This window comes from Cupressus sempervirens, chromosome 11, assembly GCF_028749045.1.
Source record: "Cupressus sempervirens isolate cs-2001-9-10 chromosome 11, ASM2874904v1, whole genome shotgun sequence".
NCBI lineage: Eukaryota > Viridiplantae > Streptophyta > Pinopsida > Cupressales > Cupressaceae > Cupressus > Cupressus sempervirens.
The window spans coordinates 638,245,072-638,317,160 of record NC_143128.1 but is presented as its reverse complement, the minus strand read 5'-3'; the positions used below and the strand labels follow the sequence as shown (position 1 = coordinate 638,317,160).

General features: G+C 33.7%; 1 protein-coding gene across 1 annotated transcript; it reads left to right on the top strand.

The window, feature by feature from the left end:
• The first annotated feature begins 42,555 nt into the window (after positions 1-42,555).
• Positions 42,556-50,524, top strand: LOC149531383 (uncharacterized). The gene is made up of 2 exons (XM_089808334.1): positions 42,556-42,633; positions 49,775-50,524. Exons 1-2 carry the CDS (start codon positions 42,556-42,558, stop codon positions 50,522-50,524), a joined length of 828 nt encoding a protein of 275 aa, XP_089664460.1.
• Positions 50,525-72,089: the final 21,565 nt, after the last annotated feature.

The following is a 72,089-nucleotide window of genomic DNA, read 5'->3' as shown; positions in this document are numbered from 1 at the left end:
GCCAACAATCTCCTCCTTTGGCATTGATGGTAAGACATTTTATCACTATTTTGGTGTCTTTCCTTTGCTTTTTTTTCTTTCAATATCTCCCTCTGAGATAATGCATCCACATTCACAGATTTGCATGTACTGACCATTCTTTGACTCCTCACATCTTCTATCTTATGTCTTCTTACACATACTCTTCTCACCTTCTTTTAGTTTTGTACTGCCTATTTGTTTCTCTTCATCTACTCCTTTTAACTTCTCCCACTTTGAAACCAATGCCAAAGGTGGCCATCTTATCTCTTCTTATTTTCTCTCTATTGATCCCCCTATGGGTTAGTCCCTTGCTCTCATTTATCCATCATTATTTTTCTCTACTTCTTAATCATGGATTGATGCCTACATATTTGGTCTTAGTTAAGGTTGGTAGGGGTGAGACCCATAACCTTTCTCTTAGATACTCGAAAGTATCCTTTTGAAGAGGTTTTGTGATTATATTAGCTAGTTTCCTCTTGTTTGGTACATATTCCTATGACCTCTTTTTATTGTACTTGTTCTCTTAGAAAATGGTACTTAATTGAGATATGTTGTCTTTGAGTGCATCACCAAATTTTTGGATATGTTTATTGTAGTAATGTTATCATAGTTGATAACTTATGGTTCCTCTATTTTCTCTTGAATTCATTCAAGTAGTTATTTGATCCAAACAATTTGAGTGAAAATCATTATTGTAACAACATATTCTACTTTAGGTGTTGACTACGATATGTAGTTTTGCTTCTTGTTGGTCCATGCAAGTAGTCTTCCTCCAAGAAAGAATGCAACACTAGTTCCTCTCTTTATAGAATCTATGTTCCCCTCCTAATAAGCATCAATAAAGATGTTGAGCTTAAATTTTCCCTTAAAAGGATACCATAATTCATTCACTTTATTACCCTTTAGATGCCTCAAGATCCTCTTCACATCTATCATGTATGACTCTTTTGGGTTGACAGAGAATCTTGCTATTATTCCAAGTGCTTGTTCATAATAGACTATAATTTACCAATCATGGATTGGTAAAGTGTTTCATTTACTTCAAGGCTTTCATCCTCCTTTGAGAGCTTGCAACTACTTACCATTAGAGTCCCTACCAGTTTGTCTTCCTCCATAGCGAACGTCTTCAATATTTCCTTAACATATTTGTTTTCCCTATGAAGATTACTCCTTTTAGTTGGGATACTTGAGGTCCAATGAAGAACTTGATTTCTCTTATCATGGAAATTTAAAATTCTCTCTTTGTGGCTTCAAAAACTTAGCACTTATCATCTTCTCCAAAGATAATATCAACCACAAATATTTTAGCAATTAACAAGCTTGTTTCTATTTCCTACTTCATGTATAGATTACAGTTGCTGCTTGTTCTTATAAACCCTATATTTATCAAGTATGAGTATAGTCTCTCATACCATGTTCTTGGCACATGTTTAAATCCATACAAGGATTTTCTCAATCTACATTCTTTATTTTTTCCTTGTTCATTTTTAAACGCCTCATATTTCTCAATATACAATTCCTCTTCTATAACTCTATTCAGGAATGTGGACTTTATGTCCATCTAATATACTTTGTAGTTCTTGTAGGCTACAAATGCTAGGAGTATTTTGACTCCTTCCAATCTAGCCATTGGTGCAAAGGTTTCTCCAAAGTCTATTCCTTCTTGTGCATATCCTTTGTAGACAAGCCTACTCTTACTTTTTACTATCTCTGTAACCTCATTTATCTTGTTTCAAAACACCCATTTTTTGCCAATGAAATTATTTTCTTCTAGTCATGTGACCAAGGTCCATGTATCATTCTTCACTATTTAATCAATTTCCTCCTCCATGGCCCTTCTCTAGTCTTCATCTCTCAAAGCTTCCCTTGTAGCTTTGGGTTCCATGTGTGAGATCAAACATATTGCCTCTCTCACCTTTCTCCTAGTCATCACTCCACCATCCTTGTATCCAATGACTTTGTTAGCTGAGTGGTACTTCCTTGCATACTTTTCTAGCGCCAGTTCCCATTTTGGCACTTCTTCTCTTTGTTCTTCATGTTGATCTCCTTCTTCCTGAGTTAGTATAGCTTCTTGTACATCCTCCTCCTCTAGTACTCGCTCCACTATATCACTTGATGAAATGTATTCAGATTTCTTATAGTCTTCTTATTCTTTGTTTCCATCTTTCTCATTATTATCTAAGAATTCATCTACCCTTACATTGATAGATTCCATAATATTATTTTTCTAGAGGTTCAGACACCAATATGCTCTACTTTTGGTAGAGTATCCTGTAAAGATATCCTTATCACTTTTGGGCTCAAACTTTCCTTGGTTCATCTGTCTTGATGTAGCGTTTGCTTTTGAATACCTTGAAATAAATAACAAATGGTGTATGACCAAACCATAGTTCATAGGGAGTCTTCTTTGTTCCCTTCTTCACTTGTACCCTATTCAAGGTGTACATGGTTGTGGTTACAAATTCTAATCAGTAGATTTGTGTGACATTGTTTTAAATAATCAATGTTCTAGCACAATCTATGATGGTTCTATTTCTTCTTTCAACAACACCATTCTACTAAGGTTGAGATCTTACACTAGTCTTTTGATTCCATGCTCCTCATGGTAAATTTAATTGTGAGGTGAACATACCTCACTGGTCTAATCTCGAGCACTTCAATTCTCTATCGGTCTCCCTTTCCACTTTTGCCTTATATACTTTGAACATGTGGAAGGCTTTTAATTTTTCCTTTAAGTAGATAGTCCACATCATTCTAGAAAAATCATCAATAAAAAACATAAAGTATTTATCACCAAACACTCTTTTTGTCCTCATGGGACCACACAAGTTAGTATGAACTAGTTCTAGAACTTGCTCAGAATTGAGTCACTTGCTAGAAAAACTAGAACTTGCCAACTTTCCTAGTTGACAATCTTTGTACATAACATTGTCTAGTTTGGTAACAAGGGGTAAACCCCTTATATGGTTTTCCTTCCTAATTTGGATAATGCTCTCAAAATTTATATGGCATAACCTTCTATGCCATAATCAAGTATTATTATTTTTAGCTACCATACAAGTATTGTTTGAAATATTGAGGTAGAAATGATTACCTCTTCGTTATTCTCTTGTAGCTAAGAGTATGTTTGTCTTGTCAAATATTATGAAAGACCCTTTTCTAAAATTAAACTTATAACATTTGTTCATTATCTGGACCATTCTCAATGGGTTATATTTTAATCCTTTTACTAGATATACATCTTCATAAGTAGTTGATTCATTCAAGTCTACAATACCATTACCTATCATTATACATGGTGAATTGTTTATGAACTTCACCATTCTTCCATCATAGGCCTCAACCTCATACAAATTTCTCCTATCACCAACCACTATATATTATCTAGTTCTTGTGGATACTAATACTAGTGATACTAGTTATCAGGGCTCTCTCCATCCTTTCTTATATGATATAAATAAAAGATACTTCATCCCAATCCTCATCATCATCACTAGTTGACTCTTCAACAATCACACCTTCCTCAACAATATAGATTCATTTCTTCTCCTTCCCTTTGAGGTTTTTCCATCTTTTTTCGGCCTCCTTCACATTATATGGACATATAATAGCATAGTGTCCTACATTTTTGCAGTTCAAACATTTGAATGATGTAATCAACCAAAAATGGTGTAGTAAACTATAAGCCCCCTTTTCAACATTTTAAATCTCTATTCTAGACTATATCTTTTGCTTGATCAATTTTGCATAATTATTTAATCTCTTATCCTTGATCAAATCATCATTTAAATATTTATTTAATTTTCTTCTATGAATTGACCACCTTATCCTGAGTCTTTATTTAATTAGAAGAATATTCTCCCCTTTAATTAATTAAATCCCCTTTATCATATGTGTGCACATGAAAAAGGAATTTCTAATTTAAAAATAAAAGAAAAAGGCATTTGTATCTACACTTTTAATGCACACTTTCCAAGGCAATGTAATCTCTTTTTCCTCTTATTATCCTCCACACATCTTTTTCCTCTTAACTATATCCATAGATTTTGCCTCTTGAGAATCTTGTGCACCAAAGTCAATATGATTATTATTATCTACCATAGATTTTGCCTCTTTAAAAAGAGGCTCTCTCCTCACTCTTTTCATCTTTGGAGATCATGCTATTGTTATGCTATAGGTTTTAGTCTAGAGATATTGGAGCAGTAATTGCACTCTTGCATCTTGTTGGATCATTCTTACACTCATCATAGCTTATTTTCATTTCATCCTACTTGCATGCTAGTTTAGTTTTCTCTTATGCATTTGGCTTAGCTTGCATAGATTCAATAGGAGGAAAGTAATCTTGATCATCTTGTTAGTTTTGATTTCTTTCTTATTCTTGCATTGCATCTTATAATATCTTACACTTCTTATTATAGCTTTCATTTTCATTTTCTTACTCTCTTGATTCTTGGATACTAGCATTTTTTTCCTGTTATCTTTGATTCTTCCATTCTATTGTGTACCTTGCAAGGGTCTCCTATTGAGGTTCATTTGAGATCCCTATTCATATTATTTATATTCTTGTACATCATAGATAGGAAGCTCTAAGTTGTCATTCAAGACTCCATTTCTAGGGGATATCTTGGATATAATGTCTTAGATAAGTATATCACATTTTTGGCATCTAATGTGGGGCTTGCCCACGAGTTTTGCATATTCTCTTTGGTTTTTAAGGCTAAGCCTTGTGCAAGTTGAGTTGAAGGAAAAAACACTAAGGTTTTGAAAGATTTGATCATATCTTCCAAAAAACTTGGTATTTTCATCTAAATTTTTTTTTCCAAGTTGAAGATGGACCTAAGGTGCCTCATCCAAAAAATCAAAAATTTATGATCTGATTTCTGTGAGTTATAATTTTTTCTTTATTTTTCATGAAAAATAATTTCTAGTCCAAAATCATCATTTTTTGTTTAAAAAAATACATTTTTGGAAAGATCTAAGAATTTTAGAGGGGGTTACTTCTTTGTATTTTTTTATTTAGATGCAATATCATGGCTCAATTAATCAATTTAGGAAAGCTAGTGTGTTTTGCAAAAATGGCTCTCTAGGGCACACATAAAGAAATCTTTATGAAATTATTACATTTTGTGAAATCTCTAAGGTTTTTAGTAGGGGTCTCTTCTTCACATTTCTATTTTGGGTCTAAAATCATAGCATACAAAACCAATCTTGTTGACTAGATCAAAAGTAAAAAATAAAAAAGGAGCATTTTAAGGTTAACTTTCAGTTTATTTGCACAAAGTTCAATGCATTATATGAGTTGTAATTTTTTATAGAATCAACTAGTTCAATGTATTTTCTTTGAGTTATCATTTTTCTTCCTGATTTCATGCAAGAAGTTTGTAAATGCAATTTGGAGGTCAAAGAAGCAAAAAATGGAAAAAGTTGGAAAGTGTGAATCAAGGTGCATATGTTCAAACCTTCTTATTCTCATTGTAAATATTTATCATGTCTTCTTTTCATCATCAAATCATTTCTATCTTTTTGTCAACTTGTTTGGCATATCTTCCCAAAATAAAAATAAAAAATGGGCTTAAAATTAATCATTCACACTTGGATTTGGGCTTAAAATGAGCCTCTTTGTCTTTTAATCACCAATTTTTTTCTTATTTATGTTTTCTTCTTGCATCCTTGTTAAGTATTTTGAGGGAAGAATCAATAAGGGATCTTGGTTTTTACTTTTAGGGGACCTTCCTAGAGAAGTGCTCACTCTAAGGGATGACCTCAACGCCTGTGTTTTGACAAAGTTTAAATAGTGGGGCTTGAATATAAAGATGAGCTTCTTGGAAGTAGTAATATTATCCATCTTGGATAAGCCCCAAATAAAATTATATATTTGTGAAGTGAAGGTGGAGATTGGATTACCATTTTCTCTTGGTTGTTTGACAATTCTCTCTTTCATCTACAGATTTGGGCCTCCTGTATCTTGTGTATATCGAGGATATCCCCTAGTTGAGCATATGCATCCTAGTAGAAACTTGAATAGGTTGTTGGTATGTTTGATGTGCTTGAATTTTTTAAACCCTCCCCACTTGGAGAAAAAAGGGGACACATCCATCGAATTGAATCTTAGAAATTTTTCCCTTTTGTGTGATTTCATTGTGTATTTTTCATTTAAAAATAAAGAAAAAATATAGAACTTCAAAAACACAAAAAAAAAAAAAAAAATCAAAAAACTTAAAAGAGCTCAAAAAATTCTCCTCCAAGTCAAAATGTCCAAAACATTTAACCATCACAACAAGTCAAATGACTTTGGGGTCAAACTTTTTAAACTGAGCTTAAACATTGTCAACATATCTTTTTCACTATCATTCTTATCTCTTTTTCTCCTTTGGTATTGTCTCAACATGTTAGAATTTTCTTTTTCTAAATATTTAGCTTGAGCTTCTTGACTACAATTGTGGTTAGTGAATTTTTCACTTGTCTGTCTTTTCTTATTATTTCTTTTATTGATCTTTTATCTTATTTTTTTTTATTCACAAGTGTCCTACATGGGGTATTTACTCGTATCTTGGGAATCTTGTGAAAATTTATCTTTTCTTTTATAATATCACTTTGGAAAAGGGTACTCTTTACTTACCTTGTTTGGAAATCAAGGTCACTATGGTTTTCCTATCAACTTCTTCTATTCTCCTTCATGCTTGATTTTTCATCCAAAGTTATGGGATTCAAATATTTTTCTAGTGAACCTCAACCAAGTCTATATGATCATGAGTTCCTCTATGTAACTAAGGATTTTTAAGACCTATGCTCTAGCTACAAAGAACCAGAAGAGATAAATGATCTCACTTACCTTAATTTCTCTAATAAAATCATGGTTATGCAATCTATCCTTGTAAAACAAATGAGAGAAAGAATAACATCATCACATGAATTTTCCTCGAGTCCTCTATATATAGATGATTCATCTTCTTCAAGGTCATATTTATCTCATCCTTCTATGTCTCAATGTTCTATCTCACCAAAACATAATTCATCCTCTTCTTCAAGGTTTACACGCTCTACCTCTTCAAAAAATCATTCATTTTCTTCCTTTAAACCTAATCATAATTGTATTCTCTTAGGAGAATCATATGATTTGGTGCTCAAGACCTTTGTTACAAATAAATCATCACTTTACCAGAAAACTCTAGGCCTTATGAACCCATGGTAAAACATATGTAGTGTAAAAATGATCACTATTGTGGCTACCATAGAAACAAAGGTCATAAAACTCAAAATTGTATAGAATTGAAACATAAAGTTCAAGACCTTATTGATAATGTGATATTTGATGTTGCCACCATTAAGGACTCATGTGATGAAGATGCTACTCTTGAGAAAGATCATATTGATTAACATAGTAGTAGTTCTCTTGCAGCCTCGACTTCTTCCAACACTTGTGCACCTCCTAAAACATTAAATATTTGCAATATGGATCCATCAAACAAAAATCCTAATGATTTTTGTACTGACTATGTGTACCCTCAAGGGCTACATCTAAATTAAACCCAAGATAATTTGTGTTTGGCTACAAACCTTTTCAGTTCTTCTAAAACCAAAGATCCCAAACCTCCATGTGCTACTATTTCTACCATGCATACTCCAACTAGTCCTTGATTAACTCTTCAAGAGCCTATCATACAAACCCAAGATATCCCCTTGTCCTTAGAAGTGGATCCTTGTCAATAGGACTATCAAAAAGATGAAGAAACAAGTATCAAGACCAAGATCCATCCATTCCATCTTTCCTCTTTGATCTTGACAAAGTTGAGCTATCAATGAGCATTGGCTATCCAATCCATCAAGTTCCCTATCATGATCCTTCTTATCCCAAGTCATTCACTCATAGACTCTGTAATGAGCTTCATCTTTATCATTTTTATCCTTGTCATTCTCCAATCCAATTGACCCCTTGGTCTTGATCAAAAGAAGAAGAATAAAATGGCTCTTAGAAGCCTCTGGACATGTCCACTATTTTTGGATATATGCTTTCATGACATAATGTCATTACCCTATATTCCATCTTTCTCATTATCTTCCATTGCTTATCCAAAACATGCTTCATATGATTATTTTCCCTTTCCCTAGCTTGGGCAATCTTGAGAAGACAATCCTTGAGGATGACATTCACTTGCTCATGCATCATTACCTACCCATATTATCCACAAGATTGCAAATCCATCATGCTCGACACCTTGCTAGACATTAGAACAAAACAATGTGATCTTGCTTGAGAACTAGTTATCTATAAACCTAAAAATCATATAAGAAAAAGTGATATATGAGCCTGAAAAAAATCTTTAAAAATTGATATATGGTCCTAAAAAAAATACAAAAAATCATAAAATATCTTTAAAATTTGGTTATCTTAGTGAAAAACCTACCAAACTGGTGTTTCTCAACATCACCCCAATAGTGTATCTTGACACTTCCCCCTAACATAGAGTGTTTCTTAATGCGTATCGATTATATTGTCATTATTCGATGTTTTCTCTATATGTTAGGATTGTATAATATTTCTCACCTACATGCATGAGTCTTAGCAAGTCAGTAATTATCTTTTTTTTACACACCGTGCTTAAACTAAAACAACTGAGATATGCTTGACTTTTTTTTTTGAATGTCGTTTACACTCATTTTTTTTTAGTGTTCCCTTCTTAGCCTCTCTAGGAAGTCACTTAACAAGAGGACTAGGGGCACAAGGAATGTTTTCATTAACTTTTGTCTATAATTGTTGACTTGATGATCTTAGGGGGCTCTTATTTTGATCCATTGGAGACTTATGATGATTGAGGCCATATCCTTGTCTATTACATTATGTCTATTCTACAAGACTGTCCTTATGGCCATCTTGACATTTTGTTTCTCGATGCAAGCATAATATTTCTATATTAAACCTAGGGAAACTAATTGCATCATCATCTTGACCTCTGTATATTTAGTGCATAGGTTGGGTTCCCACATCCTATTTGATATAGATCATATTCATATCTTCATAGTATTGCACTACTGGTGGTTGTATGATCTTGCGATGTTTGTTAGTAAGTTTTGATGATAAAAGCAAGGACCTGTCTAATTGACCCTTGGAAATCACACTTTGTATTCATCATAGTGCATATTTTAGGGATTCATTATAGTTTTCATTTTGAGTTAGGAGATAGTCTCCTTCATTGCTTGTTGTACATTTCATCAACTATGCTCAACCATCTTTCTTCATCTTTCTTGGTCTTTTATCGCCATTTCTTTTTCATCTTTTGTATATCCTGTAATCGAAGGGGATAATCATATCATCACATGTAATCTGTCCTTTTGGATCCCTTATATAGCATTTTGAATTAATTTTTTTAAGTCTTGGATTTTCATAAAAAATGCATCCTTACCTAATTTTGACATCGTAGATGAAATTTTGACATAATCTTGACTCTCAAAATTGTGATTTAATTTCTTTTCTTATAGGTGCAATTGGCTTGCCCTTTTGAGGGTAATATTTTAGATCTTTTGAGGAAACCTTCTTTTCATAATTTATACTCTCTTTTCATTTTATTTCTACCTTATCTTCTTGATTTGACCTAGTTTCAATGCTTTACCCTTTTTGGTCAAATCTAGTTATACTAGGGTATATTCTTAATGCCTGGTGATCAAACTTGGTTCTCCAATATTTGAATCTCTTATCTATCAGCATGGACATTTTATTAGCTCAAGTTGATCAAATCTATCTCATTTATGCATCTCCTCTAAATAATTTTTATTTCGATCTCAAGTGGGCATGAATAATCTATCTACAAATTGATTATGCTATATATTGTGATATGAATATCAGGATTTAACTGTGTGATTTTGAGTCAAACTCGATGACCCATGTTTCATGAGTAGTGATTCAACATGAATCCATCTCTCATGAGAATAAATGGAACACTTAGCACTCATTGGATCTAGGTGATGCTCACAGGGGTGAAGCACCGAGACTTCCCGGGAGGTCACCCATCCCAATACTACTCCAGCCTGAGCGCGCTTAACTACAGAGTTTCCTCCATAGTTAAACCCAAAGCTTGCAACCCCATTTGCAAAACCTTCACCAATTGTTGTGCCTTATGAACCATTCATTAGAAAGCCCCTTAAGCTCATCAATTGATAAGTAGGAGATAATTTCCATAGCTAGTCAAATTGTGATATGAATATCAGGATTTAACTGTGTGATTTTGAGTCAAACTCGATGACCCATGTTTCATGAGTAGTGATTCAGCATGAATCCATCTCTCATGAGAATAAATGGAACACTTAGAACTCATTGGATCTAGGTGATGCTCACAGGGGTGAAGCACCCGGACTTCCCGGGAGGTCACCCATCCCAGTACTACTCCAGCCTGAGCGCACTTAACTACAGAGTTTCCTCCATAGTTAAACCCAAAGCTTGCAACCCCATTTGCAAAACCTTCACCAAGTGTTGTGCCTTATGAACCATTCATTATAAAGCCCCTTAAGCTCATCAATTGATAAGTAGGAGATAATTTCCACAGCTAGTCAAATTGTGATATGAATATCAGGATTTAACTGTGTGATTTTGAGTCAAACTCGATGACCCATGTTTCATGAGTAGTGATTCAACATGAATCCATCTCTCATGAGAACATATGTTAGGATTAATGAGATAGAAATAATAGTTACCTACAAATATAACTAATATCATAAAATAATAAATCACACAAAAGAGAACATATGATAAAAATATTTAACATGGTTTACCTAATCCTTTGGCTACACCCACCAAACGATGAGTCCAATATTCTTATTATCCAGTGATTATAATCTTATCACAATTTTCAATCCCTTACAACTCAATACTGCTGCAAGAAGCTACAATGTCATCATATATTATGAAATCCCTAACCCTAAGCCATTTTATACAAGATTTTTTTGCTTACAAATTTAGGGCTATAATAAGTTATCCAATAGAAAAATGGCAATCAAAACCTTTTACAATAATAAATTCAGTCAAGCTTTTGGGGGCATTGTCCCTGAAGATCCCTTTGGGGGCATTGCCTCTCAACCCTACCCTATACTGTGACAGGGAGCACACCTGTGGCTCTGCCCCAGGACCCCGCAAGGGGTATTTCCTCTTACCCCATCTTGGGGTTGATGCCCCAAACCCCCATAGTAATAATCTAGGGGGAAATCACACTAAATAAAGTGAGAAAAAATTGACCTCTAAGTCTGATTAGACTCCACATCACAACAATATGTATCTAATAACTACCTCGCTTGGGGTAGATTCTTGATCTATCTATTCACTCTTAGGCATATCAGTCCTCATCACAACATATTGGTTTTAATATTGTCTTATTAATCTTTGTTTCAATGTTAATTTTCACTTCAAACCATTCATTGGGATCTTTATATCTTTGCTAGTTCTTGTTAGATCAGGTTCAGGATTAGTTATCTCTTTGTGATTTGTTTGATCAAGTTTCAAATCAAATCTCTATCAATTATCTTGGCATCATCATTCTTTGACTTAGTATCTTCCTAGATTACTCACACATTAGTCAAACACGAGAAAAGGAAATCACCCAAAAATGGTCTAGTAAACTATAAGCACCATTTTGAACACTTTTAATCTCTATGCTAGACTACATCTTATGCTTGATCAATTTTTCATTATTTATTAATCTCTCCTTGATCAAATCATCTTTATTATTTATTCATTTTTTTCCTATGGTTTGACCACCTTATCCTAAGTCTTTATTTAATTAGAAGAATATGCTCCCTTGTAATTAAATAATCCCCTTTATCCTATGTGTGCACATTAAAAAGGAATTTCTAATTTAAAAATAAAAGAAAAAGGAATTTTTGCCTAAACTTTGAATGCACACTTTCCAAGTAAATGGAATCTCTTTTTCCTCTTATTCTCCTCCACACATCTTTTGCCTCTTAACCACATCCATTGATTTTGCCTCTTGAGAATCTTGTGCACCAAAGTCAACATGAGGATTATTCTCCACCATAGATTTTTCCTCTTAATCTTCTACAATCCTTTGCTCTTTCAAATGGGGCTCTCTCCTCACTCTTTTCATCTTTGGAGTTCATGCTATTGTTATGTTGCAAGTTTTATTCTAGAGCTATTAGAGCACTTCTTGTACTCTTGCACTCTTGCATCTTTTTGGAGCCTTCTTACACTCATCATAACTTACTTTTATTTTAGCTTACGTGCATGCTAGTTTAGTTTTATCTTGTGCATTTATCTTAGCCAACATATCTTAAATAGGAGGGAAGAAATTTTTCTCATCATGTTAGTTTATCTTTCTTTCTTGTTCTTGCATTGGATCTTAGATTAGCTTGCACTTCTTATTCTAGCTTTTATTTGAATTTGCATACTCTCTTTATTCTTGGATACTAGAATTTTTTCTCTTATCTTTGATTCTTCCATTATTTGCTGCACCTTGTAAGGGTCTCCTATTGAGGTTCATTTGAGAGCACTATTCATACTATTTATATTCTTGCACATGATAGATAGGAATCTCTAAGTCACCATTCAAGACTCTATTTACTTAGGATAGCTTGGATAGAAAGTCTTAGAGAAGTGTGTCAGTTTTTGGCATACAAAAGGAAGCTTCCTCTTACCATTCTTTTTGTGAATAAAGCCTCCAACTCTTCTTGTTTGACTTCTTTAGCATTAAGTCTCTCTAGTTCTCTCCCGTATTTGGATGTGCTTTCATCCTCCCTTCCTCTATGTATTGTAGTGGGTGAAACTAAGGTTTTGAATGCAATGTCAACCTTGGGTGGTTGAATTTTGTTGAAGTTTCTAAGGTTAAATGTAGTGAGCTTTCCTATTAAGGCATCAAGAGATACCTCTATCTTGTCTATTATTCTCATCTCTTGAATGGCTAACACCCTTATGACATATTTGGGTTGAAAGGTTCTCAATATCTTTCTCACACACTCAATTTCTTGTAGTATGCCTCCAAATTCTCTAATGGCTAGCATGGCATCCTTCACCAACTTGTCACAGGCTTAAATATCTTTTCCTTCTTGCATCCTCATATTGTCAAACTTTCCTCTCATGCTTTTAAATTTAGCCTTCATGACGTGTTTATCGCCACCATAGATGATTTTGAGCTTCTCCCACATCTCATATGTTGTTTCTAGGTCTTCAACTATTAGAATTTTTTAGAATAACTGAGATGGGGAGTGAATCACTTATCCTCAGGTCCAAATGTACCAATTTAAATCTTAATCACTTCAAATACTTTAGATCTAAACTTTTAGTAGCTCGATCTCTATAGAAAATAATCAACAACATAAAACTTGTAGTCCAATGTCCTAATAGTAACAAACTTTGCAGAATGTAATACATTAACAGTAAAGCATCTCAAATAGCATCCACACAAGTATGACACTAGGATTTATTGTGGAAACCCCATTTGGAAAAAAACACCAGTAACATGCTACCAATTTTCACTCTTTTGAAGTGAGCTCTGTGAGGAGCCAACTTTGTTAAAGGTTACAAAACACATTATTAAATGTGACCTTGTTAAAGGATTTAATCACATTTTTAGGAGTGGCCTTGTTAGATGACTTTAAAACATTCTATTAGAATGCCACCTTGATTAAAAAAATTTAAAATGACTATTGGGTCAACCTTGATTAAAGGATTTCAATTACTGATACAATGGTTAGAAAGTAACAGTAGGTTGATATAACAAATAAAAATCACTTTGCAAATATAGATCACAATTTGGTCCAACAACTAACTCATTGGCTAGCCTCCATTATCATCTCCATTATTGATTCACTTGGCAACCCTTCAAAAAATCACTCTTCTCCTCAACACTTAATTGTTCATCTTTCAGCTCAAGTTCGCAAATCAACAACTACTCTGACCTTAATTAAGGTTAGCCCTTGTGCCTCATTAAATAGGTAATTTTGATCTTTTGTTGCTTAAACATCACTATAGATCTTAGGATTAGGTCAAATTCATCAAATCCTTCTATCATTTTGTCTCCTCCTTTTCTCTTCTAGAAGCTTCTCCAAAATTCTCCTTGAATTGATGCATAGAAATTCTCAAATATGGTTTCCCTTGAATTAAATTCTTCAATTCATCCATCCTTATCTACAACATGCTTTCCATATTCCAAGAATTCAATTATATCAGTTACAAATCAAGATTTCCTCATAATCTATCAAATGATGTCCCTTGGCCAACACTGTGTTCTAACACTCGTTCATCACTGAATTACTTGGTCGATACTAGTTGTTCTTGTTCATGTTCATCATACTTTCTAATACTTGGTTGATAGTGATACTCAGTTGACACTATATTTTTCTCATATTATACTTTCACTTAGTCAACACTAGCATCACTCAGCATATACTTCTAGTTCCTTAATCTTTTTCTCTTTTTCTTGGTCAAGCCTCTGCATTTGGTCATTCTTTTATTACTTCTTCTACGATTTAATGCAACTGTCTTCTCCACTTGTGTTATGATTAAACAATCATATTGCCTTGTCAAGGTCTAAGTAATCAAATGTCCATTGTGGTTTAACATAAGTCAACCTTTCCTCTAGGTCCTTTTGTTATCTCTTCTTCTCAAATCCTCTTCATCAATCATCTTGATATGGAACTCTACTCATATAGAAATTGTCTTACCAATAAGGTTTTACATCAATGACAACACAACAATTGTTCTAATTGTAGTTTCCAACAACATATTTGTATTCAGAGTAGGACATGGTGCTCACTAGAGCATCCATTGTGGTTGTGTTTTTTGCTTTCTCCTTAAACTAGTTTGGGCTAAGTTGATCAACGGGTTCAACATATTTGACCTCTACATTATTCTAGAAAGCATTACCAAGAGTGATTAGATGCAAACACATCTTCCTACACCATGAACTATACTTTTCCTTGGAAAAATTTGGTGTGTCTCTCTTAAACATCTTGATCTTTTCCTTGAGTTGTTAAAATCTTCACTTTAGAGGACCTAGTCTCTAATAAAGATTGTTGGTCCAACCATAGGTTAGTATAATTAGAGGAGGGGGGTGAATCAGTATACTCACTAGTTTTAACTTTTCACTCTCTACCACACTTCACACTTGTCTACATATTTGTGCTAGCTATAGCTTAATCGATCAAGATTAAGAAAAAATAAAGAACGTGAAAATAACATACACAACGTAGTATTTATCTTGTGGAAAAATAACTAGGATAAAAACTATGTTGTATGAGTCAATCCTCACAAAGCTTGCACTCTCATGAAGCATGCCCAAGAAAGAGCTTATCTTTGTTAAAATATTAAAAAGACATTTTTAGATGCCACCCAGTTAAGGGATTTTGATAAGACCTATTAAAGTCCTTCCCTATTAGGAGCAACTTGGTTAAAAGACTTCTGAATAGAAGTTAATGTGTTATCCTATTACCTGTTAGGAGATTCAGTACAACAAGCCTATTAGGGTCCACCCTCAAAGGTATTTACTATTGTAAAGATTATTAAACAATTGGGATTGATCTAACAAAATATATACTACACTTATCTTGAAATAGATCTTTCTTCAACTCTCTTAACCTATCTGGAACTATGCTCTACCTTCTCTTGGATCTACAGCTTCAGACTTTGATCGCTTGTGTAGTTGTCTCTCCTTTCTCTTGCACATGATCACTCTTGTGTTGTTTGTGCTTACTTTCTTCTCGTTGTCATATTAAATCTCCGGTAGTGACTTCACTTTGTCACTTTCCTTCATGCCTTGAGATTACACTTAGCTTGGTTCTTCTATCTCTCTTGATAATCACTTGATAGTATAACTTTTTTTCTCTTTTGATGATCTATCTCCTTTTTTAGCCAATAGGCTATTTATGGGAACTTTGTTCCCAAAAAATGAATTTTTGACGGAAAAGTTGTCAGTTGGCTAGAAAAGTTGTCAATTTGGCCAAAAAAATTTAAATCCTTCCTATTAATTATTTAGCAGTCAGTTTTTATCTCACTCCACTTTTAGCTCTTGCTTTGATATTTATTAGTTGTTATCTCCACTTTTATCTATTGTTTTTCCTTTCCTGTTTATTTAAAAAAATAATTACTTGTGATCTCCACATTAGCTCATGTTGTATTCTCTATTTATTTAACTTTTGATTTTTAAAATTGATTTAGATATTAGTTTTTAAAATTTTAAAATTTATTTTTTATATTAGTTTAGTTTTTTCTTTAAATATTATTTTTGAGTTTCAATAATTTATTTAGTCAATAGAATATTTGTTAGAGACATTGCTATTTTTTCATATATTTTTTTGTATTTCTCTTATTAATTTTTTATAATAGTTTTTTTGATGAGGTTTTTTTAAATGGTTATTTTTTCATATTTGACAAATTGAATTAAAATAAATAATATTTATTAATCCATTTAAAAGATTTTAGTAAATATTATGTTATTTAAATTGAAAATTATTAATAATCTAATTTGTTCACATAAGATTATATGAAATCTCCACTTTTAACTTCTTCTTCTTTTCCCTATTTATTTAAAAAATAATTGCTTTTAATCTCCACATTAGCTCATGTTGTGATCTTTAGTATTTAACTTTTGATTTTTAAAATTGATTTAGGTTTTAGTTTTTAAATTATTTTAATTTATTTTTTATATTAGTTTAGTTTTTTCTTTAAATTTTATTTTTTAGTTTCTATAATTTATTTAGTCAATAGAATATTTGTTGAAGACATTATTTTTCATATTATTTTTTTGTATTTCTCCTATTAATTTTTCATAATAGATTTTTTGATTTGGTTTTTTAAATGATTTTTTTTCATATTTGAGAAATTGAATTTAAATAAATAATATTTATTAATCTATTTTAAATATTTTAGTACATATTATGTTATTTAAATTAAAATTTAATAATAATCTAATTTGTTCACATAAGATTTTTTTTTTTTTTTTTAAATTAGTATCGAGCACCTATCGGCTTATTGTTGCAAGCACAAAAGCATGCAATTGCTAGTATACCTTCTTTCTTGCTTCTCTTAGAAGCCATAATTTACAAATTCAAAATTTGAATCCTCACCCCTACTTCTAGCTCAACTTATTGTTGCAATAGTGGGTTGCTCCTATCAGATGTAGCATGTTCATACAGGAGTCACATGTTTCATATGTCCTCGATGACTTTCTCTTGTTGTAAATAATTTGAATTTATTCTTTTGATTGTTCCTCGATATGTTAACCCATTACCATTAAGTTCAATGATGAGTTGTCTCCTACCCTCTTCATGATGTATCATTCATGAGTATCATGCTCCATGTTTTCCTTGCTAACCTTTCCAAACCATCTTGTATGGCCACCGATCTCGACGTGCTTTCCTTTCCTCTTGGTATCCTTCAGCTAATATGAACTTCACTTAGAATACTTTGTCAAAGTGGATCACCTATGTCATCACCTTTGTTGGGCCCATACTTCTTCTCTTCTCTAATCACCCTTGTGAACTAGACTCACACATCAATGTCCCTTTCCAATCATTACTTCCTACTAATATTAGTTCCTTCTTGTGTCTTGATATCAATGATAACACTTTTGATAACTAAGTATACTAGTCAACTACCAGTCACTCATTAGGGTTCAATGCAAGTATGTCAACATACATACATTTTGTTCATGTATTCCAAATAAGGAAAACAACATTGTTTTATACCCTTTCCAAATAATTAATTAGTTCAATGTATTAGAGCTTCCCCAATATACAATTAACTATATGAGACTATGCTAAGGCATACACACCTTTATAGCTATCAATAGAACCATTGCATTAAGTTTGATGTACATTACAATAATAATATTAAATTTTCCAGTGATAAACCACACATTGCAGTAACATAGTTAGCTACCAATAAAATGAATCACATGTTACACACTAGCAACCTTTCTATAATAATCCAAATACTTCTTTCTTCCAAACATATATGCACAAGTTCAAATCTTCTACCATCTTCCATGCTCACTAGCACTAATTCCCATTCACTAATAAGATATATAAAAAAATACTTGCAACTGTCTCTATCATTATTTCATGTCCACTAGTATGCTACTAGTCTTCACTAATTAACTTGTAAGTTTTAAAAAAATATCACCCAAAGTATAGTGAACATAGACATGATGTCTACACCCAATCCACTAAAAATATGTAAGCTTGCATATCTAGATCTATCAACTACTATCCTTACTATTTTGATAAATAGCTTGTGATATGTTGAGTATTTCATGAATATCTTACACATATGTTGTCAGCAATGACAAAAATGTCATCAATACAACATTTTTGCAACTCATCCAAGCACCAACAATTTCCTCAATTCCTAACAGGTATAGCCTTGGAGAGGAACAACCCACGATCTTTTGATACAATCTTTGAAATCCAAATTGGAGGTCCACATAATTTCTTACCAAAGGAAGGGCGGCTAGAGTAGGGCTTGTCCACCCATTTTATAAGAATGGGGGAGTGGTGTTAGATTGTTATCGAGAGAGCCTTAAAGAAGGTATTACAAATGAAATCACATTTAGTAGACACCAAAAATCTATAAAGTCAGACATTTATAAGATTAGAACCTTTCCTTTTGTTAGACCAAGTAAAGGGGTTACCTTGCAGTTCTAAATCAAAAGGCTATTTCTAAAAATAAATCTGGAGAGATTATTCATGTTGTCTATGTGGTCCATTAACCTTCCCATATTATTAGAAGGGAACACAAATGAATTGAAATCACTTGCCCCCATATAGAAAGCCTCTTGATCATCTAGGATTAAAGAGGAAATTTCATCTCGGACTAGAATTTTGGCCGCTTTACTCTTTGGAGCATTGAATAATATGTTAAAAATACTTGATAATATGTTTTATTTGATTTATTGCTCTTTTTATTTTATTTTTTGATTTTATATTTTCTTTTCTTTTTTATTCTTTCTTTATTATATTTCAAATTATTTAGATTCTTTAATTTATTTTCTTATTTCTTATTTGTGATTTCTTTAGTTTTAGTTTTAGTTTTTATTAGTTTATTATTATTTTATTTTATTTTTTTCTTTTTTTGTAATTATTTTTTACTTAATTTCTTGAGTGTTCCTATTGTTTACGTTTTTTATTTTTAATGTTTTCTTTGTTGTTATCTTTTTAACTTTCATTTTGTTCCTTAATTTTGTTTCATATGTTTTATGAAGTTACTAGTTTGGAGTTGAGTTTTTATTTCTTGTTATGTCTTATTGACCCTTTTATTGTCTTGTGTCTTATTGTTTTTCTTAGTTTTTTTATTTCTTGTCTACATTTTCCTATCTTTTTTATTTCTTTATTTTCGTTTTCTTTTTCTCCTCCCTTGTTCTTTCTATTTTGTCTTTTTCTATATGATTTTTGTTTGTTGATAAGTGATTCTTTTTCTTATTCTTAAATTTTTCTCTTTCATGTAATTTGCTTAATATTAAATTTTGTTTACTCTTTTATTCTTTATTCTCTTACCTGCATCCTTTATTACACTAGTATATTTGGGTTCAATTTTTTACCTTTATTGGTCAAATTTTTGACCCAATTTTTGACCAAATTTGACTAACCCATTGGTCGATATTTTTCTGGTCAAAATTTTGACCAACTCACTAGTTGGTCGAAAGTTCGACCAATCTATTGGTCAAAAACCCAACAAGCCATTGTCTAAGGTCATGCAAAAATTGGTCAAAATTTCGACCAATGAAGGTCAAAATTTTGACTAGCAAAGGTAGAAAAAAATTTGCACGTTGGTGGAAATTTTGACCAACAAAGGCAAAAAAAATTTTAGGCGTTGGTGGAAATTTTGACCAATGAAGGTGGAAATTTCGACCAACAAAGGTGGAAAAAATTTGAGGCGTTGGTGGAAATTTCGACCAATAAAGGTAGGAAAAAAAATTGAGCATTGGTGGAAATTTCGAGCAATGAAGGTGGAAATTTTGACCAACAAAGGTGGAAAAAAATTTAGGTGTTGGTGGAAATTTCCACCAACAAAGGTCAAAAAAAATTTAAGCGTTGGTGGAAATTTCCACCAAAAAAGGTCGAAAAAACCCAAGCGTTGGTGGAAATTTCCACCAACACGAAGGTGTAAATTTTTTTTAGGCCTTCTATAAAACAATTTACATGTCTTGCATATGATACGACATTTTGCATGCATCCTACACTCTCTCATCCGGCTGATGATGGATTATGCAAAGTGATCTGAAACCATGATTCTAAAAAACACACACAATCAAATCCAAAATGAACTTGCACTACAAATGGATTACGAAAATCAAATATTGTTAATTTTACATTCATGTCTACCAAGACAAATATATGTTTAAGTTGTGATTTTCCTCATAGACATGCGTGCAATTTTACCAATATCATATTTCCACAATCCATTTGTAATGCAAGTTCATTTTAGATTTGATTGTGTGTTTTTTAGCATCATGGTTTCAGATCACTCTGTGTAATCCATCATTAGCCGAATGAGAGAGAGTAGGATGCATGTAAAATGTCGTATCATAGGCAAGACATGTGAACTATTTTATAGAATGTTGCAGAAACATCGACAATAACTAATATGAAGAATATATAATTAGTTATACAATTGAGAAAAATCATGTACTAGTGAGTTGGTCAAAATTTCAAGCAAAAATTTTTTCACCAATCGGTTGGTCGAATTTGGTCAAAATTTGGTCAAAAATTGGGTCAAAATTTTGACCAATAAAGGTAAAAAATTGAACCCAAATGTACTAGTGCAAGTATGCTCGCCAAGTTGACTCTTTGAGTTTGGTCATCAAGTCACCCCACCAAAGTGCCTCATCAAGGTCAGTCTTGAGGTCCGCTCATCAAGCTTGCTCACCAAGTCAGCTTTCCATGTCGCATCTCTAAGTGGCCTCGCTAAGTTAGCTCACCAACTTGCCCCACCAAGTTGCCACTTTAAGCCCACTCACCATTTTTAATTTTGAAAATAACGTCTAGTTACCAAAAATTAACATATTAAGTCAACGATTAAATGGAAAACAGAGTAAGAAGGTATAGAAAATATCTTTTTTCCTCCTACTGCTTTGATAATATGTAGACCAAAAAAATTTAGTGATCAATGTGCTTTCATAAGTATGAACATGATTATAGTAATTTGGTAGCATACGAAGAAGTACCTATAAAATGGTCACACTGGTAAACAATGAAGAAAATAAAAACAATAGGATGCTAAAACCCTGTGGAACATTAAGGCAAACTGAGGAATCCCACAATATAAAATACCTTACAACTAGCATTAGTTGGCTACCACACCTAAATGTATAGCTTAAAGGACTCGTTTAGTTACAACTAGCATCTTAAGATACAAAGATGCATCAATTTCCAAGGATGCTGACAAAAATTGCCAAATAAACTAACAACAATAACTCCCACTTTCTTCAACTAATTGCAAAAATTGCATAGATGAGACTAAATTAGTATGCATGGTGTTTAAAATGTAAATCTCTTGTACACCCAAAACCAAGTGTGGCAAATTCAAAATTTTGTGAATCCAATATGTCTAGGGACAAACACACAAACTCAATAGTATATTTCAATACAGTCTTCTTCATTAACAAGAAATTGACTAAAAATAAATACACATTTTAAAATCATATTGTTTTCATCATTCAAATATTACACATATAGATTTTTCATTCTCTTGTTAGTCTGACTCTGAATTTCTTGTTAGCAAAATCAATAAAAATTACAAGGCATATCCATATAAATGTAAAATATTGAGCAAGTCGCTAGTCATATGCATGAATATGCAAATAAATATGCGAACCTGATTCTCAATTGCAGATTGAGCATTAAGTCATAATTTATGTACCCTTTATAGATAATTTCACCCGATCTCTTACTTTCATTTGGCTGCCATTTATGCCCTCTTTTCACAGCCTTGGAAGGCACATTTATTCTAGATACCTCATTAATCAAAACTCCTTGAACATATTCTCTCTTGACAGAAAATTGCATAGGAAAAATTTTGGGATCACAATTTCTGACACCCTCGTCATTATCATCAAATTCCTCACTACTTGAGCTTCTTATCCCATTAAAGGAAAAGGTTCTTACTATTCTGGATTCAAGGGTTTTTGAGGATGTTGTTTCAGAGCTAGGGGCATAAGAAGTATTTAAATAAACCTCAAAATCAGACATAGAAGAGCTTCTCTCCTTCCAACAAGATTGCTCATCAATGGAGAGATAGTCATGCTGATCCACATTGGAAGGTGAGGATTCCAAAAGGTGGCATAGCCTAGTCTGATTGCCACATGCAGTATAAAATGTACCTTTCCCATCTTTGAGCCCCTTACTCCAGGTCCCCATATAACAACTTCCATATGCCCATCTGTAGACTCCATGGCCATCCTTCAACCCATCAAACCATTGCCCATCATATTTGTCCCCATTGGTCTGACTCATAATCCCCATTCAATCATGGGTTTCCACCATAACTTCTAACTTATCATAAAAGGCAACAAGGTTAAGCTTGCTAAGGTTGGCATGAAAATCTAGCTTCTCTTTTTCTTCCTTGAAAATCACTTCTTTGAAGGCATCATAGTATACAATCTTCATCCTCACACATTTGTTTCTATAATCTCTTAGTCTTGCCATGTGTCCCGCTTCCTCCAATTTCACCATTTCTGCCTTTAGCTTATTGATGTTCTCCATGAGCTTTTCCTCCACCTCCCCTGCCACTCTCAAGCAAAGACTGGCCTAGTAAGAAATAAAAAGAACAATTCTTAGTACATATTAATTTAACAAACAAATTGTGCATCAGAAAGCTTTTCATAGTTAAACTCAATTTCATATGTACCAATTTACTATGGACCAATGTTTTCTACTTATGTGTAAATATATTCCAACTATAAGACAATTATTAGGATTCAATTATATAATTTTTGAATCCAATCTATTGATTCATTTACATGAATAAATGATCAGCTGTATATAAAAATCTATGACTTTTTAGTTGAATTTATGAACTCATTTCTCATGAGTAGCTGTATACAAGAATCTCTCTCATGAGAATGATGGTAGTAGATGGATGCAATAAAAAGACAAATAAAGAGGAAGGCAATAAATGGACAAGTTATTATAGATCAGTTAAGTGGGTTCTTATCACTGATTACTTATGAAAAATAGACCAACAAATTTAACTAAAAATCTACACAATTAATCTAGTTCTAGAAGTATCATAATTTAACTTGCTGTGAAAAAATATCAAAACTTTACATACTAAATAGATAAAAGTAGTTTTCATTTTAGAAATTATAAAAAATAAATTAAAATATAGATCAAAGTCTAAATGCTAAATCTGTCATTCACTCTTGCAGGTTACATCATGGATCCAATGATAGGCTTCCAAACCTGATTGCTAAGTAATCTGTAGTTCTCTTCAGCTGGCTGAATTAACAATTTAACACTAAATTCTATTCTTCTAGACCCAATTCTGCTCTTCTATCAAATCAAGAAAGTGAAAACTAAATTCTATTTAGGAAATTGCATTATGAGTACAATGAAGGATAAAAAACTTCTTAAAAAACCAAGCAAGATGACAAATTAGAGGGCATTTTGAAACTGGCCTCAATCTTTTCTTTTTTGGCTTGCAAATAATTAAAAAGTAAGTTGAATAATGTCAAGAAGCTTAATTGAATTCCAAGCCCAAGAGCATCTAGTTGGACTTCCATGGTAGAAGAAGGTGCACCTTGTGATAAGGGAAGCATAGAAAGCCCTTCCAAGTTAACACTGCTTGTGTCAGCATGGAAGACTGCATCATACCTAGTGTGATTTGAAATATTAGCCTAATCTTGGGTAGTTAACAGGGAATTCAATAAGAATGGTTGCAAACACGTAATTCAAGAAATGAATTTCATTGATATGTGTAACATTTTAACTGATGATAAAAAACTCTATAAAATTACCAAGAGTAAAGGAAATTCCTTGATAGGAAGCTCTGCTCCAAGATCCCCTTAAGCTACCATAGCCTAAAGAATAGGAAGGAAGAGACAACTATTAGAATCCTAAACAAAATACAAATACCATAAAAAAATCAATACATGCATAACTTGAATGAGTGTGGCTAAAAATGAAGGTGGCTATGACCATTCACATGCAAGCAGTGTGTAAATGCTTGTCATAAATAAACTAAATGAAAGAAAACATTCAATAATGTCCAAGGGACCACTAACATATAAATATCAAAAAACCTCCAAGGAAGTACTTTCATAAAACTGTAAGCTTATACAACTGTATATTGTAGGTAGTAGCAAATAGAAGAAAAGGGAATAGAAACATAGGAACAAGCATCCAAGAAATTTTTTATTCTGGAGAATCAAATGGAGCACTAGCATTCAAGATGGATGCTTCTGTAGGACAAAGACTAGGACAAAGAAACACAACTTATATTCACCATCACAGGTCACTTGCAAAATATTTGGGTGTTCCAACCTTGTATGGCCATCAGAAATGGACACTTGCATTAAAGAATGGTGCCCTTCCCTCTGCAAATCACAAAACTAGACACATGTACTAAAGAATGGAGATCCTACAGACCAAGAACACAAACTATTTTGTAGAAACACTACTCCATGACAATTCTACACTCTGACATTGGTGTCTGGACAAATAGTGGAGCCCTGAATACTAAGAGATGCATGATCATTCACAGTTTAATCAGATTGACATATAAACTGCTATATGGACTCTGGACATCTGGAAAGCTAAATATTTACCTGAATAGGGACAAAAGACAAGGGTGTTGTTGTTTGGGAGACTGTCTTGGTCAGTCCTCTAGGTGGTATCTTTCAACCTCAACTAAGCCGATTGAATATTTGGGTGTGTGAGATATGCTAGAGACTAGCCAAATACTGTTAAGTGGTGTTTACGAGAGATAAAACAACAAATCTTGGATACCAAGTTCAAAAGAAGGTAAAAATTAACAAAACAATAAGATCATTATTTCTTAGATGTTGAAATCTAACTTGTAAGACAATGTTTCTTAGCTTTTAAAACCCAGCTTGTATCCTATGTATTCAAAATCTGGCATCTCATACCCAAACAAAAGGTGACAAGATAGAATTAGAGCTAGAATGAACCTAAAGCTAACCCTAAATTCTTCTCAAGGTAGCATTGACAAAAATTATGGCAAATAGAAGATCTTTTCCCATGCATGGTATGACAGCTGCACAAAAATACCCATAGCCCTTGCATGCCACAACATCTTTATTAGGAATTGGAAAAGCGCATTTCCTCTCGCAAAAAAAATTTTCTTGACAGTTCACAACTTCTAAGACCTTTGTTGTGAAGCTAAAAGATGGAGAGGACAAAGATAACAAAGGCATAATTTATGAGATTGAACTAATGTCAAATTTATGAATTACGACAGTATAATCTGAAGAGAATGCCATGTTTAAATACATACACTAAAATTTCATAAGCATAAGATACCAACAAGTCTTGCATGGGAATGTACCTAGTACAATCAATTATGAGAAGTTTTGATGACATAAAAATGCCCATTAGAAGCAAACAGTCTCAGAATGAGGAAGATGTCAAGATTTTCACAGTTGAGAGTTATGCCATTTTAACCAACTTATGTCGCATTTAGAAAAATCTCCAAAGGCTATATGGCCTCACAGATTTTACTCACACAGGAAAAAAATCACATTAATTTATTTCATGTGAAAATTATAGCATAAAGAATATATCTATCCCTCCTTTCAAAGTGTCAATTTAGATATTATTGTCCACGTTTAAGTTTTGCTCTCTCGTTTATTGATAGAACCATCTTGAGCTCTATGAGGAAACTATAATCTAAAAACTCAATAGCTAGGAATCAGTCAGGCAGCTAAATGATGGTCTCATTCTAGTTAAGTTCACTGAATGATAGACAATCAAAAAAATTGATTTAAAAAAATCTTTACTAAAGCTCATAGTCCTTGCCAACAATTTAAAGAAGATTATAACATATTCACAATTAAAGCTTTTATATTTTGTATTTTACATCAAAGTCGTACAAAAACCATCAAAAACCAACAATAGAAAAGCACCAACATCCAAACAAATACATGCATGACTAAATAGTAAACAAAGTAGCATGTGCATTTAACTTTCTATATAATGTTTGACAAGCACGACTTCACATAATTTATTAACCCCATTCAAAGTAATATCACCAATCATAAAGTAACAACTTATCCAACTAAAACCTCTGATCTAGGGAGACTGTACTTACTTGATCTAATGCAGAAAGAATTGAATGAAGATTTGGTATTGAATCAACACTTTCAATCTTCACAGTCACATGGATATCCGCACCACAACCTTCACATAATTAAAAATAAAAATGCATTGATATTTTATCACATTTTAAATTCTAATTTAAAATATAAATTAAGGGAACATGCTATATCAAGCCCAATATTGTATGCAAAGGATTATATTACACTGGAAAGTTAAAATTTTGCTTCAAAGGTTTACTTTTAAGGTAATCTTTCAACTCATGCACCACCTTAGCATCTTTAACAAAGGAAACAACATAATAGTCTATGCCATTCTCAACTCCAAATTTAATATCATCCCAATCTTTATTTGCGAAAAAAAGAAGACAAGAAATAGATTTTATCCAATACCAAATTAAGCTATCTCAGATGTTGTGTTGGTCAAAACAACTCATCACATATACAAGTAACAACAAAATACAAATATTACACATATTTCAAGATTGATAAACATATCATTCAATCATATTCTAGGTAACTTCAATCAATCAATATTAGGTACAAAAAAGGGAAATCACAATGAAATCAAAGTCCCTAAGAAAGAAGCAAATTGAGATGTACATGTCAATAAGCAACAAAAATATAATTTGTTATGCATGCCTGAGAGTTGATAAAATGGTCTTAACCTATAATGGAAGGCAGGGTAGCACTTTTTCCATGCACATTTAAGTGTCATTGTGATTTAAGCTCTCCTCCATTGATTACTTCACAAATTATAGAATCTAATGTTTTTGACTTCACTTGTAGTGACATCATCCCCCCTAGAGAAATTCAAATAATGATAAGAAATAGAAAGCTATGAAAATGTTGCGAATAACATAAGTAACTCTATTCTTTTCAACTAATAAATGGATTTTCAAGCCAGCACAAGAGAACGTACCATCAACAAGTAGTGTGTCTCCTTTCTCCACATCATTCACAAAATCATCATAATTCATGCTTACACAATCTTCAGAGCCCACTCCTCTTTTGATTGTGAAAGTAAACTCTTGGCCTTTTGTGAGCATGATAGGATGTGGTAGATCTCCACTTCTAACTTCAGGGCCCTACAATAAAATGATCTTTTAATTTATTGTTTGAGCAAAGGACTAACTCAAAAGACATATCAAAAAGGGGGTTATCTGATAAATTGCACCTAAAACACAAAAAATGACTATTAATAATGTAGATGTATTTTAATTTAGGATGAAAAAAAAGTGAAACAGATTTCAAATCTACATCTTTTCTAATTGGCTCACAGTGTTGCAATATGAAAATAACCCACATTATGATGTTTTCAAACAGTTAGTTCCAGCAACAACCTGTATATAATAAAGGAGTTTCAACACCTATGCAACTCTAGATGAAAGCAAATCTTGTATGATCTTAAAGATTTCATGCATATTGATAATATTCTCCTATTATAAGATTTCATGCATATTGATAATAATAAACTTAGATATCATTTATAAAACAAACTCTCAGACATTAGCAGTAGAAAATGCTTCCTATTTAAATTACCTGCCAACAAAATAAGCATCTCACATTGCAGATTAAAGCCCAGAAATAGTTATAGCAAATCCATAGAAATAGATCTGAGCCTAGATCAAGATAGCTCAAGTCCATACGAAATGTCTCAATGATTGAGTTTCTATATATAGTTATCTTATTTTAGGGCACCAAAATGGGTTTTATCCCATCACACAAGTAAATGATCTATTAAAATATCCTAGATTTGTAATTATAAAGCTTTGCTTCGAACAAAATGCCACAATCAAATTGTGAACTAGAGAATAGTGGAAGGCCACACAGGCAATTACTTCCCACAAATACTATGATAAGAAAAGATAATGCTCATGTTGGTCTAATTTTTTGCGTACCAAATTTTCTTTGAATCATAAAAAAAATCAGATGAGAATCCTCAGGTAAGTCATAGGGTTTTAGGTTTTTGTCTAATGTATTTTGATACCTTTGAAAGTTTATGAAAAACCCTAGGTTTGGCTTTTAAAATTTACCCTGGCGCGAATTCTTTTTGAAAAAAGGGGCGAAGAATGAATATTCTTCTCCCGCCTATTTGGACATCATGGTTGAGTCTTCTGAAAAAGGGTTTTAGTCCTACCGTCAGATCTGATTTGAACCCACGGTTGTCGCATACTCACTATGGCAAGATGCTCATATGTTACGCATAGCGAGATAGCGATCAATGAAAAATTACTTGTGATACTAAAAAGTGGAATCTGATGCCGCGAAATGTGTTCATGGGATGATCTTATGACCACGTGATACATCCCAGACCTGTCAGTTTCAAGAAGGAATGCATGTGGGAAAAAACTTGCAAGTGGTGTCACTGGAGTTCAAAATTATTCGATGATTTGCCAAGTCGCTAACGGGAAATACTTGTGATTTGTCGGTGGCGATATAGCGAATGCTCGAATACTGGTTAAATAGCCACGAAAATGCACCGGCTAAATAGCTTGTGTCATTACCTCCCTTACTTCCATCAGCTCCTACAAAATGTACTGCCCTGCATGATTTTGGACTGTGTCCTTTTAAATAGGCCTAGGGCAGCATGAGGGTGGGGAAAAATATTTATGGGGCCTTGAGCCCATGTGGTTGGAAGTTGGAAGTTTGTGGTCGTGGGCAGTTAGTGTTAGGGGTTTGGGGTTATAGTGTAAGTTCTAGTTTTAGTATAAGTTAGTTTTTATTTTTTTTTTTTTTTTTTAATTTTTTTTTGTTAGTTTTGATTATGTTTTTATTTATATATACATATATATATATATATATATATAATTTAATTAATATGTGTCTTTTAAAAATTAGTTTAGAATTAAGTTAGTTTATTTTTATTTAAAATTATTTAAATTAATATTAAATTAAGATTAGTTTTAAATTTAAATTAGTATTAGATTAGTTTAATTTTAAGTTAGTATAAATTTAATTTAGTTTTTAGTTCTTAATTAAATTTATTGTTTGTGATAATTAATTTAGTTTTAGTTTAAAGATAGATTAGTTATTTAAAATAAGTTTAAAATTTAGATTTTAATTGTTAGGTAGTTTAATTTAAATGTTTTAAAACATTGAAAATTTATTGTTTGATGGGATCTCTTCACCCAATGGGTCAGTTGATGACACCACCTCCAACTAAGAAATCAAGAGGTATGTGTGGGACTGATATTTAAATAATATATCATAATTATTTCCAAGGACTTAGTTTTGAAAAGATTATATTTTCATGAAGAAAGATGCAATGTTTTGTTTAGAATCTTGAAGAAATCTTTTTAGTTTTTCAATTTTCATGTTACTGTCAAGCATGAAAATTTTCACTTAAGTTGTCGAGTGAAATCTAGTTGATACTGAGCTATTATAGGTGATAGTGTTGACCAATCTCATAGTGGTTTCTGAGCAAGAAGTAAAATTCATGGAAGCTGAGCGAGTTGAAATTTATATTCAAGTCGAGCTTATAGTTGTGTAAGGACTAGGCATTAATTATAAAGTTCTGAGGTCTATATGATCAATTTTTTACTCATTTGACATCATTCAAATTTGGAGAGAGAACGAAGAGCTAAAGGAAAATTGAAGAGATCATTCTAAACATTTTCGAAGTGAATTCAACCACTATTCAACATTGTTCATCAAATTTTTGAAGGTATTTATTGTATGTTGAGTTACACTATTTGAATTTTTGTAAACCATAGGTGATAATTATGGTGCCTAGTTCTTCTACTACGAAGGTTAAAAATGGAAAGGAGGTCTTGAATGTTCAACTAATTAACAATGAGATTAGACAACCAAATTTCAAAGCAATCCCTAATATTGCATATAAACAAGATCAGTTTGGTGTGTTATCCATGATACCACCACAAGTCTTAATGATTCAAGATGTGAAATGGTGTTCACATGCAAGGTGGGTAGCATAGCTGACATGGAAATAAAAGACCTATATGGAAAACTGTGTGAAAATGGAATACTAAAGGAGAAATACAAAATTGTAGAAATAAAAGGGTTAATCATGCCCTAGATTTTCCAAATATTTTCAAGACTAAGTGGATTAAGATTATTTTAATCAAAATTCATGATAACTCAGTATGGCTAGAAGATGGACCTATCGAGATAACCAAGAATATTGTGCAAATGGTAATAGGGTATTCAACCCTAGATAGACCTAAAACCATGAAGTGTGATGCAAAAGAAGTTATTGAGAAAAATATAGGGGCAGTGTGGAATAAAAGAGGAATGACAATGGATACTATCATAGGTCCCCTAATTTCTTTTGTAGTAAGGATTATTGCACATAAGTTCTTTCAATCAAGCAGATTGAACAGTGTACCTTCTATTGATGTTGATGTAGGATAAAAGATAGTGAAGAAGGATTGTACTTATGACCTTATCAAGCTTAAATTGCAACAACTATCAGAAAATTTGGGAGCCGTGATGAAAACCAAGAGTGCACAATGCAAGTTTGGATCAATACTTGTATGTATATTTTTCTATGTGTAGAACACATTTCCTTCCTTTGGAAAAGTTTCATGGAAGACAAAAAAAAACATTTTAGTACAAATAGGAGAATTCATTGAGAAAATGGGAGAGAGCTTTGAGTCTATTATGACTATCTATTTTGAGGACTTTAAGTAGTCAATGAAACAAAGACACAAGATACCAGTGTCACTAGTTGAGAAACATTTCAATGATGTTTGCTTTCTAGTTGATACTGATTTCACAAATGTACAAGTTGTAGCTCCAAGGGTTAATGGTTGAGATCACTAGGATATGAAGTCAATGTGGATGAGGCATCTATAGTAATTGCATCCTTTCTTGCAGAAGAAGAAGTAGATAATAAGGCTACTGACTTTGTAAATTGTGATGTTGCCAAATCAAAGATAACTATGGATCTAAAGACAACATTAGTGATAAGGAAGAAGAAAAAGATTGTCAAGAAATTGAAAGAAAAATATAGTGAAGGGGAAAAGGAAGATGATGAAGATGATAATGATGATGAAGAAGAAGATGTACCAGCCCAAGCACCATTGGCCCTAACACAAGGTCAAGGAGAAGATCAAGGAGAAGAGGAAGTCGAGCTTGAAGAAGGTGTCAAAGGAGAAGAAGTTAGTGAAGAACCTATAGCCATAGAGAAGAAAAGAAAAGATAAAGCCTTAGTAGTCAACAATTAAAGAAGGTTGTAAAACCTAAGCCTGTAGTTCTAGCTACACAAACTAGCACAAGACCTACTACTAAGAAAGCTCAAGAAGTAGCCAAGAAAAAATAAAACAAAGCTAGGAAAGCTATACAAGTTGATGTGTCTGAGAAGAGACAAAGGAGAAAGTACATTGCTCAAAATAAATCATATGAAGAGAGGATAGAATTTGATGATAATAGCTAATTTAAAGTGGTAAGTCACAGTCCTTCTGATTTAGATTATCTATGTGAAAATATATAGAATAATGTAGATTTGGGTGGATTTTCACATATTGGATTTGATAGACTTGGAAAGCTAGAAATGGATAAAGTAGAAGAGTCAGAATATGCCATGATGGTAACATTTAAGATGACTCTAATTGATATTTCAAACTCTCTACCAAATACTTTATATGATAGAGTTGAGAAAAGATGGAAATATAGTCTTACAATAGAAAGGAATATTAGAGAGACTACACTTGTAAGAGTGATGCCAGATTTAGGTAAAGCTAAGATGACTAAAGCCATAAAGAAGTATGCAGGGAGATTTTCTCCTAAGTATCATGCATTTAATATTCTCCAAACTAAAATTGAAGATGTTGTTCAGAAAAGTACCCAAATCTGGAAGGTAATTTATGGGCTGACAACATCTAAGGTAATTAAGGAGAAACCTATTGAGGTAGGTGAAGATAAAGATGAGCAAGAATTAATTGAGGTTACTAAAGTTGATACTGAGAAGGATGAACATATGGAAGGCACTGAAGAATGGGAACAAAAATAGGCAATAACTGAAGATGAGTAGCAACTAGAATAGAGTATACCAGATATACAAATGTTGAGTGCCAATCCACTACATGTGACAAAAGTAGACACTAAAATCATATAGATCAAGGATGTTTCTGACACTATGACTGAAAACATTAATTCACTAATAAAGGAGGACATGAAGAAGATAATACTAGACACCACCACCAAGGAAAACTTATTTGGTCACCCTATATTGGTGAGTGTAGATGAACTTAAGGAGGTAGAGAAGACATTTATAGAGGTGGAAACTCAAGACATCAAAAACCCCTTAATTTACTATGATGCAACCTACATTACCCATTATAGTGTATCAAAGGAAAGAAACAACCACCATGGCTAACATCAACAAGTTGGTGCAAAATTTGTTAGTACCAAAAGTTTCTACTCAAGCACGGGATGGAACACAAGTTCAAACAAAACAGGTAGATACTCGTCTACCTACAACACAAGTTCAAGATGCAATTGAAATTGAAAAGAAAGAAGAGAAAAGATGGAAGATTCAAACTTGACTACATAGCCTTGTTGGAAGATTGGAGATATTTTTGGAATATTGGTTTGATGATAATATGTAACACTCATGACTGAGTTTGTCATTGATGTCAATATAGCATGTTTGATGTCTTATGTGGTATCTGACAGAAGAACAATAGAAAGATCAATTTGATATGCTCGAATAGTTGAACATAACAACCACTCATGGTTATGAGAGATACATTTGAGTATCTAGCATATTCAGTTAACATCGAAAGTAGAAAGGCTAAGTCTAGAAGAAGTTATGTAAGTTTTGGTAATGTTTGTTCTAAGATAGAGTTTATAGATGCATGTTTGGGTAAACTTGTTATATCTCTTAGAAGATTTGATATATTGAGGATCAAGGTTGAGGACTTGGAGAAGACATGTTAAGGATGGCATGGCTAAGCTCATTTGTAATAATATTATGTGTACAAAAAGTTATTCAAGTTGCAAGGTGGAAGATTTGTGTTATCGCTAAGTGTAACATGCTCTTAATGTGGTCCTATAATAATTATTTGAGAAGGATTAATAACCAACTCAAGGAATTATTTAATGGACTTAGTATAAAGGAAGGATATTTTCCTTTATCATGGCATGGATATATGTGAATTATGAATGTTTGGAAAGTAGCAGAGAGTATGGAATGTGAAGTTGAGCAAAGCAGTGATGAAGTAAAGGAAACTTCATTGCCAAGGTTTTTCTGAGTGATCCAAGGTTTGGTATTTGGATTCAAGGTTTATGACCTAGTCTACAAGGTCTAATAGTAATTGGTCTTGTTGATAGGATAGAGGAAAGAACAAGCAGGGAAGATAAAATAATAGTAAATTACTTCTTTGAGCAATGAGCTCTTCTCGTAGTTGAAATTGCATGTTTTGGCAATGGGATCTTCTTGCATACATTGTACCACAACTCCTAACAGGGTTGGAATCTCCTAACAAGGATTCAAAGTCTCCTAACAAGGACTGATTTTACTAAATGTTGTAACAGACTCCTACTAGGGTCTATACTCTAACAAGGAATATTTATATTAGTACATCATCTTGCAGGCATCATTCCCACTAGGGTTTTCCCTCTGATCAAGGGTTTCCCTAGTCAACATATCTAGTGTATTTGTTTATGTGAATCTTTCTATTGTTGCTATTTACTTTGGTTGAATGGTTAAGTTTGTTTAAAGAAGATAAGTGTTTTAATTATTGGATAACTAATTCACCGGCAACCCCCCCCCCCCGCCTAGTTATCTTGGTGGACTATTGTTTCTAATAAGCTTGAGGAGAATTTGTCAATAAAAACACTAGTTACCTTACCAGCAACTACTACTCTTCCAAGTCAAGCACTTCAAAGGTCGAGTATAGAAGCGACACCATTATAATCACCAAGGTCTAGTACATCCAAGGTAGGTGAGGTTACATCATTTATTGATGTCAACTTGGATGAAGTGATTGTCCTACCAAAGTTTGACCTTGCAACAATCAAAATTGAACAAATGGGCATACTACAAGATGCACTTGCAAGGAAAAAGCATCAAGAGCTACTCAGAAGGGAGCATAGGTAGAAGCAAGCATTGCAAGACATCAAGAATATATTTATTGATGCATTCAGCCTACCAACACCTGAAGAAGACAAGCCTATCATGGAACAGTTGGTAATAATTGTAGAACACATCAATGATGCAGACCTAGATTCAAATGTCAAACTACTTGAATGGTCTGAGAGAAAATTTCAAGGAAAGGTAAATGACAAGGTATCAAGTTCTATTACACTTAGTCAGGTTGAGTTAGCAACCAAGACTAAAAGTGTAAATAAAATCTTAGAGAATATTTTCTTACTTTACACCAATTTGTGTGATACAAATTTGTTCACACAAGAAGTACAGTGCCATATTGACAATTTGGAGGCAAAAATGAAGCTAACATGTATTACTCTACCCAATTCTCTAGCTCAGAGTTAGAAGCACTTCAAGAATTTGATAAATTCCCAAGGTCAATTGGTTGACCTGCATGCTCAAGAAGAAAATATTTGGGCCACACTGATTAGCATCCAATCCATGTTGACCCCACACATGGAAATATTTCACAAGGAGCTAGCCTTTGTAGAGACACTAATTCAAAAAGCTCCCCATCTTTCTATACTAGAAGGCTTAGTTTATCTTGTTGCCAATTTGGCCATCCAAATCAAATCATTGGAGGTAGCTTGTGATAATTGGGATGTAGCTTTGAAGCTAATACTTGAGATCCATAAATATTTTTTGGATAAACACACTATTCAGGTATAACCCTTTGACATAAGTGTCAAAAAGGGAGAGTAATAAGATAGGAGGAGAAATAAGAAAGGGGGAGCATAATAATTTTTTTAGTGACATTAACTCCAAGTGATGAATAGATACAGTTTTGGGGGAGACAAAATAAAGGGGGAGTCAAAGACATAAAAAAAGTATAGCATATGCATATTTACTTAGCAATAGTATTGATTCAAGATTCAAGATATAATAATCAACTCAAGGGGATTTATAAGATTTTGAGGTATGATAGTAAAGTCAAGTTTTGCAAAATTTTGAAATTTTGAAATTTTGTATTATACCGAGTAAAGATAGTGATTATCTAAGTTATGCTTATAAGTTAAAGAGATTGATGCATGACCAAGTGTTTTTTCCACTCATGTCAAAGGGGGAGATTGTTAATCTCAAATTGGTTTTGACATATGAGTGGTTATACACTTAAGTCATTTACAAGATTAGTTCATGTCGAACAAGTAATACATTTGGAGCATAACATGTTAGATAGTACATATCAAGTGAGATTCTTAGTGTATGTTGAGTAAATAGTTGGTGCCAATCCACTCAAGTGTCGAGTAGATAGATGATGTTGAGTGATTCAAGAGCTAAGTAATCAAAGGATGTTGAGTTATTCAAATGTTGAGTTATGGCATTGAAGTTGTAGTTGATGTTGAGCATTAGGGACTTCTACTGTCGAGTTATATAGTTTTGACATAGTTGTTTGTAATGGCACAAACTCCTATGTAAATTATTTTGGAACCAACTTAAGGATATATTTTGAGATCCTAGATGATAAGAATGAATCTTGATTGATTATCCCAATGCAACACACGCAACCAATCAGAAAAAAGAGAAGGATTAAGCAATAGGTGAATCACAATCATTGATTCATACCTAACCCTAAGTCACCAAGATCTTCATAAGGAGGGTAAACCCTAATATAGAATGTAAGTAAGGAGATGAGTAGAGAGATAATTTTGTGCATGCAAAAAGAGAATCAAGGTGTGACTAAGGAATTGTGATCTAGAGACATGAATTATAGAATATGTTAGAGGAGAACATAGTAAAGGAGTTAGAGGATAGAAGAGATACATCTAATCAAAGAAGGATCAAGAATACATGCAAAGAGGTGATCTAACATCAAGTAGTAGAGTGCTAACAAAGGATCATTGTTGAGACATTTTAATAGGTGAATAATTTAAATCTCTTAATAGAGTAGTCCTAACATGCTGAGATAAATCCTTGAATAGGGTGCTTACTTCATTGTAAGTTGAAGTCCTCTTACTAGGCACACTTCTAATAGGGTCTTGAAATCCTTTAATAGGGTAAGATGTAATAGGCTTTGTAAACCTTTAACAGGGCATACCTTTAACAGGGTAGATCATATTTCATGATCAAACATTGTAACATTCATTGGATATACTTTATAAATGTAGTAGTGAAGATGTATGGGTGTCATCCCCACCCTAGTTTTACCTTCTCATTAGAGGGTTTTTGGGTAATCATATATTGTGTCATATGTGTGAATGTTTATTTACTTTCAAGCTATGAATAGTCATTCTTAATTTGGTATTTTAGTTTACATGCATAGATTGTGAGATGGATGTGTAGTGAATGATTTTAAGGATGAAGTTTTCAAGTATTTTATGGGACTTAGTATTATCATATATTAATTGACAAACCTCCCTACAGTAAGTCAATTTCATCAAACACAAAACAAAAAAAGTAATGATTCACTTGACCCCATGTCACATGAATTTTGGGAAGGTTGGCATCAGGTTGGGATTATAGGGATGTTAAGTGGATTAATGTTATTTGTATGGGGAGATGTATAAGTAAAGTAAAATGTAGTAAATAAAAGATTTGGCTTAAATATTGTTATTTTTTAAAGGATATAAGGGTTAATGGCTAGTGGATAGGGAATTAGTGGTAAAATTAAATAAGGGGTGGTAGGAAGTAAAGCAAGATGTAAGGGATAGTTATAGTATAGTTTAGGAATGGTTAGTAGAAAATGTTAGGAGTAAGGAACCGTATATCAAATTACTAATAGAGATTATTTTAACTGATTTATTATTCAAATACTATAAGAAAATAAATTAGACTAAGAAATATACATGTTTATATATATAATTAATCAATTTACAAAAAAAATAAAACACACAAATTATAGCATTTATAACTATTCACATAATAAAAAAATGAGTAGCTCAAATTAATATAAAGATAAATAAAAAATCATTTTTATCATTAAAATACTAATTATTGCATATTCTCATTATTTAATTGAATTAATTTTATCTTAGATGCTAAATATTTATTATAATTTATAAAAAAATTGAAACTAAAACATGCAACATTACAAAGAGAATGGACTAAATTAATACACAAATCTACACACTTATTTTTCAACTAAATAACTTATTTACAAGAAATGTTTTATCTACTCTACCTTTCGTAAATATTTTGATGGTCATACCCCATCATTTTATGTATAAACTATTAATTAAAAACAGTAGTAATATATAAACCCGCTTCTTTCAAAAATTTTCTACTAAACTATTAAAATAGTCAATAGTCATTATCAAACTTTTAATAATATTCGATATTTTTAAATCACAACGTGGATCACATTTTCACTGTCAGAGTACATTTGGATCGAACAGGACTGTCAGAGTATGTTTGGCAGGTCAGAGTACGTTTTGTTCCGAATAGTTAACGGACGGAAATGTAATGGCACTAGCTAGCTGGTGCATTATCGTGGCTATTTAGCTAGTGTCATTTTGAAAATGGTTACCAAAACTTGCCATATCGCTAGCCAAGTTTGTTGGTATCTATGCTTGTAGCGATGTAGCGATTACTTAGAAAATGGTAATGTAACTAAAAATCCTCAAAGGTGGGCCCCGATTGAGTGACGTGATAAGGTTGAGTTGTGCAAATCGAGTTACACGATGGCATCCCATTGAGCATCTTTGAGCAGGAAGATTTTGATTCGTCGAAACTCGCCATATCGCTAGCCGGATTGTTGGTTTTTATGCCGGTAGCGATATAATGACCCACCTGAAAGTCATAGACATAGCGACGCCCAAGACATGTGATGTCATGTAGAGATTAGAAAATATATATATGTGCCAGCATGCTGAGCCAGCTCAGCGACAGCGATATCATGGATCCACTTCCTGTGTACTAGGTACGAAGATTTATGATCGTGAGATCAAGCTAGGATCAAATGGTGGCATTAACTCACTATGAAGAAGTGCTCGAAGGTTAAGTATAGTGAGTTAGCGAGTGTGGCCCACCACTGTTGAAGTAAAATTGTTGTCCACAAGATCAAATCTAGATCGACGACGCTCATTGACTCGCTATAAAGAGGTGCAAAAATTAGGTATAGCGAGTTAACGAGCAATGGACCCACCATCATGTTCTTAAAGGTTGTTTCAATTGTCTACCACATGATTAAAGTAAGATCAATGATCATCACTAGCTTGCTATGGAAAGGTGCTTGAGAATTCTATATAACGAGTTAGCAAGTTGATGACACATGTCTGTAGTCATCCATGGGCCCGGTTTGAAGCGCCAGCCTTGAAGGAAATGTACAAGTGGAGGTGTTTTATTCGCTTGACTGCCAATGTGTTAAGAAGAAAGCTGAGTTAGCTTAGTTGTCATTCCCAGATCGTAGGATTTTTCAAGGATCAATGGCACAAGTTTAAAAAAGAAAGTACGACACCACTCTATTTTTTTGTTCAATGCATTTATGATAAGTAAAAGCTTCGTGTGTGGGAGAAATAGAGTATAACATAGAGATTTTCATTAATTCCAGTCCCACACGAACAGAGATTGCAAATTTTTTGAGCACAAGAGCCTGATTGATTGTGTCGTGTTAAGCCTAGTAAAGACATGAAACTATTCTTCTGTTGTTTGAGAGAAATTTTAGAAGTTCAGAGAAGAACAAGTTCAGCAAGTCAAGTATGTACTCATATTATAACCTCTGTGGCATTCCAATTCTCTCAATACTGTCAAAATGCCTCCTAAGAAACCATTCTCTGGGAAAATTAATTATATGGATAGGAATGTCCATGATGATTTATTAGAATTACTCCCAGAATCTACTATACAGCGTGCACAAGTTAAAAAGTTAATTTCCTTAAACCCTAGGCTTAAAATTGGTGATGGCATATATGACAAGGGGAACTAGGTTAGGGATGCAACAACTACTCAAACTGGCCTTATCTTGTTTAAAAAGTGGTTTTTGAAAAGAAAGTTGTTTGCCCCACATGCTAATGTCTGGAATTTTGATTTGGGAAAGTTAGTAGTCCCAAGTGTTTTCATGGATTATGATTTGCTTGAAGCCATTGCTAAGAATTATGACCAAGCAATTAGGGTTGTAAGAAGAAAGGATGGTGTGCCTCTGGTCTTGATTACTCCTGAAGAAATTAGAGAGGTTTTTCACCTGGAACCATTATCAGATTACCATGTGCAAATCAATCTGTTAGAATTAGAGAATGAATATAAAGCAAAGAAGGATGTAATCAGGGGAGGTGCACTGATGGCACATATTGGTACAATAGGAACTTTGCCAGTAATTACTGTAGCCTCTAGAGAGCCTTTTAAGAAGAGTCTTTTTACTTCCCAGGCTGTAGAGATATACAGGACCTTATGCCGAGTTTTTGGTGAAGATGAGCAAGAACTTATGCCCATTGGTTTCATGTACATGATGGTTCAGATTGCTTCCTTCGGTGTACATGTTATTTTTTATTTTACTTCCTTTTTGGGTGAAGAAATTCACATTGGTTTAGTTGGGATTGTTAAGGGCAAGGTGGAAAATACTTTTGGTCACTACTCTCTATTAATGCATATGTTTTTGTTCAAAAGTGTGACATATTTTGGTAATGAGATGGAACTAAACAGAGAGGAGAATGTGGAAATCCTGCCAGTCCAGTTGTGGGTGCAGATATGACCTGGGATACAAGTAATGCTAGTTTTGTCAGATTTGATAGATATTTTGCTGCTAAATTGAGGTGCCTCATATTGAGTGACAATCCCAGAATCCCTAGGGTCCTAATGAGTCTCATTAGGCCTATGGATAACCCCCATGACTTTAAAGTTTCACATAATTGGGGAGATATCTTCCCCTACCCTGTTTCTACTATTTTTAGAATCTATGGTTTCAAGAGGAACCCTCATGTTTTGCCTTACCAAGTTCCTTTGAAGGTGGGAATGGCTGAAGTTTTATGGCAGTTAAGGGAAGTGGAAGAAATTTTTTTGTTGAAAAGGCAATTAGGGTCAATTTTCCCTACCTGCACAGTGGCCCATCAGTTTGTGATTACAAAAGGGGGATGGATCTTTTTGCATAAAATTTTGGAGCAGTATATGATGGCTATCTCTCATCCCCATTTTTGTGATTCTGAGGGATTTTTCAATCAGATGTTGAGGCATAGAATCCAATTGGGACCGGTCAAGCACGATTCTTATTATCTAGAGGATATTATAAGGAATGAATTCTCATTGCAGGAGCAGGAAACTAAAAAGGAAAAATGGAGAGTTTATTCTCGGGTCTTAGAATTTATTCATTGTTTTGATAATAAATATGATCCTTTGGATAATGTTATTACAGAGGCTGACAAAATAAGTAAGCTCATGAATACCTTCCCTGAAATAATGGAGGTCAAGAATGAAAAGAAACAATTTTTTATTGATTCATATCCTGATAAGGCCAGAGAGGTCATGAGGAAGTTGGCTTTCACTCCAAATGTGAGAACTGATAAAATAATTGTACAAAAGAGGCCCGAATATACTATAATTCAAAATAAAAGGGTTCCTATAGACGAGGGCAAACAAATAATAAGATCTACCAATATAGCCCAAGAGGAGAGACCTGAAGAGCCTAGTCCTAAGAGGCAAAAGGTAATGATAGAAGAAAGGCCTCAAGATGAGGAATATTCATCCACCAGTCCCCTTTGAGGATTGGAGAAGAGCAGCTCACTGGTGAAAAGGTTGAACAAATGGGATCATAGGGAGATATTTTTATTACTCAAGTAGAATTAGATGAGGGTAACCCTCCAGAACTTCCTCTCCCAATTTTGGATCTAACAATAGCTGATTATAGAGGCAGGGAGTTGGACCCTGTATTAGAGCAGACAAGTCATCAATTTTTGACTAATGACAATTTTGTGAAATCAAGGGCTTTTTAGCAGTTTGCATGGAGGACAAACAATGTAAAAAGATGAAAACAGAGCATCCAGAAATGGATGAAACTTCCATGCAAAACCAAATTAAAGAAGAAATGATGAAGGAATTGTAGAATATAAGCCCTGAGGAGGGGAGGAAATTGATAAAGGCATCTAACATTTTATTATTGCCCGATTGGGATATTGTAGATGCATTAATTTTCAATTTTGTTTCAAGTAGATTGGAGTTGCAAGACCCAAATAGAAGAGACTTCCAAGGCACTACATTCATTGAAAATCAAGCTACATTGGTCAGTTGGTCGTTGAGAAAGGGATCTAGAGCCACACCATCACAATCAAATGAGTCTGGGTTGATGGGAAATATACTTGTAAGAAGGGTTGCTGACATTTCACATGTATAGGTAGCATATTGGAATGTGGATTCTTCAAAGTTTGTGTTGGCCACTGCTAAGAATGAGGAACAGGTTATGTCTGAGTTACAGAATAAATATGAAACACTTCTTGAGGCCTATAATAGGGAGGTAAAAAGGAGAATTGAACTTGAAAACAAGGTAATGGGGAAGTCCACAAGGCCAAGAATAACATACCCCCGTCCTCCAATGGAACCTTTTAAATACACCCCCCTTGTAGAACTACTAGACACACCTCAAAGGCCAGAATATTATATAGCTGAGGATTTTGAAGAAGAAGAAAAAAAGCTATAGGCTTTACATGTAGAGTTAAATACACAATATGAGGATAAGCTTAGAAAGGCTCTAATGTATTTGGTAGATAAGATTGAATGGCCCTTGTTTTTTGATCAGTTAGCAAGAGTAATAAGTATATGGGAGCAACTGAAAACCCATGATGAAATCCTCAAGCCTATTGTTAACAAGTGGGGAAAAAGGGAAAAAGAAATCACCCTTTTATGTTATTCAGTTATAATGTCTTCAAATGACCATATTGAAAAATTATATGATATTGCTAATGACTTGACAGATTTTGTTATTTGGATAAATACAAGAATCAAAAAATTGATATGTTTCCTTGTGCTTTGGATAGAAAGAACCAATTGAAAAATAAGGATGAATGGAGTAAACAACTGGATGACCTTTTCTGCATAAGGATAAATAAAGTTGTTAATGAAAAGGGGCATGCCTGGTGGGCCACCACGATAGAGGAATTGGTTGAAGTCCAGTTATTTTTTGATTCTTTGAGGCAAGAATTTTTTGGTTTTGAAAAGGAGGCTGATTATATATTAAAGAAACAAGATGATATCCTGCGGTTCAGATGGCTAGATGACATACAGTTTAACACATGGATGGAAAATATTCCTTCGGACCAGCAGTTGGAGGAAGGCAGTTCAGATAATGATAGGGAACAGGAAGATGAGGTGCAGGTCATTGACACATCAGCACCAGAATTGAAGGAAGAAGAAAGTGAAAAGGAAATAGTGCCTACTCAAGGTGAAAGCAGTGAAAACCCACAAGAACAAACTGATCTGAAGGCATCACAAGATCACCCCTCATTGGCTAGCCTGGCAGCCACGTATTCTGAGGATCTGAAATAATGAGAGACAAATTAGAAGTTGATAAGTACAGCAGTAACAGGAATGGGCCTACCTAAAAGAATATTTGATATGCCTAGCATTCTGTTGTGACCTTTTTGTCTTTTTTGTAATGTTTTGTTCCTTGGACACCTGTCAATCACATTTTCCCTTTGCTTGTTGCAACTCATATCCATATAAATCAGTTTTCAAGGCATTGTGATGGTTCGAGACTTGTGTAATTTTTTGTTTTCTTTCAAGAAGAGTACATATACAATTGCTCCAATAGTATGCAGGGGTTTTGAGTTTGATTCCATTGTACTTTCTGATAAGCAAATTGAAATGACAGAAATGGCAATCTATTATGGGCATTTAATTAGTTTTCTATTGGTTATTGTATTAGTCATATGAAAAGGATAATACAACTGGGTATTTACACTATATCTGTGTCATCAATGTATGTCTCTAGTTTATGGGTTTGTTTACTTGGAAATCATTTAAATAAGGTTTATTTGGCTGAATGCAGTCTGGATGGGTTGTATGCTAGTTTTATTGTTGCTTTTAATTCAAGCAATTATATAAATGCTTCAGTAAATCAGTAGGGTTTATGAGTTCATAAAAGGGATATTGCATAAGAATGGAGATGGGTGATTTTAGTTGATTAATTCTTATACAAGTTATTTGAATTAGATCTCTCGCCAATAGTCAATTTCTTGCCCAATGGATAAGGCACTGGTCCTATAAATCAGAAGTAAACAAGGATGAATTCTGTTGCTGCATATCAAGTCAACTTATAAAATCAAAATTATTTCAATCTTATTCAAGAATTATAAATGCTGGTCTCAACTCATTTATATCTAATTCTTGAGTCTTAGGTAGTTGTTATTTCCAAGAATATTTGTAAATTTTAGGAGAATTATGACCAAATTTGCTGATAAGGGATGTGTATAAGTTTGAGAGCATTGAAGAATTGAAGTGAGCTGTGTATGTATGTGAAGGTAATAGATGAGAATCAGAATGAAACTAAGATAATTTCATACACAGTTGCATTAGAATTATCCCTAGGTATACCCACCTTGGTTTAGTAGAGCCAGAAGAGTAGGAAACCATCATTTGGTTTTGTTGAAGTTGGGTTATAGTGATTCATTCATATAGTTGATATTGGGAATTGGCTAATCCCTAGATTGTGTGAGTCATTTCACTGTGATATTAAGCATTTTGTTGCTTGATAGTTTCAGCAGTTTGAAACACCAACAAGATACACGCTACTCCTAATCATTCAAAGCACAAGCATGAGGGAAAAAATTAATAATTATTTATAGCAGGACTATCTATGAGAGAATATTACACAGTTTCAAGAGTATGAGCTGCATCTTTAGCCAGAGATGATAAAGCAAATTGCTTCTTTTCTTCTTCTTTTTTCTCCCACACAAGCATACCCATCTGCACGTCATCTGCTAGAATCACTACATTACATTTTCTATCTTGGAGAAACAGTTCCTTAAAATGGTACTTCTAGATTGCACCAGGAAAGCTTGTATAACTTATAAAAATGCATCTCGTATAGTTTCCTCATAGTATTTACATTGTTGGGGCTCCAAACTCTACAATGAAGTTCTTTTGAAAACTTGCAAGCTAAGCTTCCTTTCTTCTTTAAATAAAGTAGTGAAAAAAGACTCCTAACTCAACAAGGTCATGTTGTGGATACAAGCCATACAGAAAGATGAAAATAAACTACTGGAATGAAGAGGAAAGGAATGCAGATACAGATGTTCTACAATATATCAATCCTCCCAAAGATTGAGTTCTTGTTTAATGTCTTGCAAAGCAATCTACAATAAAATGGCCACAAACCTGTGTGAATGGGTCTGGATCAAATTCTGTCAGAGGTAATGCTGCTAATTTGAGTGAAAAAGCAAATGGGAGCAACTATTTCATATTACATTCTTTGGTTTCGATCCAGAGTTTTCCAACACCAAGACATCTCAAGATTCCCTACATGCAAAAGAAATGCAAAAAATGAATAGTGCATTATATCAGAAATATAAATTTTCCACAGCTTTATCCTTGCACTTAAATATATGCTAACCCTGAACCTAAACATCATCTATAAAACAACTTTGTGACCTGAAATAATTAACAGTGGCTTTGTTTTTTAAATTGCGATGAGTAGAAGAGAAAGAGAAAATTTAAAAGCATTGAATAGCTTTGGAATCCGCCTCTGTAACTTTTTGATAGATAAAAAACTTGGAATGATATCTAATGACCATATTCTTACCTCCTTTCTCCTCTCCTATTGACCCTGCACCAAACTCCTGCCCATTGCAGTCACGGTGCACCCCAAAACAAAATTAACACTGTCGTGACCTTTTTTCTTATGTTCTGAAGGTCAAAATTTAAACAATTTTACCATAGTCAAAATTTGGTTGAAATTTCGACCATATCGGGCCCATTTTTTCAAAAAAATGAATTTAACAACCCAAATAGGCCTTTGGTCAAAAATTTTGGTCAAAAATGGGGGCCTAATGTACTAGTGTTAGGTCGAATCGCTATCTAATTTTCATACTTTCCTATTTCTAATGATGAATTACTAAGAGTGATACAAATATTGAATAAAATGTTTTTCACACAGTTGGATCTAGAAGCTTACACACAACTTTATTCTATTTAAGAATATAATATACATAAGATATCAATTAAAAGAACAAAAACTATATTCTTATACAGAATGAGAATATATGAATGGTGCAAAATAATGAAACATATAAACATGGAACTAAGTAAAGATAGACATCCATGATAGGTGGAGATAACTATATGAACATGCATGATAGAGAAAATGTAATTCAACTAAGAGTAGATTTAAGTATCAAACAAGTGCATAAGAATGGGCATCTAACTAATTGGCTTTATTTAAGTGAGCTTATCCTAGGCTAGTTGCATATATGCATATTTTGATATACCATATACAAGAAAAATAAAAAGCATCAATAGTTTTTACTTGTTGACATTGCTAAGTAGTTGTTCATGTCCATTTAAGATTTTTATCAAATGCAACTCATGAACTCTTTCTCTTATAGGCTCGAAGATATGGCTAGCTATCATTACACAAAGCACAAGTATATCATTATCCATTTATGTATAATTTTTAAATATTTTTCCTATTTACTTCCAATTTGTTTTTGCATGTTTACTTTGAGATGAGAAATTCCTAGTATGTCGCATGGAAGCCAACGTGCAAAGTAGAATGTAAGGGTAGAAATGTATCTTTAGAGACTTTCCCCCACCCTTTATGGACTCATGTTAGCCCTTAGTCTATATCACAATAAGTTAGTGTACGAAGAGTGTGTTTCTTTTATAAGTTTAAACATTTTATCCCAACCTAAGTTCAACAAACTCACCACTCCCGAGGGTCCTAAATTTGATATTCACATTTCCTATGTTTCATATATTGGTTCAAACGAACACTTGTAGAATCTACCCTAGACTTAGTCCAAAATCATATGAATAGATCAACACCTCAATTCTAAATCCAAAACTCAATCATATGCCTAAGCATCTTTCCTTCAACTTGTCGTTGATTATTGAGTTAAGCTTGAAATAATTATAATTTGAAACTAAAATGTTGGATAGAAGGAAAAAGTCATAGCTTATTTTAAAGAGGTTATATGGGAGAATATTATCTCTCACCAATCATTCAATAACATAAGAAGCATTAATTGTATCTACCTATACATTATCATAAGGACAACCTTAGACATTTCATTTTTTTCTTTAATGTCTTACAACTTATTCCAAATCATTTAAATAATCAAGGGATTTGATTGAGACATAAGTTGGGAACCTAGTTGAATTCACTTATCTAGTATAAAAAGTCATAATGGTGCATTTAATCACTTCCATTTTTAGATATTAGAGGTTGACCATGATTCTAAAGACTCAACATATGAAACTCAAGATCATGAAATGTTACTTCCACAAAATTTCTATACAAAATTACAAGCATGGAGCTTAAAGCCACAAGTACACATAATTTCTATTCAAAGTTACAAGCATGGAGCTTAAAGCCATAAGTACACGATTGAACCAAAACAAAACAAAACTCAGTTTCTAATATTAAATAGCTTAATAATCACAAATTTGTTATAGAAATCAAAATTGAATCCTCAAACATAAGCCACAACAAATAATCCGCTTCATCACAACTAAATCTAAATACATCCATCCATCTTTATCAATTCAACATTTATTTTCTTATATATTTCACCAAATTCAAAGCTCAACCACTTCATCTAACTCAATTGTATCTTGACTACTTTAATTAATCATTCAACCAACATAGTTTCTACAAGATCTCCTTGTTTCTTTTCAATTTCATAAGATCTCAATCCCATGTTGGTTAGGCAATAAACAAAAGATGGACCCGGGAATAATCTTGTTGGACTTTGTATCTTGGAATTTAAGAGCATATTTTCATTTTGTTGCCCATGACTACTTTATTTCAAATGATGTTATTCTTACTTTGCCCATTCCATCTTTTTCGAATAGTCTCCTCTCATGCTTTCTTAGTCACCACCAAGAAAAAATGATTCTTCTCACACATATAAAATTAATGGGACAAAAATTGTCTACTTTCATTCACTTTTGGCCTTTCACATTTGATTGTATCAATCTCTACAGATAACATGATTCTTTAGTATCTTGTAGTTTTATCTGAAGAATTTTAACCATTTGTTTTAGTGGGGACCTGATAAAATACTATGTACCTTCTGATCAACCTGCTAATGGTTTACGTTAACTGTTTCATATTCTCTTTTTATCAATCAAAGTCCAGTCAGATCGCTCTACTTTTATGGGCATATTCTTGGCCTGCATTCTAAAGTTTTCATAATTTTTTCTGCCCATTGTTTTTGACCAAAATGGTAATATCTCGCTTTATTCTTCAAGATTACATGATTCTTTGTGTGTGTTTCTTATCAGTATCTATCATATGATCTTCAACAGTGTAATTGTACTCAGAATTATATTACCATGGTATCTTTTTATTTATTTGTATATCAGCAATGAAATACGAGCCTTTCAATGCTTGTCAGTTAAAGGTTGATAATTTCAATTTTGTATATGTGGGGTCAATATATTGTCCAATTTATCTCAGAAGATAGTCTATTTATACTATTTGTCAGTTAAAGTATGATAATTTCAATTTTATATCTGTGGGGTCGTTTATTTTGTCCAATTTTACTTAGAATCTATACAGAGTTATGCTGCTTGTCAGTAGGAGATTGATAGTTTCATGAATTTTGTTTAGATTTATAGTGGCTGCCAACTAGAATCAGAAATCGATTATAATACAATATTATTCAATGATGCAATAATAGTACTCTACATCAAAGTGGATCTGACTTTAGTGGAAATGATAAAAGATTGTAACTGATTTCTTGAATATCAAAAGTATAAAAGTATAGAGTGGAACAATCTATAGTGGATGCTAATTTGAATTATACATCTATTTTTAAAAAGTACACTGGAACAAAGTTAATCTTTAATTTGTTGTTAATTATTTATTGGATTTCAGATTCTTTGCCTATGACAGATTGCAACTTTTTGAGTAAACATAAATTTAAATACTAAGAAACTAGAGATATGGATCTAATTTATCAAATTTACTCGTGATTGATGATTTTTATATTGCGTACGATCATCCTCACCAATTGAACTACAACCTTTTCACTATTTGTATCACAGCATGTAACTCAAACTCAAGACCTCCCACATGAGAAGCTCACAAAATACCACTGTGTTATAAGCTCTTCCCTCATTTATGAATAGGAATATTATATAATTATATACTTTAATTAAATATTAGATTTAAGTAATACATTACCTGCACGTACAATAAGTCATATAGACAATAATGACAAGCTAATAAACAAGAAATATATTTGATTGTAAGAAACTAAAGAATAAATTCATAGTTAAAATGTTAACAAGTGTCACTTGATGACTAAGTATTTGCCTCCTTAGTTATAGTAAGGAAAGGGAAGGGGGTTTTATAGTCCACGACACTATGCCATAGTTTTTGGGTTTACATATGGTGACAGTGATATGGGACTACCTCGTACTCTTGAGGTGTACATACCCTATCCCTTAGTGGAATTTTAACTTGTGACCTCTCTTTCAAGAGTACAAGTTCTCCACCACTAGGCCAACTCAGGCTGTACTCAAATTTAAATAAAAACTAGAGTAGAATAGAAACTAAAATAGAAGTAATAAATTATTATATTTTTCTAATTATTATAAAATTAATAGCATTAATGATGATTAAAATTTTAAAAATTAAATTATAATATTAAAAGTATTATGAGTTCCTTTTAATGATAATCTTACTTTTAATTAAATGTATTTTAAGTAATAAATAAACTACATAATTATAACTATTTATTTTTATATAGTGGTAACAATAAATAATTTGAATTATACAAAACTTGAACAATAATGTAAAAAAATAATTATATTTTGAAATTTGAAATTTGGAAAAATGAAATTGCACCCTAAAAAATGAAGAGTAGTGTCAAATGCAAATTAAATTGTTGTCCTAAAAAAATTGTATATAAGAAATAAGGAAGTTTAAGTCAATCACATTACTAATAAATAATTTATACAATGAAATTTATTATAAAATAAGAAAATTAATTAATTGTAATTGCGTCGAGAAGCGTTCTATACAATCACAGCACAAATCCCCAGCACAAGAATATGCTAAAATAGATTCTTTGTCAATAAAAAAGAAATAGGAGCAGTAATAGCAAGATGTCGTAAAGTCATTCCAAAACTTTAAATATGTTGGCCTTGTCAAATTCGAACATACACAGAGATATCCGACTTCTGCTTTGTTTTACAATTTCTCTTAACTCCCTTGCGCGGATACGGCATCCTTAACACCCAAAATTATACATATTTGCATGCCATAATCCACTGCTTCCCATGGAGAAAGAGAGAAGAAATTGTGATCGATCACATTCTTCATATCGCCAAATGTGTGGGCGCCTTAAAGTTTGATCAATCCGTCACACATCACACTCAGATGATTTTTAGAGAAGCATCGGACAAAGGAGCTCTGAGGAAAGTAAATATGTGCGCTCTTCATCTTACTTGTATTTACATCGCCACCGAACAACTCCACAAGATGAAGACAATGGATGAATTAGTAGCATCGGTTTTAAAATCTCACACTGTGAGCAAAAGTGAGATCTTTAGGGCAATGAAATTCATTCCACAAAATTCACCTGCGGCAGCATTTTCTATGGATTTATTAGTCAGATCTTCTTCTTCTTCTTTGGCTGTTGAGGAGAAAGAAATCGATAAATTTGCTGGCAGCAAGTCGGTTAGGGCTCATCTAGATCACCTTTCGCAGCTTCTAAAATCTTTGAACTCGGTGGACTGCGAGATGGTTGAATGTGCAGAGAAAATGGCAGCCAAAGCGATTCAAAATTTAGGGGTTTGTAATTTGAGAGCCCCGCAGTGCACTCAAGCAACGACTTTGCTATGGATTTGCTTGCATTTTGTTGAGAATAAAGAAGCGGCAGACATGAATCTGGTGGCTTATTACTTCATTGAAAAATACATGATCCCTAGCGCTTTCAATGAATTGGCTCTGTATTTGCAGTCTCTGTTCCCGCAGTATTTCATTTCTGGAGATCGTTTGGAAAAGATATATGATTCTTTCAGCGGATCTCGCCATTAGCAAGCCTGAAATGGAGAAAAATATGTTTATTTGGAGCAAAATTTGATTTTTGGAGATCTTTTGGAGAAGCTTCATGTTTCTGACGAGCGGATCTTGCCAGTAATGAAGCTTAAATCAATTTTTTTGTATTTCTTTGAGGTTTTTTAAATGTTATTATATTTTCAATTTTTTTTCTATGTATCTTTGCTTAATTCTTTGTTTAGCGTTTGAATTCTTAAAGAGTATAATGGTAGAAATATTTTCATCATGGATAATACTGAGTTAAAATGCTTTCATAGTTGGAACAAGACGTGCCTTGACTTCTCTACGCGTTTGTCAGATAAAACTTTTAATTCGTTTCTTGGAGATTTAAGTCTCTATGCGGCTAGCTATTAGAAACTATAAATTTGATCAAAAAAGTTTTTTTAAAAAATTATTTAATTATATTTATTATATTTGATAAGAAGTCATTTCATGCACAAGATGTCAACTTCCACATGAGCAAAAGTTCCTAGAAAAATTACAGTCAAATAAATCTTTAGGAAAGAGAAAATAGTAGCCAATGGAGGATAAGACTCAATATAAGAAAATAGCTGTCTAAAAAAGAGAGAGTCTACATAAGAAAATAGTTGTCAATAAAAGATAAGAGTCTACATAAGTTAAGAGGATCACAAATAAATTTTTTTTAAAGAAATTAAATGCATAGGAAAGGTAGAAATTATACACACCATAGAAGGGAAAATATCAGCCAACTCACACACTTACTAGCAGCCAGTGGCTAACTAGCCGATTGGATTAATTATATTTTAAAAAATTAATTAAATGAAAGAAAGGAAAAGCATGGTAATGCAATTTTTAAATTAATTAAAAAATAATTAAAGCGGTGAATCTGGTTGGCTAGATAGACGTTGCCCTTTATAGCATAGGTATTTGTCACTTATCTACTTGCCCTAGGAAATATTATTGCATTCACTTGCAAAAACTAATGAAATATTTGCACCAATCAAAACACTTTTTTATTTTTCTCAATAATAAAATTATTTATTTGACATATGATTGAATGAAACAAATTTGTGTTTTATAGACAGTTTATCTTAGTATGAATAATTCATATCGAGGCTTCTCTCTAACTCATATTTTAACCCTAAACATAACCCTAACCCTTTCTCTATGGCTATCTCTAACCCTAACCCTAACTCCAATCCTAACCTTAACCATAACTCTAATCCTAACACTAACCCTATTCCTAACCCTAATCCTAACCATAATCCTACCCCTAACTCTAAACCTAAATATAACTCTAACTGTAAATCTAACTCTACCATAATTAGACTCTAATCCTAACCCTAATCCTTAGTTTAACCTTCACTAAAACTATAACCTAACCCTAACTCTAACCTTAACCCTGACTCAAAACTCTAACCCTAACCTTAACCCTAACCTAACCCTAACTCTTACCCTAACCTCCTAGATATAACTGTAAACACAACATTAATTGTAACTCTAACCACGGTCCTACTTTATCCCCTAACCCTAACCATAATTCTAATGCTTTGTCTACACCTAACTCAAACTATAACCCTAATTGTAACTTAAATTCTAACCTAACTTATATTCTAACACTAAACCTAACCTTGACCCTTACCCTAACCCAAACCCTAATCCTAACCCTTTATTTACCCCTATCTCTAACCCTAACCTTAAGCCTAACCCTAACTCTAATCCTAACCTAACCATAACTGTAATCCTAACACTAACCCTAACCTTAAGCCTACCCCTACCCCTAACTCTAACCCTAAATATAACTCTAACTCTAAAGAAGAATATTCATTTTATACTCATTTTAAGTGTAATCATTACCTCAATAATATTTACTAGCCCTTCGTTGTACAATATTCACGCTAAGCATAATTAACATTAACCAATGGTCTATTTATAAACCTAACTGATAAAATTATAAAACTACTTAAGGAACATTGTAATCCTTATATTACTCCATTATGCTAAGAGGCTTCTCTAACGAGAACAAGATTCCCTCCTAAATGTAACTCTACACGTAATACTAATTGTAACTCTAACCACAGTCCTACTTTATCCCCTAACCCTAACCCAAACCATAATTCTAATGCTTTGTCTACTCCTAACTCAAACTATAACCCTAACTTATATTCTAATACTAAACCTAACCCTAACCTTGACCCTAACCCTAACCCTAACCCTTTCTCTACCCCTATCTTTAACCCTAACTATGATCCTAATCTTAACCCTAATCCTAACCCTAACCCTAACCTTAACCCTACCTATACCCCTAACTCTAACCCTAAATCTAACTCTACCATAATTAGACTTTAACCCTAGCCCTAACCATCATCCTAACCTTAACCTTAACCCTAACCCTAACCCTGATCCTAACCATTTCTTTACCCCTATCTCTAACCCTGACCCTAATCCTAACCTAACCCTAACTCTAATCCTAACACTAACCCTAACCTTAACCCTACCCCTACCCCTAACTCTAACCCTAATTCTAACTCTAACTCTAAATCTAACTCTACCATAATTAGACTCTAACCCTAGCCCTAACCCTAAATTTAATGTTGACTAAAACCCTAACCCTGGCCTTAACTCTAACCTTAACCCTGACTCAAACTCGTACCCTAACCTTAACCCTGATGTAGCTCTATATATAACCCTACCCCTAACTATAACCGTTAATCTAACTCTACCATGATTGGACTTTAATATTATACCCAACTCTATATATAAACGTAACCCTAACAATAACCTTACGCCTAACCCTTTCTCTAACTCCAACACTAAACCTAACTATAATTGTAACCCTAACCCTACCTCTAATTGTAGCCTTAAATCTTACTCTACCGTAATTGGACTTCAACCCTAATTGTAATGGTAACCCTAACTCTAACCTTAACCATGACTCAAAACTCTAACCCTAACCCTAACTGAAACCCTGACTCAAACTCAAACCCTAAATCTAACCCCTAATCCTAACCATAATTCCTATGCTTTGTCTACCCCTAACTCAAACTATAACCCTAACTAGGCTAACTTATATTTTAACCCTAAACCTAACCCTACCCCTTTCTCTACGGCTATCTCTAACCCTAACCCTAACTCCAATCCTAACCTTAGCCATAACTCTAATCCTAACACTATCCCTATTCCTGACCATAATCCTAACCCTAACCCTAAATCTAACCCTAACCCCAACTCTATCTCCAACTTTAACTCTAACTTGATCCCTAACTCTACCTCTAATTCTAACCCTAACCCTAACCCTAATCCTAGCCTCAATTCTAGCCCCAATTCTAACCCTAACACTAATACTAAAACTAACACTAATTATAATCCTAACCCTAATGCTAACCCTAACTCTAACCATAACCCTTGTGCTAACCCTAAACCTAGCCCTAATTCTAACCCTAACTCTAACTCTAACTCTTGTTCTAATTCTAATTTTAACTCTAACTCTAGCTCAAATCCTACCTCTAAATCTAACCCTAACACTAACCCTAACTATATTTGTAACCCTAATTCTAGCCCTAACCCTAATTCTTACCCTACCCTAACCCTAACCCTAACTCTAACTCAATTTGTAACCCTAATTATATGTGTAACCCTAACCCTAATCCTAACTCTAACTCTAATTGTAACTCTAATTCTACCCCTAATCCTAACCCTAACCTATATAACCCTAACTATAACCCTAATTCTAACCCTAACCCCAATTCTAGCTCTAACCCTAACCTAATTCTAACCCTAACTATAACTCTGATCCTAACTCTAACCCTAACTATAACTCTAACTCTAATCCTTACCCTAACCCAAACCCTAACCCAAATTCTAACCTTAACTCTAACTCTAATGCTAATTCTAATCCTAACCCTGATTCTTACCCTAACTCTAACTCTAACTCTAACTCTATCTCTAATTCTAACCCTACCCCTAATTCTAACCCTAACTATAACTCTAACTCTAACTCTTTTTGTAACCCTAACCCTAACTTTGACTATAAACCAATCACTAATCCTAACCCTAACACTATATATAACTCTAACTCTAACCTTAACCCTAGTTCTAATCCTAATACCAACCCTAACTCTTACCCTAACCCTAAATCTAATCAGGTAATTTTAACCCTAACCCTAATCTAACCCTAAGCCCAACTCTATCTCGAACTTTAACTCTAACATGAACCCTAACTCTAACTCTAATTCTAATGATAACCCTAACCCTAACCCTAACCCTAATTCTATCCCCAATTCTAACCTTAACTCTAATTTGAATTCTAACTCTAACTCTTATACTAACACTAACACTAACACTAACACTACCTCTAATTTTAACTCTAACTCTAATTGTAATCCTAACCCTAATGCTAACCCTAACCATAATCCTAACACTAGTTCTAATCTTAACATTAATTCTAACCCTAAATATAACTCTAACTCTAACTCTAACTCCAACCCTTATTCTAACTCTAATTCTAACTTGAACTCTAACCCTAACCCTAACTCTTATTCTAACCCTAACACTAACCCTAACTGTATTTGTAACCCTACTTCTAACCCTCACCCTAATTCCTATGCTTACCCTAACCCTAACTCTAACTCTAATCTTAAATATATTTTTAACCCTAATTCTAACCCTAACCCTAATCCCAACTCTAACTCTAATTCTAAACCTAACCCTAACCCTAACCCTAACTCTAACCCTAACTATAACCCTGACGCTAACTCTAGCTCTAATTGTAAACCTAACCCTAACAAGAACCCTAACTCTAATTCAAACCCTATCCCTCACCCTAATTTTCATCCTAATGCTAACCCTAACTCTAACTCTAACCCTAACCCTAACCTTAACACTAACCCTAACCTTAATTCTAACCTTAACCCTAACCTTAACTCTAACTCTAACCCTAACCCTAACCTTAACACTAACCTTAACCATAAACATTAATCTATCCCTAACTCTAACCCTAAATCTAACTCTACCATAATTGGGCTCTAACCCTAACCCTAACCCTAACTTCAATCCTGGCTCAAAACCTAACCCTAACCATAACTCTAGAACCTTAACCCTTACTTAAACCCTAACGCTAACCCTAACCCTAGCCCTACTATAACCCTAACCCTAACCATAACCACAACTCTAAGCCTAACCTTAACCATGAGTATAACTCTAACCCTAACCTTAACCATAAACATAACTCTATCCCTAACTCTAACCCTAAATCTAACTCTACCATAATTAGACTCTAACCCTAACCCTAACTTTAATCCTAACTAAAACCCTAACCCTAATCCTAACTCTAACCTTAATCCTGACTCAAACCCTAACCCTATCCCTACAATTACCCTAACCCGAGCCCTATAATAACCCTAACCCTAACCATAACCATAACCATAACTCTAACCCTAACCTTAACTATGAGCATAACTCTAACCCTTAACTCTAACCCTAAATCTAACTCTACCATAAATGGACTTTAACCCTAACTCTAACCCTAACTTTAATCCTGACTCAAACCCTAACCTTGACTTTAACCTTAACCCTAACTCAAATGCTAACCCTAGCCTTACTATAACCCTAACCCTAACCATAACCATAACTCTAACCCTAACCTTAATCATGACCATAACTCTAACCCTAACCTTAACCATAAACATAACTCTAATCTGAACCTTAACCATAACTCTAACAATAACCATAACCATAACTCTAGCCCTAACCTTAACCATAACTCAAACCCTAACCCTAACTCCAACCCTAACCCTAAGGCTAACTGTAACCCTTATTCTATCCCTAAGGTTAACATTAACTGTAATGATAACTTTGTCCCTAGCCATATATCTATGTTTGACTATAACATTTTACATTACAATATGCCAAAAATAAAATTACTTTTTTAAAATCTAAATTAAACTTCATAAATTAAATTCAAAAAAATGTTTGCAAGCATAATTTTATAGTAACTTTACACAACTCTAATTAAAATTAATTAACAATTTTATAATAACCTTATCAAAATATAAATAAAAAGTAAATGTTTTTCCTATTGCGCCGCGACTGCCACTAGCTTTTATATATATATATATATATTACGCTAAGAGTAATCATTCTCGAGGCACCTATTTTTATTTTCATTAATCTCAATTGTGATTAAAATAACCTTGGGATTAAATAAAAATAGGCGCCTCGAGAACGATTACTCTCGGCATTATATATATATATATATATATATATATATATATATATATAAGCTACTTTAAAAAACTAGTAACAAACTTATTACAATACTTAGCCTACCACAAGTATGAAAAAAATTGACATAATCAAGGGCCAAAACCTGAAGGAAGAAAAAGTAAATGACTGAAGTGATATGAAACACAAAATGCCCGATTACAGATAATAGAAAACATAAAATATGAAATGATCCCAAAAATAAGAAAATCACGGCAAGAAAAATGCGTCAACTGGTTCTGCCGGTCACAGTCTGTTTAAGCAAAGCTTGCGGTTCATGCATTGTTGTATTTCACACTTTTCTTGTGCAGATTCTTTGTTACAAATTGATCATTTTTACATTATTAAAATTTGAGTAAGCGTATATTAATTCATATTTTATATTACGTTTTATTTTCTCTATGTTAGAGAAGTTTATAAGAGTAGTTTGATTAATTCTATTGATGGTGTTTTGAATTTGTGTGTTTCTTGAATAAGAAGTCGATTTGCCTTAGAGTGTACTTTTCAATTGATTAGATAAATTAATTAAAACAATGAGTGTATAAATCTTTTCGATGAAGAATGAGACATTCTTTTTTTATAAACAAATGTCATATAGTGATTTATATTTGCTATACGTTATACTAGTTTAATTAGATAGAATAATATATTAAATTTAATATTTATAAGAAAATTAATTTATTTGATTGTAATGATAATATTAATATAATTTAATTATTTTTATAAAAAATAATTTTAAATTTAAAAAGATTAAAAAATTATTAATCTATGTTTTAAAATTATTTCATATTTAATTAATTTAAAAATAATATAGTATAATTTCTATTTACTATATAAATGTATGTTACTACAGTTTAATTTATTATTGTATTAATATTTAGTTTTATTTTATTAAAAATGAATTTTTTTCATATATGTCTTATATATTTTATATAGGTGCATTCTACAATATTGTTCTTCCTCCAAATATTCTAAATATTTGAGCCAATCAAATTTAATAAAATAGTTTCATTGATTTTCTAAATTAAAAATTTCATATGCATGCATTGGAAAAATGAAAAAATAAAAATACTTATATCTGATTGGTTGAAATAAAAATTTAAGAAGTGATTGCAATATATTAACCTACAATTACAATAACTAATATTACAAACTTGCCAAATTCAACATTCATTTTTCTAAAATTTTGTGGTAAAACATGAGAAAAATATTTCTATGAATAGAGTTCGATATCATTAGTACTGAATTTCAACAAAACATTCATCCAAAATGTTAGTGGTAAAACATGGGAGAAAGGTCTTTGTGGATTTATGCAATATCATTAGTATCAAATTCCAACAAAACATTCTTCCAAAATGCTTGTGGAAAAAGACGGGAAAAAGATCACTATGGATAAAGTTCTAAATGTGTTTAGCAACTAAACGATACAAAAGATTTGTTTTACATGTTTAGATTTGTATCGCCAAAGACATGAGATGGTCTAAAGTTGAAGAAAGAAGAGTTTGTCACCAATTAATAACTTAAAGTGCTCCAATTTCCAAGCAAGAATTTGGGCATTGGTAGTAATATTGGAGTGTCAATGGTGGACACTAAGATGTAACTAAGTGACATTTCTAATGTGGTAATTTTTTTCAATGTTAAATCAAACAACAAGATCAAATTTAGAAAGCACCTAAACATAAATGAATATAGAGGGAACTATAACAATTTAGTTTGAATCTTGAATCATCATGGCCCTGGAGGGCCCAGGCCTGCAGAGGATTCTAAAGTGCCTGGACCTACACATGGTGCTGATGCTTCAGAGGGAAGATTCCTCTACTTTGTCAGGTAATGCTTCTGGTCTTGACAACATTCATGAACCCCTTTTTTTTAGAATCTAGAGTTGACTTTGCTCGAAAGGAGGATGGGAATACTATTTCTCCCCCCATCCCAAAAGGAGGGTAGAAAAATGCACTTGTCAGGGGAAAGAAGGGGATTCCCATGCTGGTAAATCCCAAGGTTATCCACAGTGCTATTGGATTGGAAATCTCCTTCTCGGATAGTGTTGTAGAAAGCGCCACTGCCTCCTAAAACATTGTGTGGTGGGTAGATTCATTTCCTTCTGACCTACGATTGAGATGGCCTAGAAGTGGATGGCATAGAAGTGGTTCATCAAAGGTAGTGTAAGGATCTTGGCTATGCCCAATAGTCTTTTTTCGCTTTCACTTCATGGTTGATGAGGACTTGTTGGCCATCCTTTTCGAGACCTAGTACTATGGAAAATATTGTTTAGCCCTAGCTAAATGGCACCCCAATTTTGATGCTAGCCAAGAGCTCTAAAGCCTGGCCTTGATGTTGGTATAGCTATCATGCTTACCACTAGAATTTTGGGATGAAAAAACCTGCAAAAATCTAGATTAGTTTTTGCTAAATTATGTGTGAATGTTACCATTAATAGGACACTCCTGACCACGATCACATCGTCTATTAAGTGGGGGGGGGGGAGAAATTCCAGACTATTGAGTACAAGAACAATGGCCTGATCATGTGATGACGAATTGCAATGACCTATTACAAAAGGATAAGAAAAAGGTGGGCTTGCTAGGTATCGTGAAGCCTAACACAGTGCTAAGGGAATCTTCGATTACTTCTATGGGGGTAGAAGTTGAGAAGGAGGCTAACCCAAAAAGTCAAATCACAAAGAAAAGAGACGAGAAAGATAAGGATGTGAAAGTTGACCATTTGGATGTGTCACCAAGTGGAGTAGGGAAAATGGGACTAACATGGAGGAATATCCTTTTAGGAAGGAGATTGATGACCTCTTGAAATACCCAGCTATGGGAGGGGAATTGCAAACTAGACCTTGGAAGAAGGTGAGATTGGGACCCCTAGGGGAGATTAGATGGTAGAAGAAATTACAAAAAATATTGTAACTGAGAGCCAAGTGAAGTTGGTCAGGACTCCCATGGGATCCCCAATAATTTTAGCCTAGAAACAGACCATAGTGTTGGTAACGCCCATCAAGAACTCCTTACTGCTAATGGAGGTTATATGAATTTCCTACGATGGAGAAACTATAAATATTGCTAATAGTCCCCACTGGAGAAATGTAACCCTGAAAAGGCCCAAATTGGTGACTCCAGAGGAAGTCATTGCCAAAGTTATGAGAAGTATTGAGGTAGATGAGCATATGATGGCCTCTTAGCCCCTTCCTCTCCTCAAACAAGTGTTATGGGAGATTAGGAATTCCCTGAAAAGAAGACTAGGGGTGGAAAGAAAGTGGATGTGGGGATAACAAATATTGTGGGATGTCCTAATAGCAAAACAACATAAATGAAGCAAGCAGAAAGGCAGGTGGCCAGTGGAAGACAACTTACACTAGAGATAATCAAGAAAGGTGAGAAATGAAATTCCTTTCTTATAATATTAGGGGTTGAATAACTCCTAGAAATAGTATGCTCTTAAGCAATGTATTCTAGTTGAAAGGTAGATTGTAAACTCATTCAGGAAACTAAGATGACTAACCAAAATTTTACTAAGTTGGCTGATAAGTTATGGCCTGGGACTACCTTCTATCATTCAAAAGTAGAAGGGCTCTCAGGAGGTATAGCAACTAGACTATTAGAGAGGTCCATAAAGAAAAGAACTTCATGATTACGGAGTTCAGCAATAGCAAAATATTGTGGAACCTAGTTAACATTTATGCTCTGAATGCCAAGGCCAAAAGAAGTGAAGCATGGGGAAGGGTGGGAGGAATATTGGGAAATATGAAGGATAAAAATATTATGTGCATGGGGGACTTTAACACCCCCTTATACCCTTGAAAAAAGCTGGGGGGGACAATGACTTCTCGGAAAGCATGTAGGATCTCTTAGATTTTTTATGAACACCTATTATCTCATGGATGTTGAACTATAAGGTAACCCCTTCACTTGGACCAATAACAGGAAGGGTAAGGATTTGATCCAAGTGAGATTGGATAGACTCCTAGTTTCAGGGGACTAGCCATATCTCATCACATCCTCTCTTGTTAGCCTTTCAAGAACCATCTCTTACCACTCCCCGCTTATGTTCAATTGGGAGAATGGTATAGTGAGTGGGCCTAAAACTTTTAGATATGAAATTATGTGGCAATCTCAGCCAGACTTTATAAATAAGGTGGAAGAATGATGGAATATCAGGGTGGATGGGACTACAATGTTTAGGCTTACCCAGAAACTGGATAATGTTAGGAGGAATGTAAAGGAATGGGCAAAGAGATATTTTGGGGATGTGTTCAAAATCAAAAGAGATATTGAAGAGGAACTTAAGAGGCTATAAGCAGCTATGGCAGTTGGGAATGATATGAAGGCTACCACCCAAGAGGAGGAGTGTTCTAAGGGGAGGTGGAAGGAAACTATTAACAATGAGGAGGTCTTCTGGAAGCAAAGATTCCTTAATTCTTGGCTTTCTAAAGGTGACAGGAATACCTCTTTCTTCCATAGATCGGCTTCAAAACACACACACACACACAAAAAAAAAAAAAAAACACCATTACCTCCCTTGAAGAGGAGGGAGGAAGGGCCTGGAAGGAGTAGGAGGATATGAGAAAACATGCTGTTGAGTTCTTCATGGATGCCTACCAAAGGGAGGATAGGAGGAACAATGATATAATTAGGAGAAATATGCTCAATACCATCCCAACTATGTTGGGAAATGAAGAAAATTATAAGCTAAGGGAGAAATTCTTAGAAGAAGAGGTGAAGAAAGTTGTGTTTTCTATGAAGACCTTTAAGGCTCTGGACCCTGATGGCTTCCCACTGGCCTTCTTTCAACATTTCTAGGAAGTCATTAAAAATCAGCTAGTTTGGGCCACTAGGGACATGATCAAAACTAGGAAAATGCTAAGAAGGATCAATAAAACCTTTATTGTTCTCATACCTAAGATCCAAACACCCAGAAACATAAGGGATTTTAGACCAATCAGTCTTTGCAATACCATTTATAAAGTCTTATCCAAGGTGTTGGTCAATAGGATTAAACTCTTTCTAGAAATGGTTATCGATGGCCCATATAAGGGACTTGTCCTAGGTTGACAAATCCTAGATGTTGTCATTACCACCTATGAAATCATTCACTCAATGGAAAAAAGTAGATGATCAGGAATGGCCCTTAAATTAGATATTTCAAAGTCCTATGATAGAGTCAATTGGACCTTCCTTTATGATGTTTTGGAATAGGTGGGGTTCAGAAAGGACATAGTGAATGTCATAAGAAATATGGTGGAAACCACACAGTATGAGGTGTTACTCAATGGGACCCCCTAAGGTAACTTTCAAGTTGGTAGAGGCCTGAGACAAGGTGACCCTCTATCCCCTTACCTTTTCATTATGGTGGCTGAAGTGTTGGGAAGGTTAGTTTGCAGGTTGGTAGAGTTGGGTGACATAAAAGGTATCCAACCTGCTACTGCACTAACTCCTGAGGTTATACATCAATTCATAGATGACAATTTCCTATTTGGAAAATCCTCTATCTAGGAGGCTAGAGCTTGAAGGAATATACTCACTACCTATGAGGATTGTTAAGGTTAGCATATCAGCCTGGTAAAAGTAAGGTCTATTTTTTTAACACTCTTGAAGTCTTGCAGGTTAGGATTAAAAATATCTTGGGCTGTCACTCTGCAAACCTCTCGGACACCTACCTAGGTCTCCCTCTGATGATCAAGGATGTTTCCACCACTTTCTGGAACACTATTCTAAAAGGATGCAAAAGAAGCTTGCTGGGTAGAAAGGTAAAATACTGAGCAATGTGGGGAAACTCCAACTACTAGTGGCATCTCTATAGGGTATACCTATCTAGTTTCTTTCAATTTTCAAGATTAATTAGAGTATGGCTGAAAAACTTGAAAAATTGCGAAGGAACTTCCTATGGTCTAGTACGAAGGAGAGAAACAAGTTGAACCTTATTAATTGGGAGATTGTTTGTAAACCCAAAGAGAGGGGGGGTTAGGAATAAGAAGAATTGTTGATTTGAATAAAGCACTACTCACAAAAATGGGGTGGAGATTGTTGGAAAACAAAATTGGGTGGGGGAGAATCATGAGGGTCAAATAACTTGCCAACACCCATTTTAGGTATAATCTCCTCAATAATGACCTCCCAAGCAGCTCTAAGGTTTGGAATAGCATCCTTAAGAATACGTCCCTTCTAAGGAAAGGGGTGAGATGGTTGGTGGGAAATGGTAAAAGAATAAGATTCTAGGAAGACAATTGGATAGGGGGGACCACTAATCTACAACAAGTTCAGTAGCCTATAGGAACCTTTTAAAAAATGGTAGGAGAGAAGGTGGCTAACTATATTGATGTCCAAAGGAAATGGAAACACCTATCCATTGATGATATTCCTAACAGAGAGAACCCCCTGGTTAAAGAATTGGAGGAACTGATAAGCTACCACAAATTCCCCTTGCATGCTCAACCTAATAAGGTGGTTTGGGATAGGAGGACTAATGGTTAGTTCTCAGTTAATTCTAGCTACCACCTTATATTTGAAAAGGATTAGACCCCCATTAGCTAGACAAAGATCTGGAATAGTCACTTGCTGCCAAAAGTTACATCAATATGAGTTGCATCACACTTTCAGGGAAGGAAATGTGGTGGTAGATGTTATGGCAAGCTTGGGATTTGAATTAGATAGCCTAAAAAGTTGGACGAATACTGAAATACTACCAAATTACATAAATTCCCTCATAAATAGGGAAAGGACCCCTCTATATTATGTTTGATGATTACCAAAATTCATAGAACTTGCATTTTTGGTAGCTTTCCTAATAAAATGATGGTTATGATCATCTTAAATATGACAAGACATTTAGCAGGGATCAATTATGTGCATTTCATCATGCAAGGGCACAGAGAAAGGAAGGAAATTAATAACCTCAACTTTAAAAAAAGATCTATCATTTTTTGTGGTATGGGATGATTACGAAAAAAGTCATCATTAGTATTACTATCAGATCATTAAGGTATGATCAGATCATTTTACACTCTTCATAATGATGTTTTAAGATGGCCTGAACATTCTGGATATTACATCTCTGTGAAGAGTAAGGCATAAGCCATTTTAACCGTCGGACCACCATTTTTAGCCTTACTTCTACAATTTCCTGGGTGGTGTTTTCTTGTAAATAAAAATCACAAAGCTCGTGGAAAGTGATATCGTTGAGGAGAAACTTCTCATGGCTGGGAACCTTAATAGTCTAGAGCTCACAAAGATGCAGGATTTCTCCAAAAGGTAGGCAGCTTGGATAATATTGAGGGAAGGGGGGTTTGTCCCATACATGTAGGCCATAACTAGCTATGACGAGAATTATTCTCAACAATTCATCAGTAGCTAGAAGGATAAAAGGGTCACAATCAATGGTATCACCTTCCAGGTGAACAAGGAGACCATAGCTATGGCGATAAGCCTTGACATAACTGGTACGAAGTGGCAGAAGATCACGAAGGTGACAGATGAACCTAGTATGTCTAGTTTTTTCAGAGGCAATGAAGCCCCAGATAGGTATTGTGGCAGTTTTCAAAGGGATGAGTTATCGGAGCCCTAAGACGACATGTTCCTAGTCATAATGAAGTATCTCACCCTAGAAGGTAGATGTGGTGTGTATTGTTTTTACCATTTCCCTTTACTTAATCACTATCGTAATAGGGAGTTAGTATGCATTCCCTTTTTTCTAACGCATGTCCTAGAAGAGATAGTTATGGATGTCAAGGAGGAAAAAAAGAAAGGGGTTAATTTCACCATTTTGTACCAAGGGCTTATGTTCCATTTATTTCACTTCCACCTAGCCCTTTTCCCTCCCAGAGTCATAGCCATTTATAATTTCCTCCCCAATGGTGCTCCCTTCATCTTGAGTTTGTGGGTGGTAGCTATGCCCCTACTCCACTAACTTCACCATGCCAAACCCTGGTCAAGAGTAGGAAAAACAAAACCCTAGTTTTGGAGCCGATTGCCAATAAAAAAGTTAAAATTGAAAAGAGGGTGGAAATGGAGATTGGGGAATTAGATGATGAGTGTTGTGGTAACAAAAGAAGATTGGGTAGGCTTGTTAAGACCAAGGGTAGATTTAAACAAATGGTCAGATACTCTCGAGAGGAAGAGGAGGAGGAAGGGACTAATTCAGAGGAGAGTGTTGAGATCTTAGGGAATGACAAGGAGAAGTTGAAGGAGGATACTCATAACAAAGAGGAGGAGAAATGGGATGACACTATAGATGCTACATGGGATTTTGAGGCAAAAAACCCTACCAAGGACCCTTCCCAAGACCCCACCCATATTTTTACCACTTTCACCCTATTATTTGTTGCTAACCAAATAGACCCCAAGGCTAACAAAGCCTCCCCTAACACTATTTATTCCCCTATAAGGCTTGATGGTTTGGAAATCTTAAGGGCTCCCACTAACAATTTGGATGTGCAAGATAAGAGGAATTCCCCTATGAATTGCAACAAAGAACTAAAGACAGGTACTGCGGAGGAGGTGGCAGTTACTCCCAAAGACATCCAGGAACTAAAGGACCAGTGTCAAGCATTGGAGGAAGGGTTCACCCTCTTCTCCAAATCCTCCCTGAAGGTGGCACATGCGATGAAAACCACCCTCCAACTACTAGCTTATGAGGAGGAGGAAGGCCTAGGTAAAGATGATTCAAAACTACTCTACAATTTCCTTGTGGAGTATTGGGCTAAGGTTCTGTTGGATGTGAAAGGCAAGAAGAAAGATGTCAATTAGTGGTCTTTCTAGTGCCTAGTGTTTTTTGGTTATCTGTTGGCAGTTTCTTTCCATCTAAGTTTAGATGGCTTTGTTTTTTGGTGGAACTTGGGTTTAGGTTGTGGGTGGTATGATGCATTGACCACCTACATGCCTTTTGTTAATCTGTTAAACTTTGTTAGTTTTAAGAACATGAACTCTAGTACCTTTATCTTACTATTGTTTTTGATGTCATGTGTTAAGGGGTTTGTCTAGTTTTCTGTTGGTGTTTTGCTGGTAGTTACACCACTATTGTATAGGGCAAGCCCCCTTGTTTTGGTTGCTTTTATATCAAAAATAATTTAGTGCAATACATTCAAATAATTAATTATGTAAACAATTTTCTATTGAATTTTAACTATTACATTTTTCACAAATGACTAAAAAAAAATATTTTTAAAGGTTAAAGGTCAAAAGGATTGAATTTTATATTTGTTAAATTATATAAGGGAATTTAGAAAGTTTGATAAAATATTATCAAAACAATGCCAAAGCAAGGACCCCATTGGATACAAAGGAATGTAAGATGGAAAAACAAGGCCTACTAGTGATGACAAATGTTTAAAATTTATATGCACAAAAGATGACCATTTGGTTATAAAGTTAGTTTTCATATTTCAATCTTCAAATAATGTTTTATTTATTGCATTAGAACTAAGTTAAATAGTTATTTTAATTTACACAAATTGATACTTTATTTTCAATATTGATTATAAATGAGTTTTAATTTAGGATGATTATTATTCATTTGACCTATGTTATTGACACAAAGCAATGGTGTCAAAAACTTTGAGGGTAGATATGAAATGATAGATTATAGGAATATGATTTATGTGGAAAAAATCTATAGGGAGAAAAGTAAAGCACTCTAAAATATGAACTAATTATATTATTAATGTTGGTGTAATTAAATATTCACTAATTACACTTACTTAAGCCTACTTAGGATAATGCATTGCATAGTAGTTTGTGATCAAGACACTTAGGAGTTTGCACCTCAATTAAACACATGGTTTAGGAGAATTCCACACTAGGTGGTCATAGTTGTTATCTCATTCCACCTTTGGTGCACTTATCACATTATTATCCTCATCATTGCACATACTTCATTGCATAATGGAGGATGGTCCACCTTTGGTGGACATGTGATTCCACCTTGTGTGGGTGATAGCTTATCTTCTCTTGATCATTGTCTCTATCGCCTCTCCTATATAAGAAGGCCTATTATGTACATTTTAAATCAATCCATTAGATGTCAATCAAGTCCATTATCAATAATAGCATTCTTGCATCCTCATGCAATTGTCTTGCCAATCTCTTGTGCATGTTATCTTGATCTTTCATTTGATCTTGGGGGTGTTGTAGAGTCACCTAAAACTCTAACATGGTATCAGAGCTCTCAAGGTGTGAAGGCCTCTTCTCAAGAAGTGCAATCTTGGCTTGACTTATTGTTGGTGTAGCATTAGCAATTTGGACATCACAATTTGGAGAAGATTTAGGGATTCATATTTTGTGACCTTCTATTACAAGAAAAAATTGGAGTTTGTTGGTGCAAAATAGAGGTTGGCATCATATAGAGAAGGTCCAAAAACCCCTAAATTGAATTTTGTTTCATCCAAATCAAACATCTGAGGCCAAATCTAGAGCCATTTGATTTTTGAAGGTGCGGCAATGGCGATTCAAAAAAAATAATTTCAAAGGTGATTTTCAAACAATGATATCTCCCTCATATGGACTCCTTTTTTCGAGCAATTTTTTTTTTGTTTTGGGGTAGAATTTCACAATCTACACAGAGGTGTAGGTGATTTTCGATCTCTTTCTCTGAAATTTTTTTGGAAATCACAAATCCCATTTTTTGCAACTTTTAAGACTTTATTTGGACACATCCGATAACATTTTCAAGTGCAATTTTTTTTGAAAGTGCATGATTTTTCCTCTACTTTCAAGATTTGTAATTAGATTTTAGTGATTTGGAGTGGACATATTACTTTCAGAAATAAGTCTTTTTTGGCTATATTTGCACTTGATGAATACTTGGATTTCATTTTTTTTAATTGAATCAATAATTTGAAGGAGTTATCAGTTGATTTATCTCATTCTTTGGGTTCATTATGAATTTTTCAAAAGTTCCATTACTCACTCCATATAACTATCATGAATGGAAATGAGCAGTTTCTAATTAGTTGATGAGTATTGGATTGCTTAGAATAATTCTTGGACAAGATCTAGAACTAGCTATAGGTGTTGCAAAAAGAAGGAAATGATTTGATAGAAGGGATAAAGCACTTGACTCTCTTAGATCTACAACATTGGAAGGAATCTGTGGTAAACCTGATAGAATAAGAAAATTCAATTTGGAGAATGAGTTTATAGGTTTAAATCTGTATGATTTTGACAATATTCAAGACTTTTTCTCTAAGTTCAATTCCATTAGATTGGAGCTTTCTAATTGTGGTATAACTAAAGATGATGAGCAATTGATATTATCTATTCTTTCCAAGCTAGGTCCAGAATATTCAATCTTTGTTTCCACATTCTATGCTACTATGGATGCTCTTGGTAGTGCATACAAAATTCCTTCTCTTGATGAATTTGCAGCTCAGCTCACAAGAAAAGTTAGCACACATGGGTCAATTGAAGCCTTCCAAGTATCAAGCATTGGTTGCAAATGACTCCTCTCCAAAGGCTCCCAAAGAAAAGGGAAACAAACAACAAAAGGATCCTAAGCAACATGAAAAAGGTGACGACTCTTCTTCACAACATGATATTGAATCCAAGTCCTCTTCAAGAAAGGAAACATCTAGAAGAAAGAGAAATAAATGTGCTTATTGAAAAAAGTTAGGACATGATGAGCATAAATGTTTCCATAAGAATATTGATGAACTCATTCACATTCTTCAAAAGAAAAATATCCAGTTGCCCTCATCAGTGTCTTCTCCTTCTTCTCAATATCAGGTAGCTTCTACATCTACATCATCATCCAAAGGTAAAAGACAAGCACTCATTGCTTCCATGCATCCTGAGAAATGTAATGCCTTCTTGATTCAGGTGCATCACATCATATGGCATCTTCTATGGATACATTTTCTTCTATTGAGACTTGTACTTCTCCACATATATTGATGGGTAATAATACATACATGAAGGTTTATGGGAAAGGTTCTATTCCTATGGGAGAGGATACATTTAATAATGTTCTTTGTGTACCATCCTTGACCACTAATCTCTTTTCCATTTACCAAATTACTCGTGGGGCACATGGTAAAATTGTTAAGTTCACTCCTAATTATGTCTATATTAGGGACATGGAGACTAGAGATGTCATAGCTATGGGAATTTTTGATCATACATCATGCTTGTATTATTTTGCAATGTTGTTGATAATGATGATGATATTCATGATGTACCTAACCCTTTATCAAGGTTGAATAATTCATGTGAGGAGAGCATTGGACACGTGAATCATTTTGTTCTTAAGACAGGTGTTGAACTTCCTACTCCTCCACCTCCTGCTTCTTCAGACATTAGTTCTACTATTTAGCAAGATGATATTTATGCTTCAAATCTTATAGTGTGGGATGAATTCTTGGATAGTCTTTCAAATGAGTCTCATAATGCAGATTCGATTAATACATCTGATGGGGTTTCTCTTCGAGACACTTCTTCACCTTCTTTGGAGATTGGATTTCCCAACTCTTCATGTTCTCTTGTTTTTTCACATCTCATAGGTTAGCTTGATGGTGTGACCGAATATTTGAGCTTGGAGACACCTATTTATTCTTCAAAGATGCATACATGGAGACCTTCTTCCTCCTTCCTCACTTTTTACATGGAGTAGCTTCTTCATCATTTGATGTATTTATCTCTTCCTAAGGGGAGACATGTTTTTTGTAAGTATTGGATTATATTTTACTTGCAGGTACTCTTCATCTGCATTGGAGCTTCTTCATTATGGGGGGGATATCATGTCTCCTTATTTCCTTCCTATGGGGGGATCATTCTTTGTATATACATGATGTATGCAATTTTTGGGGGGTCTTGAGTACTCTATCCATCGATGCATCTTGTTTTCATCTCTCTTTTTGGAGGAGGGTTTTTCCCATGAGATTTTATCTCTCCCTCCACTTTATGAGAGATTGCATTTCATGTATTGCTTTTCATATTGTACATGGGTACCTAAAATGGCCTAGTAGTTGGGACCCATCTTGCATTGTGAGTTTAAGTGCATTCTCCTAAGTTGCACTTAAAGGGAGGTGTTGGTGTAATTAAAAATTCATTAACTACACTTACTTAAGCTTACTTAGGATAATGCATTGCATAGTAGTTTGTGATTGAGATACTTATGAGTTCGCACCTCAATTAAACACATGGTGTAGGAGAATTCCACTCTAGGTGGTCATAGTTGTTATCTCATTCCACCTTTAGTGTACTTATCACATTATCATCCTCATCATTGCACATATTGCATTGCATAATGGAGAATGATCCACCTTTGGTGGACATGTGATTCCACCTTGTGTGGCTGATAGCTTATCTTCTCCTTATCATTGTCTCTTATAGTCTCTCCTATATAAGGAGGCCTATTATGTACATTTTAAATCAATCCATTGGATGCCAATCAAGTCCATTATCAATAATAGCATTCTTGGATCTTCATGCAATTGTCTTGCCAATATCTTGTGGATGTTATGTTGGACTTTCATTTGACCTTGGGGGTGTTGTAGAGTCGCCTAAAACTCTAACAATTAACAACAAAAATTATAGTGCAATATTAATCCATATAGTGAATAATTACCAATATATTAAAATAGAGAAATTTAAGAACACTACATTATCCTTGAACTAATCATATAATCCATATACAACTTTGCAGACATCTAAAACTAGACAATTCATTTTAATCTCATTAGCCTTCGCCATTTTTCTTCTTTGCATATCAATTAATTAACTTTTAATTAATTAATTAAACTATATTTTCCTATACAAATTCATTAATTTTTATTGTTCAATTTTTCCCCCTCGAACGTTAATTAAATAATTTTACTATTGAATTTATTTCCTCACATGATTAAATAATTTTCCAAATTTTTTTAATTAGCTAACACTTCCTCTCAAAATCAAATAAATCCCCACCTCAAATAAATATTTGTATTTTATTTATTTCCTTTTAGTATTACATTGTTTATCATTCTACCTCATCAATTCATGCACAATTTCATATCCTCCCCTCTCTCAAGTTTTCTGATTTGTTAATCTTGTTGGAATACTTTTAGTATAATTAAGAAGGGAGGGAAGGGGGGGGGTGTGTGTGAATCAGTTATCCAAGGTCTAGATGTATAAATAAAACTTTTCATAGCTTAGTGAACCCATAAAACATTTATATTCATGCATGCATCCATAAGATTATGCAATCCCTTTAAAGATTGTAGGTTACTATCAAATCAACTTATAGAAATAAAAATATGAAACATAACTGATTCATCAACACACTTTGACACATTGATTTATGTAGAAACACAATTTGGGAAAAACCACCAGTAACATGCTACTCTTTTTCACTCTTCTAAAGTGATGCCCTATGAAAGGCCACCCCTGTTAAAGGTTACAATACACACTGTTAAATGTGACCTTGTTAAATGATTTCAATCACCTTGTTAGGAGTGAGCCTTGTTAGAGGACTTTAGACCATTCACTTGGAATGTGATCCAGTTAAAAGATTTACAAATGACTATTAGGTCAACCTTAATCCAAAGGATTTACCCTAGACTAATACAATTGTTAGAGAGTAAGAGTAAGGCTTGATCTGATAACAACTTACAAATTCATTTGTAGATTACAAATCATTGTTTCAATCCTCCATTTTACTTGGCCTTCATAATTTTCAACTCTGACAGCTTGTTTACCCTTCAAGCATTCATATCCTTAAGCCTTCTTGCTTAACATGCCAATGCAATCTCTTCTGTTAAGTCACTTGATGAAGCAAAACCCTCGACTCTTTATCTTCCTTAGGTTCTCACACATTAACACCTTTGTTTTCGACTAGTCATTCCTATTAATAGGAAATTAAGATCTTTTTCTGCTCATTTTTCGTCGTCCAATTTAGCGTTAGGATGGATTAGGTAGGATACAATGAATCTATCCCACATTCATATCTCTTCTAGAAACTTCTCCTTAAATCCTCTTTGAATTTGCTTCAAAATAGTTTACTTTGAATTCTGTGCCACCAACTCATCAATCTTATCTTCCACCTAGTTCACACAATCTAAGAAAACAAACTTGTTAGCTCAGATCCATCGATTTCACGATCTTTTAAATATTACAGCCACTCGACATTATCTAGCTTATGATGCTTGGCACACACTGTGTTGCTCGACCTCCTTTATAAATTTACCTAGCATGAACTAAAGTTTACTAATGCTCGACATCAACTAAACTTTACTTGGCATCCTTTATTTTGCTCGACATATACTAGAATGAACTTTTACTCAACTCCAATTGATTTTTTGCTTAGCTTTCACTGTCTTTGCTCAACACCTACTCTCCACTTGGTCAAGCTTGGT

Bases quoted from the DNA above. Each gene is read 5' to 3' on its own strand.
- LOC149531383 (XM_089808334.1), top strand. From the start codon at position 42,556: ATGGAAAATATTCCTTCGGACCAGCAGTTGGAGGAAGGCAGTTCAGAT. The intron at 42,634-49,774 runs GTCATTGACACA...CCATGGAGAAAG, and splicing joins AACAGGAAGATGAGGTGCAG to AGAGAAGAAATTGTGATCGA.